At 51.2% G+C, this 68817-nt stretch overlaps 6 protein-coding genes across 12 annotated transcripts in view; 4 read left to right on the top strand and 2 right to left on the bottom strand.

Annotated features, from left to right (window-relative positions):
* The window catches only part of Znf784 (zinc finger protein 784), a 3645-nt gene extending 1292 nt beyond the window's left edge, over positions 1–2353 (top strand). Inside the window, exon 2 of the mRNA XM_041653957.1 lies at positions 538–2353. Within this exon, the coding sequence (XP_041509891.1) occupies positions 538–1434 (897 nt within the window). The 3' untranslated portion in view covers positions 1435–2353. The remainder of the gene's footprint in view (positions 1–537) is intronic.
* A 2446-nt stretch (positions 2354–4799) lies between these two features.
* On the bottom strand, positions 4800–16099 carry Znf865 (zinc finger protein 865). The gene is made up of 2 exons (XM_041654288.1): positions 15983–16099; positions 4800–8425 (listed from the first exon to the last, which is right to left on the bottom strand). Exon 2 carries the CDS (start codon positions 8396–8398, stop codon positions 5207–5209), a length of 3192 nt encoding a protein of 1063 aa, XP_041510222.1. The 5' UTR covers positions 8399–8425; positions 15983–16099; the 3' UTR covers positions 4800–5206.
* A 1876-nt stretch (positions 16100–17975) lies between these two features.
* Znf524 (zinc finger protein 524) lies at positions 17976–21870 on the bottom strand. The gene is made up of 2 exons (XM_041654088.1): positions 21736–21870; positions 17976–19021 (listed from the first exon to the last, which is right to left on the bottom strand). Exon 2 carries the CDS (start codon positions 18981–18983, stop codon positions 18042–18044), a length of 942 nt encoding a protein of 313 aa, XP_041510022.1. The 5' UTR covers positions 18984–19021; positions 21736–21870; the 3' UTR covers positions 17976–18041.
* An 85-nt stretch (positions 21871–21955) lies between these two features.
* On the top strand, positions 21956–30388 carry Fiz1 (FLT3 interacting zinc finger 1). Of its 7 annotated transcripts, XM_041654087.1 has the most exons (4): positions 22566–22656; positions 24200–24543; positions 28244–29090; positions 29256–30388. In XM_041654087.1, the coding sequence occupies exons 2-4, from the start codon at positions 24232–24234 to the stop codon at positions 29432–29434; spliced, it is 1338 nt and encodes a 445-aa protein (XP_041510021.1). In that variant the 5' UTR covers positions 22566–22656; positions 24200–24231; the 3' UTR covers positions 29435–30388. The 7 variants fall into 7 exon arrangements, with proteins under 7 accessions (XP_041510018.1, XP_041510021.1, XP_041510014.1 ...); XM_041654084.1 differs by lacking the exon at positions 22566–22656 and adding an exon at positions 21956–22092 and having other exon boundaries at positions 28244–30388; XM_041654080.1 differs by having other exon boundaries at positions 28244–30388.
* An 11179-nt stretch (positions 30389–41567) lies between these two features.
* Positions 41568–44677, top strand: Znf579 (zinc finger protein 579). The gene is made up of 2 exons (XM_041653954.1): positions 41568–41636; positions 42624–44677. Exon 2 carries the CDS (start codon positions 42626–42628, stop codon positions 44312–44314), a length of 1689 nt encoding a protein of 562 aa, XP_041509888.1. The 5' UTR covers positions 41568–41636; positions 42624–42625; the 3' UTR covers positions 44315–44677.
* Positions 44678–65577: 20900 nt separating this feature from the next.
* Sbk3 (SH3 domain binding kinase family member 3) overlaps positions 65578–68817 on the top strand; it is a 4564-nt gene continuing 1324 nt past the window's right edge. The window contains exons 1-3 of the mRNA XM_041654511.1: positions 65578–65773; positions 66230–66380; positions 66838–67040. Of these exons, the coding sequence (XP_041510445.1) occupies positions 65729–65773; positions 66230–66380; positions 66838–67040 (399 nt within the window). The 5' untranslated portion in view covers positions 65578–65728. The remainder of the gene's footprint in view (positions 65774–66229; positions 66381–66837; positions 67041–68817) is intronic.

Below are 68817 nucleotides of genomic sequence, written 5' to 3'. Positions count from 1 at the left end.
GGCACAGCACACATGTGGTGAACATACACACATGAAGGCACTAACACATACACATAAAAAGAAAAACTCAGGCCTGGTGGTACACGCCTTTAATCTCAGCACTTGGGAAGACAGAGGCAGGCAGTGTCTCTGAGTTCTAGACCAGCCTGATCTACACAACAAGTCCCCGTTCGGCTAAGGCTAATAGTGAAACTCCTGGCTCAAAATAAGTAAATAATAAATCATAAAGTAAGGATCCAGTGGACTACAGAGGAGCAAATATTTTATTTAAAAGTTTTAATTTAATTTATATATTTGAGGAAAGGGTGTGCATGTGTGCCATGGCACAGGCATGTGGAGGTCAAAGGGCAACTTGGGAGAGTCAGTTCTGATTTCTACCCTGCGGGTTCCAGGGATCCTACTCAGTTTGTTAGATTTGGCAAGTGTCTACGTGCTGAGCCATTTCGCCGGCCTGAGCAAGTGGTTTAAGTGGAAGCACATTAAAGAATGTTCTCTGAGAAGGGTCCACAGCCTCCCGTTTCTTCTTCTGCTCTCCAGGTCCTGGTGCCTGATGGTGGCCGCTCTGCCACACCTCCAAGTGACCTCATCGAGATCCAGGTGGTAAAAATTACAGATACTACATTGGTACCTGAGCCCCCAGAGCCCGGATCTTTTCACTGTGCCCTGTGTCCCGCTGCCTTCCATCTGGTCTCAGAGCTGCTGTTTCACGAACATGGCCACCTGGCAGGCGTGGAGGGGGTTGGACAGGGTGGGGACCCAAGCCGTTGTCACGTGTGTGGCCACCGCTGCCCAGGTCCTGCTAGCCTGCGTGCCCACTACAGCTTGCATACGGGAGAGCGGCCTTACCGCTGCCCACTCTGCCCACGAGCTTTTAAGACCTTGGCACCTCTGCTCCGGCACCAGCACCGTCACGGGGTGGAAGCAGGCACCTCTCGAAGGCTTCCACCGGCAGCATCAACTGGACAGCCGAACCCAGGGATGGCCCAGGAGAGGTCGGAGGTGGTGAAGGCTGCGGCAGCTGCAGGGGCTGCAGTAGGCAAGCCTTTCGCCTGCCGGTTCTGTACCAAGCCCTTCCGCCGCTCCTCAGACATGCGAGATCATGAGCGTGTGCACACGGGGGAGAGGCCCTACCACTGCGCCGTCTGTGGCAAGGGCTTCACACAGTCCTCTGTGCTGAGCGGCCACGCCCGCATCCACACTGGCGAGCGCCCCTTCCGCTGCACGCTCTGTGCGCGCACTTTCAATAACTCCTCAAATTTTCGCAAACACCAACGCACCCACTTCCACGGGCCAGGGCCTGGGGTGGGAGAGTCTGGAGGTCAACTAGGACCATCTTGGGTGGTCCAGGATTCAGGGAGTAAGCACGGGACAGAGAACACTACTGAAGAAGGGTGCAGAGAGCCTGTGGAGGTGAAAGTGGAGGTTGGCCAGTAGGCTGGGGAGTAGGAAGCCTATTATAGGGGAAGTGGGTGGACAAATAGAAGCAAAAGCCAAGGAGAAATAATGAGCAGCAGGGATTGGAGAGCTGAGAAGGAACCAGGTTCTGGTCTCCCAGAAACCCACGCTACACTTGAGACTCAGGAAAGAGGTACCTGCAGTTCTGTAGATGCCCAGCTGAATGTAAAAACACAGAGAGAGCTGAGCATGGCCCATTCGTCTAAGTCCAGTATTCTAGAGGCTGAGGCAGGAGGATTATGAGGTCTAGACCAGCCCAGGCTGCAAAGCAAGACTTAATAATCCACAACCACCACCCTGGTCCAATCCTGAACAGCCTCTGGACCATGCAGGGGTTGCCCTAAGGTGGACTAATATGAAATCTCTTACCTACCTCAACTGGGTTGCCTACCCTCCCTAGGCAGAAGATGCCCACAGGTCATCTCTAAAGGGACCAGAGAGTACCTAAACCGCAGGTGGGTGTCCATAAATCTCTAGGATGAGCCTGCCCATAGAAATGAACTCTAAGTTCTGCTCACTCACCATCTTACCCCAGAGTGTACTTTCCTTAGCCACTAGACTCGTCTGGAAGCATCCGAGAGCACACACTGCAAGCAAGCAAGCAAGCAAGCAATCACCCAGTATCCCCTTAAGCTTTAGGCTTAGAGCCTGTGTCTCCCGTGTCTACAGACAAGTTTCAGATTGCTCTGTTTTCCTCCACTGTGAGGTAAACAGCTTCCTGCTTAGTTCTGGGCAATTCAGAGGAAGGGTTGGCTGCTGCTCACAACCTTGGTGGGCTGGTCCTGGGTGTAAAGAGTAAGAGGAAACACTGTGGAAAAGGGCTGAAAGGACTTGGGAACTGGAATTTAGGGTGGGAGTGGGGCCTTCGAGTCTGTTCCTATTAAAAGACTTTCTGAAATGCTTCTCTGTCAGTCTTGTATTCCAGTTCTCTGGGTAGTTGGGAGATCAGGGCCTCACTATGCCTCTGTTTTCTTTTCTTTTTCTTTCCGAGACAGTTTCTCTGTAGCTTTGGAGCCTGTCCTGCAACTAGCTCTTGTAGACCAAGCTGGCCTCGAACTCACAGAGATCCACCTGCCTCTGTCTCCTGAGTGCTGGGATTAAAGGCATGCGCCACCACTGCCCAACGCATCTATTTTCTTATTATCTGGAATGGGGAGGGACTAGGCTTTGACTGTGTGGCTGTATTGTAGTTTTGTGCACTGAAGGGATGTTGGAGGTTGATGCTCTTACTCAGCAGAGGCCTTGATTTTCTCATGGAGAAGATGTGTTGCTATCTCAGTCCTTGTTCATCCAGCATCCCCAAGAGATGACTCTCAGATGATGCATAATACAACTCACCATTCCCTCTAAAGAGAGGACCCTGCTTCCCATCTGTCTCACTAGCTCCTCAGCTGAAGCCAGAGACCTACAGGGTTCCTTAAGCTACCTTTCCTCACCTTGTTTCTGATCAGTCTCCCACATTGAGCAGTTAAGCACCCTTGGGGTCCGGGCACTTCTTTCCATCATCTGTTCATCAAAGCTCTCATGTCTGAATGACTAAAGCAGTGCACGTCAGGTCCTGCCTTCTCCACTTTCTCACACGGATCCTTGCCACTAAACAGAAACTCCCGATTGCTATGGGAAGGGACCACCAACACATCGGCAGTATGGGTAAGTGGCCAGATTCAAGGGGAGGGGAACTATAGCAACTGACAGTCAGGCTCGGTGTTCAGATTCAAAAGAAGCAGGGGAACTGGATGCTAATGGAATGTGCACACTATCAGAAGAGGGCAGTGGGGCTGGGGTGTAGTTAGAGTGCTTGCCTAGCATGCATGATATCCTGGGTTCAATTGCCAGCACCACAGAAACCAGGCATAACAGCATATGCCCATCTTCCCAGCACTCCGGAAGTGGAAGCAGAGGGGTCAGAAGTTTGTTGTCATGAGGAAGAGGCTCTTAAGGCCCCACTCCTCTCTGAGAAGCTGTAGGTAGTAATGGTTGCCCAAGGAAAAGGGGTTGTAGTCCAGTGATGTAGCTGTTGGTAAGCTGCCCTTGCTCAGGTAAATCAACTGCCCAATCCATTTATGCAAGCAACCCTGACTAAACACAATGGGGCACCAAGAGAATAAAGGACATGGAAGTAGAAGAGCCTGCTGGAAAGGAAGAGTTCAGCAGGAGGGTGAGAGGGATGAGCATACTGAGGGCTTTATAGATAGAACCAAAGTTGTATGTGTGTGTACACATATACATATATGTATGAAACTGAGAATAAAAATAAAATTCCAAGGCTGGAGAAATGGCTGCTCTTCCAGAAGTCCTGAGTTCAATTCCCAGCTACCACATGGTGGCTCACAACCATCTAGAATGAGATCTGGTGCCCTCTTCTGGCCTGCAGGCATACATGCAGGCAGAATACTGTATGTATAATAGATAAATAAATCTTTAAAAAAATAAAATTACAAGTTTGGGACTGAAGGAATGGCTCGGCAGTTAAGGGGACTAACTGCTCCTCCAGAGGAGCAGAGTTTCAATCGCAACACACACATCGTGTCACAACCATCTGTTACTCTAGGGCCAGATGACCCAATGGCCTCTTTCAGCCTCCAGGGGCACCAGGCGTCAAGTGGTGCACAAACATACATGAAGGCAAAATAACCATACATAAAATTTCTTTAAGTTAAAAAAAAAATCTAACTAAAAAAAGAAAGTTCCAGATTAGCCAGCTGTGGTGGTGCACACCTTTAATGTCAGTACCAGGGAGGTAAAGGCAGGTAGATTCTGTGAGTTCAAGGCCAGTCTGGTCTATAGAGTTCTGGAACAGCCAAGAATTACAGAGAGAGACCCACCCTGTCTCCAAAACAAAACAAAAATCAAGGCTATCCTTACCTCCAAAGCAAGTCCATAGCCAGCCTAGAATCCATGAGATCCTGTCTCCAGAAAGTCTGCAGGCAGTGGTGAATTCCACAGGCGTGCTCTCCCAGCTACTGGAGTGTGAATGTCATGTCCAATCAATTCATGTTTCCCTAGTACCCAGGCCAGGACTTAGCAGACAGGAGACTTCCGGTCATGGTGGCTGAAAACATCCTGAAGAGGAGTCTCGGAATCTCAAATCAGTTCCCGGGAGATGGACTTACCTGTCTCACTCTCGCCACTTGCCCAGTTCGTAGGCTAACGCCGGGGACATGGCAAATCCTCACTCAACCCAGGTGAAACACGACAGAGGTGCTGTGTGTCCATCCAGTTACAGAATCCCCCAGGAACAGCAAGGACAGACCCCAGCGGCCCTGTTGATACGATTTATTGTTCTCTGCTCTGTACAAGCCGCGTCTGTTCCCCCCTCCCCCCAACCCAAGAGCACCCAGACCCCCAACCTGTGCCCCCTCAACTCTGTTCATAGTCCACTGTCCAGCCAGGTCCCAAAGGAAGTAGAGGCGGCCGGTAATTCAGGCCCATCTTCACCGCGGAGTTCACGGGAGCCAAAACGCGGCTGGGTAGCAGATGAGGTTTACAAAAGAAGGCTGGACGGAGGATCAAGTTCAGTGTCTGACGGACGAAGAAGGAAGGGCCAGAATGGCCTGGCATTGTAGTAATTTAACCTTCAGTTTATAGGGCAGGGCATGGGGTCAGAAGGAAGCTAGACCATCTGTAGTTCTTTAGAATGGGTAACAATAAGGAGGGGTGGGGAGAGTCTGACCAGCAGCCCCAGGAAGATGGGGGGGGGTCCAGAAGGGAACATCTGATTGGAGTGGAGTGGTGCATTGAAATTCCCTGGTCAGGGATCCTTCCCGGGCAAGGCGCTTCCCCCTGTTCCGGGCCCCCCAAGACCCTCAGCCTTGTGCACCAGGCGATGTTTCTTCAGACCATAGGTGTTGGCAAAGCCCTCACCGCAGGAGGAGCAGCGGAAGGGCCTACCTCCCTGATGGGCAGCCAGGTGCTTCCGGAAGTAGCCAGGATCCTTAAAGGCCTTGAGACAGGCGGGACAGCGCAGCTCGGGCCGTGGGGGCTCGTGGGCACGCTGGTGGCGCAACACCGAGCTCAGGTAGAAGAAGCCCTTGCCGCAGTGCTCGCAACGGTAGGCGCGCTCGCCCAGGTGCAGCCGCTGGTGCTCCAGCAGGTTGGAGCGGTAGCGGAAGGTCTTGCCGCAGGCGCCACAGCGCTGAGGCCGGGCCACGGCGTGCAGTCGCCTATGCTCGGCCAGGCTGGAGGACTGCGCAAAGCGCTTGGCGCACACTCCGCACTTGAAGGCGCGCTCGCCCGTGTGCACTACTCGGTGCTGCCGCAGGTACCAGGAACGCAGGAAGCCTCTGCCGCACACGCCGCACCGGTAGGGCCGCTGCTCTGTATGACAGCGCTGGTGGCGCATCAGCAGGGCCGCCTCCCAGAAGCGCTTCCCGCACACCGGGCAGCGGAAGCCCCGCTTCTGTCGGTGGCTTCGGCGGTGCAGAAGCAGGTCGTACGCGCCGGCAAAGCTCTGGCCGCAGAGGCCACAACCCAGGGTCCGGCGCACCAGGTGCACATACTTGTGAGTCACCAGACCCAGGAAATGCTTGAAGCTTTGGCCGCACGTGGCACAGCTGAAGCGCTCAGCGCCTGAAGTGGCCCCGCCACCCCCTCCGGTCACAGTCGTCCCACCCGAATCCTCGCTGCCCCCAGACACGCCGGCCAGCGCTGCCACCGCCGCCCCCACCTCTCCGGCCAGTCCGTTGTCCAGCACGCTGGATGCGTCGGTGCCGCCGCTAGAACTATCAGAGGACTGGGGGCCACTGGGAGTTGGCGGCAGAAGACGTTCCGGGGCAGCCTGGTGGACCAGCTTGTGCCACATGAGATTCTCGATGAAGCCGAAGGTCTTGCCGCAGGAATCACAGCCGTATGGCTTCTCTGACATGTGGGCTTCTTTGTGGCTCATGACGTGAAAGAGATCCGGGAAATGCTCCCCACAGTCCGAGCAGGCGTAGCTCAGGCCGTCGGCGGGCCCGCCCGAAGCACCTGCAGCCCCGGGTCCACAGGCCCCCGTGGTCCCCTGGCCCCCGGTGAGGCCTGTGGCTCCGGCCAGGGCGCAGGGCAGCTGGAGCCGGTGCACCTGGCGATGACGCGTGAGGCTCTGCGGGTAGCCGAAGACCTTGCCGCACAGCTCACACTTGTAGGGCCGTTCCCGGGTGTGCACCACATGGTGCTTGCTCAGGTGGAAGGACTCGCGGAAGCGCTTCCCGCACACTGGGCACTGGTGGGGCTTCTCGCCGGTATGGATGCGCTCGTGGCGCTTCAAGGTCTCGCGGCGCCCGAACGCCCGCCCGCAGATGCCGCAGCAAAACGTCTTGCCTGGGACGCCCGTGCCCGCGCCACCAGCACCGCCGTTCCCGGCACCACCGAGCAGCAGCGGATGCGCGCCGAGAAGTGGCACAGGCACCGCCCCATACACCACCGCCGCTGCAGCAGCTGTGGCTTTCTCGTCGGTGGTGGTCGGGTCCGCCGGCAGGAGGTAGGGGCCAGGGGGGAAGGTGGGAGGTGGTTGCGGGACTGGGGTCGCCCCATCCTTGGCCGGTTCGGTGGCCACAGGTGGCGCGTGGGCAGCCTTGTGCCGCAACAGGCTCTGGGGCGCTGAGTAGGTCTTCCCGCACAGGTCGCAAGGGTAGACCGGCCGCGGGGCCCCGGCCCCGGCATGAGCCGCCTGGTGCTTGAGGAGGTAGGAGGCATCGCGAAAGGCCTTGCCACAGATGCCACAGGGCAGGCGCAGCAGGTCGGCCGAGTGCGTTTTCACATGCCGCTTGAGGCTCTCCCTCCGGTTGAAGCTTTTGCTGCACACGGAGCAGGAGAAGGGCTTCTCACCCGTGTGGATGATCTGGTGCTGGTGGAGGTGGCTGGGCTTCTTGAAGACCTTCCAGCAGAGGGGGCAGGCAAATGGGCCCTCCCCGCCAGTAGTGGGGGGGGGAGGCAAGGCCACTCCAGCTGCGGCAGTGGCAGCGGCAGCGACAGCGGGGGTGGCATTCCCATCCGTGGAGGTGGCAGGTGCTGCAGGTGTAGCTGAGGGGCCGGAGGACACTGCAGCAGGAGCGGAGGTGGCTGTGGCACTGGAAGTGGGTACTGGGAGGCCCAGCGAAGGAAGCGGTGTCCCGGGCTGCGGCGGACCACCAGCAGTTGGTGGCACATCCTTGTGGCAGCGTCGGTGGCGTATGAGACTGGATACGTGGTTGTAGGTGCGGCCACAGACGCCGCATTCGTATGGTCGCTCCCCAGAGTGCACCAGCATGTGCTGGACCAGATGTGAGGACTGTTTGAAGGACTTCTGGCACACACCGCATGGGAAGCGACGCTCCATCAGGTACTTCAGCCTTCGAAAGTAGCCCTTATCGTCCTTGGTTGGGTCGCAGGCCGCCCCGACCGTGGGCCCAGGTGGGGTCTGCGTGGGTGTGGGAAGTGGCCCAGGGGTCCCGGTGGGAGTGCCAAGACCTGATGCCACCCCAGGCCCAGGTGTGGGCCCTCCTCGTTTCAGGTTTCCGAACAGGTGCTGGTGCCCAGAGAGGTCGACAATTCCCCATTGCGGGGCAGGGAAGGCAGCATCAAAGAGCGGAGGGGGTGGCGCCCCGAAGGTGGGCGGCAATGGCGGATCCAGCTTCTTGGCTTGGGAAGAGGATGAAGAAGATGAAGAAGATGAAGATGAGGAGGAAGATGATGACGAGGAGGATGAGGAAGGAGCCTCCGCCTTGGGTTTGAAAGTGGACTGGGGTGGGTAGTCATACTGAGGCGGAGGAGGCTGGGGTGGGGGCTGGGGCGGGGGCCCCGGGGTGCAGGGCAGGGCCGCCACTGCTTTGGCATGCTCCCCGTACAGTTCCATGGGCTCAAAGCGCTGGTGGTTGAGGAATTCCAAGAAGTCAAAGGGGTAACTCTGGAAGTGGACCCCGTCCTCGCCCCCGATGCCGCTGCTCCCGCCACCCCCGGCACCGCTGCCTGCCTGGTTTGCCTCCATCTCTGGCCGGTGGAGAGAAGGGAGACCCTGTGAAGAAGAGGATGGGGACTGAGCAAGGGGAGCCCGTGAGTAGCAGGCAAAGGGAACTACGTCCATGCTCCTGCACCAGCGCCAATCTCTTAGATCACCTGACAATCTGCCCATACAAGTTTCCCTCTTACCTGTGTGAATCCAGGGTCATTCCTAGCCTCCTCCCAACCTTACCCCCATCTTTTCCTGGATCTTCACGCATCTCCCTATCCACTCTCAGACTGTCTTCTCTATGCACCCGTAGGCACTTGCTTTCTCCCCAAAACTAATTCTCCCAGGACCTTGGTGATGGAGGGGGACGGGGAGGTTTAAAACCCTCTCCTGGCTCTACACTGAGATTCCTCCACTCCTTCCACATACTTTCTTCTGGTCTTGATTTTTCCAGGTTTGCCACTATAAAATGAGGATAAAAATAGCACCCAGCTAAGTAGTTAAGACAGGGGCTTCAGGAACCAAAATGGTAACTTCAAACCTAAGTCCAGTCCCTTTCTTTTCTTTTTTTCCCCCCAAGACAGGGTTTCTCTGGGTAGCTCTGGCTGTCCTGGAACTCACTCTGTAGACCAGGCTGGCCTCAAACTTGAGAGATTCAAGTGTTGGAATTAAAGGCATGGGCCACCACTGCCCGCCCCCCCACAACCCGTCGTCACTTTCTAGCTGTGTAACCACGGGCAAATGACAGAACCTCTGCCTCCACAACCATTGTGACTAAGGGCAAACCAAGCACTCAGGAGGCTGAGATTGCTCCAAGTTTGAGGTAATCTTGTGGTAGGGGAGGGAGGCAGGGAGGAAGGAGAAGGTCTAGGGCAGCAGGATCTATCAAGCACTGGGCTGTTGTGAAGATCCAACAGTTTAACATTAGCATGTGGAAGGCTCTCCTGGCGCCTTGTAAACACTCAGTATATGGTAATGCCTTCCATGAATTGATAGTATCTATTCCAGTAGTAGAAAAGGGGAAGCCAAGAAAACTGGGTAAGAGCTCAATACTGAGGGAGAGGGAATATTCTTTGATTGCAAGGCAGAAAGAAAAATCCACTAGCCTAGGTCAAGGTAGCTACGGCAAGAGTGCCTGCATAGACCTGGGTTCTGATCTGATCTTTGCTGGGTCCATGCTTTCTCCACATTGAAAACGAGGCCTGAACTTCTACATGGGGAGCTGAGGGTGAAATGCAACATTATCAGTAGTGTGCATTCCACCCTAGGGCTGGATGCCATAAGTGATGACATCACACACCTGGGCCTTGGATTACAGTTTCTCTTAGCTCCTCCCAACAGGCAAGCAGGCACTTTTTGTACAACTTTTTCTGTCTGTTTTCCATTCCTGCTGTCTGTCCTCTCTCCTCACTGGAACCTCAGCTTCCGGAGTTCACTCCTGTGTTCACACACACAGCAGCCCTACTGAGCTTCTGAAGAGTCGCTGGGAGAAAGGCCCATTTTTGCCCATCATCCCTTGCCCCTATAGTTCGGCAGTCTGGCCCAGTCCTCATCTTTCTAATCATACTATACTCAAAACCTAAGGAGCCGCAGGGGACAGGATGTCCCTCCAAGGCCCAGGACCTTTATTTAGTCTGCCTGGCTGGCTCTTGGCACACACAGGTAAAAGGTGTCTCCACCCCACCTCTACACAGAAATAGATATTTTTAGTATCCAGCTCTGAGTGTTCTTGAACAAGAGTCAACACCCATGCCCTTTACAGCCCTTCCATTCAGTCTAAGCTCCAGGAGAAGCAAAGGCATGGCAACCAGAAGACTGCACACAGAGCCTAAGTGTGGGATGCTGCCAGCAAGGAGGAAGACACACAGTGGAAGGATGCAGGAGGCAGAGACCAATTCAGAGTGCTACGGAAGGGGGAGGGGACCTTTGCGTGCCTCCATGAGGACCTTAGTGACAGCTGCTGCAGCTGGGGTGTCTCACACAGACTGGCCTGTTCTAAGCTCTTCCACTTCTTAACTCATGAGATCCTTGTTACAACTCATATAGAGACGCTTCTCTCTCCACTCAACGCACTGAAGCACCAAGGATCTAGTGATTCCTCGAGGTCCCCAGAGCAAGCATGCAGTAGAGCAGCTGGTGTGACAGCCAGAGATGCCATCCCCTATGGGAGAGGCTTTCCCAGGAGCTGCACCCTGAAAGTGGAGGGAGGTGCAGGGTAGAATTATGGCAACAGGAGTCTCCTTTAGGGGTGCTCTCTGGGCTATTTATATGAGGTGGTGTGGGGGATTACTATTCAATAGATTCTGCCAGGCATGGTTGTGCAGCTCTATAACCCCAGCTTCTGTGAACCTGAGGGAGGATTCAAGGCTAGCCTTGCCTATGTAGTGAGTTTGAGGTCAGCCTGGGATACAGGAGACTGTCTCAAAAAGCAACAAACCCCATGGATTCTTTGCCTCAGGACATCCTTCCCCAGCAGTCAATGATACCCTCCCATACACACATCCTATTCCGGTTTCTATCCTCACACTGTCTCCGCTAGTCCATAACCCAGCTCTATTCTTTTCACCACAGCTAGTGCCATCAACAGACTATGCGCTACTTTGCCATGCATTATTACTGTCTGACCTCTCCACTACGGGAGCAAGTAGCCTGCTTTCTTTGCCACTATGCCCTAGCACCTACCACAGTGCAGATGTGGACAAGCTACAGATACTTAAATATCTGTTGCTATGTAGAGATGAGCAACACCTCTCTCTCCTCTAGGAGATCCATGAAGAGAATCAGAGAATGTGTTGCAATGACTGAAAATGAAGTCACAGACAGGTGCTGTGGCTCATAATCTCAGCAGCACTTAAGGAGGTAGGAAGACCAGGAGTTCAAGACTCAGCTGCATAGCATGTTCAAGGCCAACCTGGGCTACCTAGCACTCTGTCTCAGACAATAAAAAAGAAAAAAAAACCCATACCAACACTGAAGAGATGTAGGTAATACAGTGCTCAAAGGGAAATTTATTGCAGTAGACATCTATATTAATAAATATTTGCCAAATAATAAGAGACTATAAAGATGGTTCAGTAAGTATTTACTGAGTAAGCATGACATAAGTCTTCAATTGCCCCGTTTTAATAATATTTGTTTATTTTCTCCAGGCACATCTGTCTGTGCACTGCCTATGTGACTGAGTGGAAGTCAGAAAAGAATGTCAGATTCCCTGGATTTGGGCTCCAGGGGGTTGAGAGCCACCATGTGGGTGTTGGGTTCTACGAGAATAGCAGGCACTCCTAGTGTGGATCCATCTCTCCAGTCCCAAACTGCCCCTTTTCTGAGGTGCCGTGTGCCAAGGAAAAGTTTATGCAATTATAATGGAAGAGACTGCCCCACTCTACACACCAAACGGAGTTCCACATAAATACAGCAAGTTTTAACAGGGGTGAGGAGATGGTTCAGTGGACAGAGCACTTGGCATGCAAGACCAAAGACCAGAATTTGCATCCCCATAACCCACAGAAAAGTAAGTCAGGTGGGCAAAACAGTTCTCTGTTATCCAGTACTTAAGAAGAAGGTAGAGGGGGCTGGAGAGATGGCTCAGAGGTTAAGAGCATTGCCTGCTCTTCCAAAGGTCCTGAGTTCAATTCCTAGCAACCACATGGTGGCTCACAACCATCTGTAATGGGGTCTGGTGCCCTCTTGTGGCCTGCAGGCATACACACAGACAGAATATTGTATACATAATAAATAAATAAATATTTTTTTAAAAAAGAAGAAGGTAGAGATAGGGCTGGGGAGATGGCTCAGTGGTTAGGAGCACTGGCTGCTCTTCCAGAGGACCCAGGTTCAATTCCTTGCACCCACATGGCAGCTCACATGTCTGTGACTCCTGTTTCAGGGGATCTGACACCTACATGCAGGCAAAACACCAATGCACATGAAATAAAAATAAACTAAAAAAAAAAAAACCAGCAGAGATGAGAGATCTCCATGGCAAGCAGGTTAACTACACTAGCCCAACTTGAGTGCTTCAGATCCAGTGGGAGCCCTTGCTTCAATAAAGCAGAGCAGAATCGGGGAAGACACACATGTCAACCTCTGGCCCCTATATAAGTATACACATGTACCATGCCACACACAGGGGGAAAATATTAACAAGTCACATCTGTTATTTGACTCTTCTAAGTTCTCCTTGAAACAGTAAGAAAGGACGGGTAGACTCAGAAACACTGAGGCACAGCTGGGCAGTGGTGGCACACACCTTTACTCCCGGCACTCAGGAGGCAGAGACAGGCTGACCTCTGAGTTCCAGGACAGCCAGAGCTACACAGAGACCCTGTCTCAAAAAAAAAACACCCTACCCCCCTCCCCCAAAATCACTAAGAACTGGGGGTTCACTGAGATGAGTGGGGTTGAAGGAAAGTGGTGGGGTTCCAGACTCCACTCTTTCCTGTCAGTATTTTACTTTCCAAAACAGAAGTGGGGCCCCTACAGCTGCATACTGGAGCTGTGACCTGCTCCATCCTCTCCTGCCTCCTGCCTCCTAGTCACGCCTCTCAGTCTGCCCGACTCCAGACCAGCCACTGGCATTCACTCAAATCTAGAATATGGGGCTCGCTGCTTCACACAGTGTGTCCCATTCAAGATTCCCAACAGCTCAGTGGTTAAGAGCACTGGCTGCTCTTCAGAGGACCTAGGTTCAGTTCCCAGCACCCACACAGAAGCTCACAACTGCAACTGCCGCTCCAGGAGTTCCAGCACCTTCACATAGTGACAAATGCAAGCAAAAACACCAATGCATGGAAAATAAAAAATAATTAAAAAAAATTCCCAACACTCTCAGAAGTATTGCTATCCTGCTTAGTTGGGAGGATGAAGGGCAGGCCAGGCCCTTCTTGCAGAAAACCTCGAGACCCTGCCTTCCCAAAGTCCTTCCATGACCAACACAGGCCCCCACAAGCTTGCAGCTGTTCTTCCTCTGCGCTGGCTCCATTTCTGCTCCGGGGCCTGTGTTTCAGGACTGTTGCTTTTGCAGGCAAAATTAACTCCCCCCCCCCACTCTCCTCATCTCCTTCCTGTCTCTGTTCAATTGTCTTCTCAATGGAGGCTCTGAGCGGTCTCTGCCACCTGTCCCCCAGACCTACACTCCCCAGCTAGCTTCATTTCCCTCCAGATCACCAACATTGAATGCACCCCACGTTCGGCTTTCCTGACTGTGTTTTTACTGAGATCACTCTCTGATGCCAAGATTTTCTTTTTCCATTTTCACATGTGTAGGCACACGTGTGCGTGTAGAGACGGGATGATAGGAATGATCCTCCATCTCTCTTCCACTCAGTCAAACTCAGCTCACAGATATGGCCAATCTCGTTATCCAGACTGCTCTGGAGGTCCTATTTCTGCCTTCAGAGACTGGAATTACAGGTGGATCTCCCAACTCACTGGCATTCAGATGGGTTCTGGGAATCCGAACTCTGATCCTTATGCTTTTATGGCAAGTGGTTTAACTACTAAGCCATCTCCACAGCCCCAGAAACAAGATTTTTAAATGCTTTGCTCTGAACTCTGTCCTCAGGACCTGGGACAGTACCTAGCTTGCTAATAATTAAATAAAAACAAAAACAAAAAGTGTTACATTTATTTCTTGTGTGTGTGCACATGTGTAGGTCAGAGGACAACTTACAGGAGTCAGTTCTCCCCTTCCACCATGCGGGCTATGGGAACTGAACTCAGGTCATCAGGCTTGGGAGCAAGAGCTTTTACCCCGAGCCATCTCACTGGTGGCTTGATAAACATTACTGAAGAAGCGAAGGAACAAGGCCAGGCACACAGGGTGAGAAAAGACTCGAGTCTAGTCAAATCCACAGCCTGCAAGGTGAGGCGCTGTCAGAGCAGCCCTGCGGCAGCCAACGGCAGTCTAGGACCAAACTGTCTGTTCCTGAGGAGCAAGATGGAATAAGAGCATCCCCAAGAGATGAAACTCTGTCCACATGTTTATTTTTATTTTGTGTGTGGTTTATGTTTGCATGTGAGGGTGTGGAGGCCCAGGCCAATGTTGCTTGGCCTCCTCAACTGCTCTCCTTTCCTTCTTTGAGACAGTCTTTCATTAAATCTGGAGTTAGCCAGTGAGCCACAGGAATCCCCTCATCTCCACTTCCCCAGTGCCAGGATTACAGACATGTGGCACTATGCCCATTTTTTTCTTTAATGTAAGTGCTGAGACTCTGAATTCAGGATCAAACACTTTACTGATTGAACTATGCCCCCCAACCCCAGGTAGCTTGATTTCTAATGTCCACCTTCTCAACTAGCATAGCCACTCTATGTGGACAGGAATCTTTGCCCATTTTATTCTCTGTAGGAAGTAGATGCTCGTTAAATGGGTGTTGAAAGTGTTTATGAGTCAATAAGGAACAAGTGGATGCAGGAACAATCTTAGGAGCTTGGTAGAGCAGACAAAAGCCAGGCAATTTATCCCCAGGCTCTTTGGGATCAAGCCTTTTCTCCTTCGCTTCTGCTCCAAGCTCACTGCAGCTCTTCCACACATCACTGTTACCTCCGGGATTCTGCACCAGCTGTTCCCCCAGATCTTTGAATGGCACGATTAAATCTGTTTCAGCATTCACCTCCGGGCATAGCTCACCAGACTCTCAGAAAACCCAAAGAACACACTGTTTGTTTCTGATCTGCCTCTCAACTAGGCTGCAAACCCCCTGGAAAATGAGGGTTAGCTGCGCCTTTCCCCTTCACAACTGCATGGCGTGGGCCTAGAACGGTGGGGCTCATTCAGTAACGAGAAAGAACATATGGTAAAGGATGTAAGCAGCGCCAGGGTCTTTCCTAGGAAGTTTGGGACAATGTCACAAGACTTGGCTAAAGATGGGGACGAGAGCTGCTGATGCTCCATAGAGGAACATTCTCTGCTAACTTGCATTGTTCTGGGAAAGCAGAGGCCAGGATGAGGGGAGGGAGGGAAGTGGGGCGGGAGTGTTTCATGAGAACCTGATGCTAAGCAGGCAGATGTCTCTCCCTAACGGGGGGGGGGGGGGGGGGGAGGACTCTGGAAGGAGCTGTGCCACTGAAGGGTCTTTTTGATGGGGTTGCAGGAAGGGGTTTTTAAAAAGCAATCTTGGCATAGGCCAGAATAGAAAATATTTTTGCACCCACAAAGAAGGCATTGGGGATGGGTTGTGTGTGGTCAGACACGGTGGGGGGCAACTCTTGTCACAAAGTGCTAATGCAACACCCCCTGGAGGCAATCATACAGGAGATAGGGACCGAGGGCTCATGGGCAGCTGCCCTGCAAGCGTAGCAATGCTGATGGCATGGGGAGGGTCTCGTGGAGGAAGCTGAAGAGGCTGTAGGGAAAGGATCCGTGGGGGGCCCTGGCTCTTGAGAGGTTCGTTACGAATGAAAACGCGTTGGTAGCCAGCCCACGGTGAGGGGGGCGTCCATGGGGGGTATATCTGAAGTGATCTTGTGGGGGACTAGTGATTGGGGATCCCCTGCCTCGGGCCCGGCAGTGAAGCACTGACGTTCTGGGGGGGGTGCGTCCTGGGGATTGCGGCAGGCCAGGAAGAGGCCCCTCCGCCCCCGAGGAACCCGGGTCCCCGGGCCGCGCACCCCGTCACTCACCGGCGCTGGGGTCTCCGCCGGGAGGAGGCTGAGGAGGCGGAGGAGGTGCCGCCGCTCCGGGGAGACCCGAGGGCCCAACCGGAAGTGCCGCCCCTTCCCCCCCACTCCCCACCAGCCCCGCGCCTCCTGCCCGGAAGCGGAAGTCGCGCAGGTTCCCCCAAAGCGCCGGCGTGGAGGATGGCGGCCCGGGAACGGGGAAGGGAAATTACGCCGGCACAGTGTCTCACGACATGGAAGGGGGGTGGGGGGGGACAGCTTAGGCTGCTTCCGGTGGGCGAACGGAGCCTGCTGCGCCTGCGCTCACACCACCCACGGACTCTAGGCATCCGGCTAGGACACACCCTGGGGCTCGGGTCTCACGCTTGAGCTCCGCCCCCTAGGCTGGGCCCCGCCCATTTCCGAACGTCTTGTTATAGGTTGGTTCGATTCCTTTTGCTGCACCTCCAATTAGTTTGTTCTAGTCTTCTCTCTAAACCCCTACTTTTGGAATTCCACCCTCCCACCCAGGCCACACCCACAGATCACGCCCCCTTTTAAATCCTGTCTCTTATAAAAAAAGCTATGCACCGCCCCTCGCATTTAAGAGACATAACTTTTTTACTTTTTAATTTCTTCTTTTCAGACGTGGTCTCACGCTGTGGCTCCAAGTGGCTGGCCTCAAATTTGCAGCAATCCTGTCAGAGCTTTCGGGAACTCTGAGATTGTGGGGCTGGCTCTCTAATAACTTGTATGCTTGTAGTTCGGCTTTGCACTTTGAAAGCGTTCCTTTAAGTCAGTTATTCTCAACCATTGGCATCAATCAACGTGATGCTCCTTAACCCAGACTTACTGAATAGAAAGCTTTGGGGTGGGTTTCAGAGATTCGACACTTTGGATGCACGACTTTTTGTTTGTTTTGGTTTTTCAAGACAGGGTTTCTCTGTATAGCCCTGGCTGTCCTGGAACTCTCTCTGTAGACCAGGCTGGCCTCGAACTCAGAGATTCGTCCATTTCTGCCTTCTGAGTGCTAGGATTGAAGGGGGATGCACTACTCTTAACTTAGTCCCGCTATGAACAGCTGAACCTAATTTTATTCTATTTTTCTTCCCTCTCCATGGCCTGAATAGCAATAATGTCCATCCCTAAGCACCCTCTCCAAATGGTTAATACCGCACTTTGGAAAGTACTTCTATGGAATTGATTTTTGAGATGCCCCTATGAATGTTCGCAGGGGTGCCTTAATTGCTTTGTACGCCTATATTAAAAGATCTTTAAAATCAACAATCTGAACTCTACTTCATTTTTTTACAGAGCTAGTTCCAGGACAGGCTCCAAAGCCACAGAGAAACCCTGTCTCGGGAAAAAAAAAAAAAAGACTTCTTTTAGCCCCACCTTTCAGTTAAATGCCATTCATCCCCTTTAACTTGCTTTCTGCCAGCCAAGCCTTAAAGTTCTTTGATCCTCAGCCCAATTTTTTGCCTCCTTTCCTAAACTGCGACCTAGTTTTTATTGCCCAGGTTTTGTACCTCGTCTTAAGTCCCACCCTCCCCTCGAGCTCACATCCTTTTCTCTAAACCCTATGGAAATGTTCGGTTCTGTTCACCCTCCTCACCCCACACCCTGGAGCTGGCCTCTCACTCCACCCAGGGCCTTGTGCATTGAAAGCACATTACCACCGAGTTATACTGCAAGCCCTCAACTTAAGTTTTTTTCTTCCGAATAGCAAGTCCTCTGGAAAAGAAGTTGGAGCAAAGAGTGCCCTAGGTAGAATTTCTGGGGACTCAGCTAGGATGGAGGGACCCAGCGTCATGTTTGCATAGTGGGTTAAATGTTTTACAGTTCTTGTCTGATGGAGATGAGCTTGGGCCAAGGCTTGTTCCAAGCCATTGGTTCTTTGGCACCATGCTAAGGAGATATGTGAAATGGTTTCTCTCCAATCACACACACCACAGTCAGGGAAGGTAACAGAGGAACATTGAAAGGGACAGGCACCATGACTGAACACACACTGGAAGTCAGTAGGCAGGGATTTATTTCCACAGCCCATGCCTCCCAGAGCCTGTCAGTCCGAAGGAAGGTGCTAGATGGCATCAGGACCCAGCGGTTTAGGTCCCTGCTTTCGACCCCCTTCCGTGACGGGAATATCACTAGAAATAAGGGTGTCTTGGCCTCCTTGCCCAGCACCAGCAGAACTCCCTGCTGTAAACCCAGACAGGGGAGAAGTGGCGGAGGATACAGGCCAAGCAGGCGTCTTTCCTTCAGGACTCTCTTCCTGCACCCTTTCTGGAACAGGCACACCCTCATCATCATCCCACAGCGGTTGGGGTCTTGGGTTTGGGGGGCACAGGCGCACGGGCATCCCCACAAGCTCTGGGTGTTTGCGTTTGTAATGGCGCCGAAGAGTATTGGCTTCGGTGAAGCGCACCCTGCATGAGGGACACTGATATGGACGCTCGCCAGAGTGGATGCGGTGGTGATGTGCGAGCTCCCCAGCCTCGCGGAAGCGACGAGGGCAGAGCACACAACGGAAGGGCCGATGGCCGGCATGGATGTTGCAATGACGCCGCAAGTGGCTGGACCGCTTGAAGGTCTTGCCGCAATCTTTGCACACGTGTGGCTTCAACTCTGAGTGCGAGATGCTGTGGCGCTCCAGGTCGGAGAGGTAGGGGAAGGCTCTCAGGCACACAGGACAGAAGTGTGGAGCCCTCTTGGAGCCAGAGCCCTGGGGCCCATCTGCTGCTGATCCTTCCGGAACTGTGTAAGGAACACCCTGATCATCGATCAACAGAAGATCGTTGCTGCCACCGCCGTCCACTGGTGCTGCCAACGGGGCTTCCTGCACTGATTTGGGGGGGCGGCCCCGCTTTCGAGGGAGGGAGGACTTGAGAGTCCGATTGGAGGTGGTGGCTCCCCCTGGTGGCCGGCCTCGGCGGCCCCGGGGAACAGGAGGAAGTAAGGCCAGAGGTTTTTCTTCCTCCCCAGACAAAGTTGAAGGCAACGGGTCTGAGCTGGGGTTGTCCATTGAGCAGTGGGGAGCTTGAGTCTGGGTACTGGAGCCGGCTAAGAGAAGAGAGGGGGCGGCGTCAGTGTGGTGAGGGTCTAAGCCCCCATGTACCCCAATAATTCATCTATCCCTCCTAAGTCTTTGGAGACCTATATAAGAAGACAATTCTGTACAAGTTGATAAGACACATTGACTGCCCTCCTCCGAAGTGTATCCCATGACTCTCTAGCATTCTTTCATGGCAGTTTGAGAATGATCCCGCTCCACACAGGCTAGGTTTGAATGTCTGGCTCCATCAGGGGAACTCTTTGGGAAGGATTAGGAGGTGTAGTGTTGTGGGATATTTGTACACTGAGTGAAGATGTATTGCGGCGACTGGTCTAACGGCCGATAGCTAGGCTGGAGAGGTTAGGCGGGACTTGTGGGTAGGAAGGAACTCAGGGTTAGAATCTGGCCTGGCAGGAGTTGCCTACCAGACACTGAAGAAGCTGGACATATGGTACAGAGGAGCAGTAACCAAGCCACATGGCAGAACGTAGATTAGCAGAAACAGGCTCGTTTAAGGTATAAGAGCTAGTTGAAAAAGTCTATGCTAAGGCTAAGCTTTCATAATTAACAATAAGACTCTACGTTGTTATTTGTAAGCTGGTGGCCCGAGGGAAAGTCGGACTACAGTGTGCCCTTGATGGAGTAGGTGCTGCCTTGTGGGAAGAGGTGTTTCACCAGGAGTGAGCTTTGAGATTTCCAAATCCTACACCAGGCCAGTCTCCCTCTACCTGAAACTTATGGATTGGACATGAGCTCTTAGCTACTGTTCCAGCAGGTCAGCCTGTTGGCCCCCAGGCTCCTGACCAAGATAATTGTGGACTCACCCTCTGAAAATGTAAGCAAGCCCCACTAAATGCTGTTTTTTTGTGGGGGGGATTGGTTTTTGTTTTGTTTGAGGCAGGGTTTCTCTGTGTATCTCTGGCTATCCTGGAACCAGCTCCTGTAGACCAGGCTGGCCCTGAACTCACAGAGATCCGCTTGCCTCTGCCTCCCTGAGTGCTGGGATTAAAGGTGTGCACCACAACTGCACAGCAAATGCCTTCTTTTTTTTTTTTTTTCGAGACAGGGTTTCTCCGTTGCTTTTTGGTTCCTGTCCTGGAACTAGCTCTTGTAGACCAGGCTGGCCTCGAACTCACAGAGATCCGCCTGCCTCTGCCTCCCGAGTGCTGGAATTAAAGGCGTGCGCCACCACCGCCCTGCAGTAAATGCCTTCTTATAAGTTGCCGTAGTGACGGATTTTCATCACAGCAACAGATCAGTAACTACTTTAGTCTTTAAGGTCAAAATGAGTAAAAAGAAAAAAATCTAGCTGAGAATGGAACTCTGGGCCACAAAGGCCTCCAAAAGCCCTCTTCCACACAGAGATGGGGAGGAGGTCTAGAAAGGGGCAGGTGCTAGGCAAATCTGCTAATGTGTGAAGGACGAGTATCCAAGGTGCTAAATGTCTGGACTTTGGAGTCAGATAATCAGAAATGAAATGCTGAATCTGTCCCTTCCTTTCTGTGTGGCATTATACAAGATCCTAACTTCTCTGGGCTCATTTATGTCCTTTGCAAGATGGAACTCAGGGTTTGTTTGTTTGTTTGCTTTTCTTTCTTTCTCTTGTTGTTATTGTTGTTGTTAATTTACTAACCCAGACATGCAGTGAGCATGATACACAAAAACCGGCAACAACCTTTCGAGGAAACACATTTTCTGTTTTGCAAACAGGGAAACTAAGGCACAGAAAGCCAAGTGAGTTAAAGTTCTCTCTGCCAGTAAGTGCCAATTAAGTCAAATCAGTTTTACTGACCTTGGTGGTCCAGGAAATGAGAAAGACCTAGGAAGACTCTGTGTGTGTGTGTGTGTGTGTGTGTGTGTGTGTGTGTGTGTGTGTCATACTTGAGGTCTCCCAGTCATGGGTTTGGATCCCATTCTATCAATAATTAGCTGCAAGTCAGTTTCCTTCTCTGTAAAGTCAATATACCGAGGTTGTGGGGGAGAATCGACTGAAATAAGGAAGTTTCAAAAATGTCCCTAGAACATCTGCCTGGAATACAGAAAGCACCTGAAAAACCACCACCGTCCTTTCCCAGAGCCCAGATCTCGGGACCATAGAACTGGAGTGTACTTGGAGGACAAGACCGCTACAGGTGCAGCTAGTAGCACATGCTGCTGGGGCCCCTGCATTCCTCTTTAAACAGTTCTGTTGTCTGGTTGGTTTTTAAGTTTTCTTTATGTGTGGTGCTGTTTATCCAACTCAGGGGCCTCACGCATACTAGGCCTGAGTTACAACCCCAAGCCTTGCACCCCCTTTTCATATGCACACAGCACGAGGTCCACACGGGGGCAACCTTTCCAGGACCACAAGGTTTGCACCATGCTGTAGCCAGGACAGGAAACTGAATTTCTGGAACATACCTAGGAAGTGAGTGATCCCTCGACCCTCCCCCACCCACAGTCTGGTGGGACGTCTGCCTGTCAGCCCCGAGTGGCCCAGCCCGCAAGCGGGGCGGGCCCTCAGGGTGCGGTGGCCAATAAGCGGCGCGGGGACATTGGCGGCAGGGGCTGCAAGGAGGGGGTCTGCGCTGGCGAGCCCGGACCGCTCGGCGGGGCGCGAGGTCGGCGCGCGCAGGAGAGAGCACAGAAGCAGGGAACAGGTGCCGGGGGCGCGCTCGGGCACGCGCACTCGGGACCACCCCTTCCCCCTCCCCCCCCACCCGGGCCCCCCGCCTCTAGGTACCTCATTTGCATGCTGCCTGGGCTCGCGTGTGTATGCGCGCGCGCGCCGGGGGCGACGGGCCGAAGCGTGGGAAGGGGCGGGGGAGAGGGGGGCCCTGCCCCTAGGCGGCGGCGGGGCGGGGGCGGCGGAGCGCGAGCCGGGCCCCGCCCCTCGGTACGGACGCCGGTGGCCCCGCCCTCCCCGCCGCCCGCGCCCGCGGGGAACAAAGGGGACGCGCTGGGTCCCAAGGCCCAGACGCGCCTGCGCACCAGTCGCCTTCCTCGTCCCTGTGAGAACCAACGCACGAAAATCCCCGACCACCTCCAAATGCCTTTCCTCCCACAAAGCACTCCAACCCGGTGACCCAATCAAATACAGGTACCGGATAGATGAGACGCGGGAAATGGCTGCTAAGTGCCCCTAATTAACATGGCGCCCGATAGCTTCAAAGCCCCATGGTGTTAAAGCAGTAAAATGGTGCTTGGTGTTTCCTAACTCCGTATTAGTTCGCCCGCTTGGCTTTTTTTCCTTCCGAATGCAATTCGACAACCTGCCCAGCAGAAGTCCAAGGCTAGGAGAAGGAAATCATATCTGCGCCCATCTATGTAAACTCTTAAATATAATCGCCGTGGACTAAGAAGCGGCGCGTCGCCCTTAGTTTATAGCGCGCCGGGGTAACTTAAGCCCCGCCCCTCCCTTTGCCCTCAACCAAGATGGCACCAGCCTAGCTTCTTTGACCTCCTGGGCTGGGAAAAGGAAGGGAATGTAGAAGGGCCGGGTGGGGGCGGGAAAGGGGAGCCAGGGGGAGGGAGAAAAGAGGACGGGGGGGGGGGGGCCCGCTTCGGGGGGCGGGAGAAGGGAGCCGAGGCGGAAGTCGAGGGGCCCCTCAGGTGGAAGTGACGCTGACCCCGCTGCCCAAAATGTCGGCGCCCAGAGGGAGGTGTAAGTAATTAAAGAGGAAAGCCGACAGACTTTCCCGGCCTCCCGGGGTCCTGCCTGGTCTCCAGGACCTCCGCAACGCAAAAGCAAGGTGGTCTCGCCTAGTCCCAGGCCGCCTGACCCTGCCCCCGCCCCGGGCGCCCGGGGCCGCACCTTCTAGGGACAGGGAAAGGGGTACAAAGGGCTAGTTTTCCGGGCCTGGTTCAAAAGATCGAGCAGGGTGGGGGAGCCCCCGCAGCACCACACACAGTGGGGTGCAGGAGGAGGAGGCGGAGCTTATGGCAGTTGGGGCGGGGCAGGAGAGAGGGAGGAGCTTGTTGGGGCGGGGCCTAGAGTAGGGAGGGAGGGATTTTGTGGAAGGGTAGAGACTGGTTAGGAAATGGGTGAGGTTTATGCAAAGGGTAGGGCCTGGTAAAGAGGCTTGGATTATATACCGTGGGTGAAGGGGCCTAGGTTGAAAAATTGAAGAAACTTGTTAAGGTTAGTGGAAAAATGGGGTGCAGGAAGACAAGAGAGGCCCAGAATATGATGTGGAGTTTGCCTAAGGTGTGGCTTAGAGAAAAAGTTGCCATGGCAAGGGTGCCCGATGGAAATATGCAATTTTGAGAGTATTAGTGGAACTATCAGGTCTTTATCATGAAGGTGAAAGCAGGCTAAGGACGGAGGTGATAGAAAAATGTGCCGGGCAGTGATGGCGCACATCGTTAATCCCAGCACTCCGGAGGCAGGGGCAGATGTATCTCTGTGAGTTCGAGGACAGCCTAGTCTACAGAGTGAGTTCCAGGAAAAGAAAAGAAAAAGGTGACTTATTTAGAGGGAAAGTTGGGTGGGATTTGGAGGCAGGTCTCAGCGAAAAATCTAACTTAGAAAAGTCAAGTTAACCTTTAAGGAAGCAGATGGGAATAAAGGAACTGAGAGGAGCTTAAATATCCAAACTGCTCAGTTAATCCTTTGCTGTGCAGCAGTGGCTTTGGGAAGTACACTGACCACGTTAGCTCAGACCGTCACCGTGTGACGTAGGCACCAGTATACCCATTTCATGGGTTAAGAGTTCCAGTTGGCTTCATCCAAAGCTACAGACCGACTGCAGAGGAGCTACTGCGATCTCCCTAGAAGTATGAGAGCAGTGTGCTCAGCCCCAAATCCGTTCTCACTAGCAGCTTGTCTTCGGAGATGAGTTAGAAGCAAGAAGTCTTTCGAGGAACACTGGGTGCTTAGGGAACAGAGGGAGGGGCCCAGACCTAGGCAAAAGTAGGAGGGCCTTAATTTGTAGTGGGCGGGGCTTGGAGAGGATTGAGAGAACCTATAGAAACCTAGAGTAAAATGGAAGTGGCTAGGAAAATTAGAGAAGGAAGAGGGTCTGGAGAGGGAGAGAGATCGAGACAGAGAGATTTCAAGGGCAGTGGGTGTGGCTTGGTGGTGGGCAGGTCTTAGCATTGGGCGGGTCTCCCAGAGGACAAGTGTTTCTGAGCCCAGAGAGCTAAGGGAGGGGATGGCCATTGGGGAGGTGATTTTTACCTGCTTTTGTGTCTCTAATATACTCCAGAGAAAGCCCCAAGCCACCCTGGACCTGCCACCATGGATGAGTCCTCGCTGCCTGTGGTTCCAGCCCCTATTGCTGCTCCAGGGCCAGCACCATCTGCCGCTGCCCCTCGGGTGCCCTTTCACTGCAGCGAATGTGGCAAGAGCTTCCGTTACCGATCGGACCTGCGGCGCCACTTTGCTCGGCATACAGCGCTCAAGCCCCACGCATGCCCTCGCTGTGGCAAGGGCTTCAAGCATAGCTTCAACTTAGCTAACCACCTGCGCTCACACACCGGAGAGCGGCCCTACCGATGCTCCGCCTGCCCTAAGGGATTCCGAGACTCCACTGGCCTGCTGCACCACCAGGTGAGTCCTGGGAGCCACGCGGGGCTGAGATCTGGGGCTCCATTCCACTCAGGGAAAGGCAGCAGGAGATGGGAGTACACTCCTAATCATAGCTTCCTAATCGTAGAAAATTTCGCTTTCCTTTCTGCCAAAAACCAATCAAAGCATGACCCTGCAGAGCAAGTTTGCCCCATGTAATTGTTTCACCCCCGCTACTGCTGAAGCCTCTATTGCCTGCCAGTATCTGCAGCCTTGTGTTTACAGTTCTTTCCCTTACCATCTTGAAAGCAGGTTTCTCCGTGCACACCCAGCTCCTTTATTCTAAGAGCACAGGCTTTGGAGGGAGCTCAACAAGGCCTTCGGGAAACTTACTCCTTTAAATGACCAGAAGCCAGATAGAGGGTAAAGAAAGTAGTTCCCTAAGGGAGAAGTTGGGAAGCAAATTACAAAAAAAAAAAAAAAAATTCAGGGCATGTGATGCGTTCTTATAATTCCAGTTCTCCGGAGGTGGAGGCAGGAGGATCAGGAGTTCCAAATCATCCTCAGCTACACACAGAGTTTGAGGCTAGCTTAGGCTATAGGACACATTCTGTCACAAACAGCAAAACAAGGACTAATGTGTAGGAGTGAATTGGGAGTGCTGCGGGTTACTGTAGACAAGAGGGCACAGTGATGTCTGCCTGAGTCTTTTGAAGTGTGGGAAGTCCACCCGGGCAAAGCACTGTAGACAGAAACAGTGGCAGGGTCAAACGCTGGGAGGTGGGAAGGACCTCCGTGTGCTCACGGGCATTGGCTTCTCCTGGGGAGAACAAACTCATGCATTCACCCCAGAAAGGGCCCCAACAGAAGACCAAAATATAGCCGCACCAGTTCAGTGTGGCAAATCAGTTTGGCTTTCCTCAGAGAGCGCAGGTGAGGGTTTACAGAACATGTGTGAACCCCAAGTAGGTGCTTTACCACAAAGCCCCATGCTGTCATGGAGATGGTCTGGTGGACGCTGCATAATGGAGCCCACATTCGGTTACCCTAACTTCCCACATAATGGAGCCCACATTCGGTTACCCTAACTTCCTACATAATGGAGCCCACATTCGGTTACCCTAACTTCCTACATAATGGAGCCCACATTCGGTTACCCTAACTTCCTACATAATGGAGCCCACATTCGGTTATATTAACTTCCCACATAATGGAGCCCCACATTCGGTTACCCTAACTTCCCACATAATGGAGCCCACATTCGGTTACCCTAACTTCCTACATAATGGAGCCCACATTCGGTTACCCTAACTTCCCACATAATGGAGCCCCACATTCGGTTATATTAACTTCCCACATAATGGAGCCCACATTCGGTTATATTAACTTCCCACATAATGGAGCCCACATTCGGTTACCCTAACTTCCCACATAATGGAGCCCACATTCGGTTACCCTAACTTCCCACATAATGGAGCCCCACATTCGGTTACCCTAACTTCCTAGCACTCTAACGCCTTGCCAGGCCCCTTTCAGCGGCCAGAGTAAGAGCTGCACTCCCGGGAGCTGCCTTGGTTCCCTGGCTCAGGTGCTCTCCTAGATAGACGACAAACAAACAAAACAGTTGTATCTTAACACATATGTTGTTGGGGAACCACACAGTTGAGACGGTGTTGAGGGCACTGTGAAGTGGGCCATTTTGCAAAGGGAAAAAGTGGAGCGTTCACAGAGAAGAGAGATGGGTGGACTCAGGCTGTGGATGCCTAGCGCCCTGGCCATAGCTGTATTCTGTGATGAGCCTGTTGAAAAGGGAACCGTGTGTACAGAGGCCATCAGTGTAAGGGACTGGGTCAGAGCTGGCCTGTAGCAGGGCTGTGACTGGGGAGCTAGGGTCTACTTTTGTGGATTCCTGCTCTCTTGGACAAAAAAAAATTTAAAAGCAGAGTTAAAAGCTTAGGAATTATTTTATTAGAATTTGAAAGAAAAATCATAGGAAAGGCAGCATTGTGTGGAGCTGGGGGCTGGAGAGGCTGTAAGAGGATAGAAAGATGCACCTTTTCAGTTAGTCCAGGAGAGAAGGCAGGTTTATCAGTGAAGGTCTGCAAGCAGCCTCGTGGGAAGTGCCTCTTCTGAGAGACAGTGAAAAAGTCCAGAGTGTCAGGACAAGCATGCTGAAAATTTGGGCTGGTATCCAAAGAAGAGACAGAAAGTAGGAAAAGAGTCAGACGGTGGTTTCACAGACCCTTAGTCCCAACACTAAGGTGGATCTCTTGAGTTCCAGGATAGCTAAGGCTACACAGAGAAACCCTGTCTTGAAAAACCAAAACAAAGCCAGGCGGTGGTGATGCACATCTTTAATCCCAGCACTCAGGTGGTGGAGGCAGGTGGATCTCTATGAGTTCAAGGCCAGCCTGGCCTACAATAGTTAGTGCCAGGACAGGCTCCAAAACTACAGAGAAACTCTGTCTCGAAAAACCAAAAAATAAAGATAAACAAAAAGAAAGGAGAAAAGGAAAGGTTAGACTTTTTGAGTTAAGAACTCAGAAAAGAGCCAGGTGGTGGCGCACGCTTTAATCCCAGCATAGGCAGAGGCAGACAGATCTCTATGAGTTCAAGGCCAGCCTGGACTACAGGGCAAGTTCCAGGACAGGTTCCAAAGCTACACAGAGAAAACCTGTCTTGGAAAAGGGGGAGGGGGGACGATGAGGGTGAGTACATTACCTCATTAAGGAGATAATCATTCCTCCCATCTCCTTAGCTGTTTCCTGACCAGATAATTGACAGGGCCAATTGCTTTAACCTTTTGGAAAAGTCAGTAGTATGCAGTGTTTGAAGCAGTTTAGAATGTAGCATCTACACCCAGGGCTCAAAGTAGATTTAGATCCTCTTCTTTTGTAAGTTTTATTTATTTATTATCTGTATGCATGTTTAGCTGGCATGTGTGTCTGCACTGCATTTGCTCCTGGTGCTCCAGCAGATAAGAGAGCGATGGATCCCCTAGACCTGGAGCTACAGGCAGGTGTGAGCTGCCATGTGGGTGCTGGGAAATGAACCCAGCGCCTCTGCAAAAGCAACAAGTGCTCTTAACTGCTAACCCATCTCTCTAGCTCCTGTTCTTTCCTTAAAATGTTTTTATTTCATTATTTGTTGATGTTCAGTTGATTGCTCTGTGACAGGGTTTCCCTGTGTAGACCTGACTGGCCTCCTTCTCACAGGGTTGGCCTGCCTCAGTTTCCTGCCTCCTGAGTACTGGAATTAAAGGCTTGTGCCAAGGTGCCCAACTCCGTTATTTCCGTAACTTAAATATCTTTGTTTTGTATTTTTGGTTTTTTTGTTGTTGTTTTTCAAGACAGGGTTTCTCTGTGTAACAGCCATAGCTGTCCTGGAACTCGCTCTCTAGACCAGGCTGGCTGGCCTCGAACCCACAGAGATCCGCCTGCCTCTGCCTCCCAAGTGCTGGGATTAAAGGTGTGTACCACCATTGCCCAGCTCCTACTACTTCTTCATAATGATATCTGAACTTTATATGAAGGGTCCTTGTGAAGCTTCCCATCACAAAGAGGTGGGGGTCTCTTCTTAGTGGCCTCCACCCCTGCGTATGCCTGTCTAGCAACCTAACAGAGGAGCGCGGTGAAAGCTAGATCATGTCCCATGAGCAGAGGCCGAGAACTTGGGTCCCGTCTCCTAGGAATCTGTTGCAGGACCCCGATCCTCAACCCTGCCTCTTTGCTCTTGCTCCCAGGTCGTCCACACTGGCGAGAAGCCCTACTGCTGTTTGGTCTGCGAGCTCCGCTTCTCCTCTCGCTCCAGCCTGGGCCGCCACCTCAAGCGGCAGCACCGGGGCGTCCTTCCGTCTCCCCTGCAGCCAAGCCCAGGCCTGCCTCCCCTGAACTCCCCCTGCTCAGTGTGTTGCAACGTGGGTCCCTGTACGGTTTGTGGAGGTGGAGGGGCTGGCGGAGGAGAGGGCTTGGAGGGAGCAGGAGCAACCAGCTGGGGACTAGCAGAGGCCGCAGCTGCTGCAGCTGCCTCGCTGCCCCCGTTTGCGTGTGGCGCCTGTGCCCGTCGCTTTGACCACGGCCGGGAGCTAGCTGCCCACTGGGCCGCGCACACTGATGTGAAGCCATTCAAGTGCCCACGCTGCGAGCGCGACTTCAACGCGCCCGCGCTGCTGGAACGCCATAAGCTTACTCACGACCTGCAGGGGAGCAATGCACCCCCAACGCAGGTCTGGTCCTCGGGTGGGGGTCCAGAGGTGGCAGGAGATGGCGATGCAGTGGAGGTAGGGGATGCCCCGCCGACCTGGGACGCCGGGCTACTTCTAAGCCCAACCGGAGCAGGCATCCCCAAGCTGGAGGCACTGCTCCCTGAGGGTGAAGGTGCAGAGAATGCTCAGGCTCCGGCTGCAGCAGCCGAGGCATCCTCGGAAGACACACTGTACCAGTGCGACTGCGGGACCTTCTTCGCGTCTGCCCCAGCCTTGGCCAGTCACCTAGAAGCCCACTCGGGCCCAGCCACCTATGGCTGCGGCCACTGCGGAGCATTGTATGCAGCTCTGGCCGCTCTGGAGGAGCATCGGCGTGCCAGCCACGGTGAGGGCAGTGGGGAGGTGGCCCCTGATGGCGAGGGCGAGCAGGCGACTGGAGGGCCGGGGCCCGGCTCCTCCAGCCGTGGCAAGAAAATCTTTGGCTGTTCAGAATGCGAGAAGTTGTTCCGTTCGCCTCGCGACCTGGAACGGCATGTTCTGGTCCACACAGGGGAGAAGCCGTTCCCGTGCCTAGAGTGTGGCAAGTTCTTCCGCCACGAGTGCTACCTCAAGCGCCACCGACTGCTGCATGGCACAGAGCGGCCCTTTCCCTGCCACATCTGTGGCAAGGGCTTTATCACACTCAGCAATCTCTCTAGGCACCTGAAGCTGCACAGGGGTATGGACTGAATAGCCAGGCCACCCCGACCTCTACAAGTCCAGAGCCAGATCATAATAAGATGAGGCCCTTGCCTGGAAAAATGGTGCCACTCAGAACTCACACAGGACCACAGTGAAGCATCCTTCAGCAAAGGGGTCCAAGGACATAATTGTTAGGGACTGAAATCTACAGAGAGACTCTTGACTTTGAGACCCCTGGAATGTGGGCATGCTCAGATCAACTGGCCTCCGCCACTGAGACCTGAGAATGAAAAACGGGTCTCCACTAACACCTCTCAGCAGTTCACATGTGGGTACCCTCACGGTCCTACCACCCTGAGAGCCATCATTCCCAACGACCTTTATCTGGGGGATGGGGGCAACATCTTGGAATCTTCAGGATCCCCTCCAGATGACACCCACCAGCCACTCACTGGTAGCCCCAGAAAATGAGTATAGCCAGAATCTGCCTTTCCCCATTTTGCTTCCTATGCTGAAAGAGGACCAGGGTAGATGCCCCCACCTTCAGTTAACCTCCTCAGATTAGGTCTCCCTTCCTGCAGAATGGTCTGACCCTACTCATCGTCCCCCATCCGAACACTAGCTTAGACTGGCCCAAAGTCTCCCTGCCCTGTAGGTTGGATTGACCCAGATACACATACTCCTGTGCACTTGCAATGGGCTGGTGCAGGCTGTGGCCTGACTCCTCTCTCCTTAGAGTAATAGGGCAGACATTTCCTATTTTCTAGAGCACAGTCCTCTGTCCAAGGTCGTCCCAATCCTGTGACCTGGTAGAGGTGGTAGACATTGGGGTTTCCCTCCCCCTCAACTGTAGTACCTGTCAGTCTTTCCGTCACTACCACCTTGTCTCTGTGTTCTAACCCCAAGAGGAAAGGGGGACTTGGCTAGGGGTTTCTCCCCCGTGAGCCTCAACCTCACCCCCTGGTCTCCCCAGTGTCTCTGGGACTCCAATAAACCTCATTCTGTCCGTCACTGCTGTCTTGTTTGCTGACTCTGGGTCTCAGGGAGGTGGGGCTCTCTCCCTCTTGGACTTACACTATGTGCCCTAGGACCTAAGGAGATGGTGCAACAGTTAAAATGCATGCTGTTGGGACCAGAGTTCAGTTCTTAGCGCCCACATCAGGCCGCTCCTAACCACCTGTAACCGAGCTCCAGTGTCCTCTTGTGGCCTCCTTGAGCATTGCACTCACATGCACAAACCCACATACGTGTGCACCTCCTTTTTTTTTTTAACCTTTAGAAGAAAACAGGTTCACTAGATACCAGTCTTTGAGGAGCAGAGTCAAGAGTCACTGCCCCTTCCTGTGGGTTTTTGAGCAGTTAATGTTTGGTAGGGTTGGGGGAGGGTGTAAAGACTCCCAAGCTCCCACCCCTCTCCTGAGCATAGGCAGTTAAAGACGGCAGAGTGGGGGAATGACGCTTTCCTCCTGTAAGTGCCCAGATCCTCAAACCCTCGCAAGAGGATTTGGGCACTCCAATCCTTTTTAAGCCCTTCAGATGAGAAACGGTTTACAACTCACCTAAGCAGCCCATCTGGAAATCAAGAAACACCCCCACAGGACACATCCCTTGGAAACCAAGACATATCTTGAAGAGGTTCCAGGCCTTAGATTCTGTTTTCTGCACGGCCATACTAAGCGTTCTAAACTCTAGATCATACATTGAACAAAGCAGAAAATACTGGCCCTTCTTGAGCTTACTATATTCTACAGTGTGGGAAGAGAAAATGGTAATTTCATGTGGTAGTGAACACCTTTGCAGCAGGAAGGAAGAGTGCTGAGAACGTGGTGGCAGCTGCTTCAGGCGCAGGCCTGTTACTTAGGAAGTTAAAGTCCAGTGCCAGCCTGGATGACTTAGAACCCGCCTCAGCAGTAAAAGATTGTGCTGGGGAGATAGGTCAGTTGATAAAATACTTAACTCAGCATCATGAGGGCCTGAATTTAATCTCCAGAACTCACACAAAACTTCCAGGCATGATGAAGCTAGAGAAACAGAACTAGGATCCCTGGGGTTACTGCTCAGTCTAGCTTTATCCATGGGGTGCAGCCCCACGAGAGATCCGATCTGAAAGGTCGTGGACTCATTGGTATGGATGACACCCAAGGTTGTCCTCTGGCTTTCACACACACACACAACATTCCCTTACATAAGTGTACACTCTGCACACACACACACATTAACGATTTGGGAGAAAAGATTGAAAAGAGCTTGGAATGAAGTTCAAAGGTAGAATGCCTAGAATCCCCCATGAGAGGCTGGGGTGTGGCTCAGTGGTAGAGCCCCTGCCTAGAATCCCCCAGTGAGGGGCTGGGGTGTGGTTCAGTGGTAGAGCCCCTGCCTAGAATCCCCCAGTGAGGGGCTGGGGTGAGGCTCAGTGGTAGAGCCCCTGCCTAGAATCCCCCAGTGAGGGACTGGGGTGTGGCTCAGTGGTAGAGCCCCTGCCTAGAATCCCCCAGTGAGAGGCTGGGGTGTGGCTCAGTGGTAGAGCACTTGTCTAGTATCATGTGCAACATCCTAAATTCAGTCCCAGTGCGCTCTCTCTCTCTCTCTCTCTCTCTCTCTCTCTCTCTCTCTCTCACACACACACACACACACACACACACACACACAGTGACTAGCAAGAGCTCACCATCTTACATAGGATGGCCCCAAGGACTTCTCTGCAAAGACAGCATTAGCTTGGTCCTTGAAGGGGGACTTGTTGGGGGTACGTAGATAGGAACAGGAGAAGAATGAGTTCAAGAAGGGAGGGAAGGAGGAGTGGCTCTCACATTCTCAGTCGCATCTCTGCACAAGTGATCCTTCTGTGCTAGACAATATAAAGCCTGTGAGAACACTACAGTGGATGAAACAGACACTCCCAGCCATCCTAGACTTTACCTGTTTACTTTCATTTATTTTTGAGACAGGGTCTCACTATGTAACAGCCTTGGTTGGCCTGGAACTCACCTTGTAGACCAGACTGGTTTTGAATTCATAGGAATACCCCTGCCTCGGCCCTCCAAATGCTGGGATTAAACACACAGGGCCTGGATAAGCCACAGAACCAGCACTGTCTTCCACTCGCCTCGCTCCACTCCTTGACCGTGCCACAGCCAGAGGGCAGGAAAATGGCACACATCGTCTGCACTTAAAGCCTTGCTTTGCATCTTTGCACTGTCCACGGTCACAGCCAAGTGCCCAGCTTGAGCCACCTAGCTCTAAAGTGCCCGTTTCTTCTCGACTCCCTCCTATTGCCCCACACTAGATTATAAAGCCTATGATGGCTGGCCACGTTGGCACATGTCACCTGTAAGCATTTCTATTGTTGTGATATCATGACTATAGCAACTCTTCAACTCTTTTTTCTTTTTCTTTCTTTTAATTTAATTAATTAATTAATTAACTTACTTACTAGTTTTTTGAGAAAGGATTTCTTGCTGTAACTTTGGAGCCTGTCCTGTAATTTGCTCTGTAGACCAGGTTGGCCTCGAACTCATAGAGATCCGACTGCCTCTGCCTCCCGAGTGCTGAGGCTAAAGGCGTGCGCCACCACCGCCCGGCTTGACCACAGCAACTCTTCTAAGGAAAACAGTTAATTGGGGTGGTTTACATTTTCAGAGGTTTAGTCCACTGTCAGCAAGCAGGCAGACATGGTGCTGGAGAAGGGACTGAGAGGCCCACACCTCGACCCACAGGCAACCGGAAGTGGTCTGTCTCATTGGGTGTGGTTTGAGCATATATGAGACCTCAGAGCCTGCCTTTCTCCACAGTGACACTCTTCCTCCAATAGGCCATACCTCTTCGTAGTGCCACTCCCTATGGGGCCATCTTCTTAACCACCACACCCTCTCACAGGCTCCCAAACATAAAAAAAAAAATTGTGTGTGTGTGTGTGTGTGTGTGTGTGTGGTGCTGGAGAGATGGTTCAAAGGTTAAAAGTACATAAGGACCCAAGTTCAGTTTCCAGCACCCACATCAAGCAGCTCACAGTCTCCTGTAATTCCAGTTCAGGGCACCAGAACTCTAGTGCACATGTAAAATTAAAAGGGATTCTGTGTGACAGGGTATCATGTACCCCATGCTAGCCTCAAACTGGCTGGCTATACAGCAGATAATCCTGACTCTATTCTACCACCACCTCCCAAATGCCGAGATGACAGGCATATGCCACACGTCTGGTGGAGAGCAATTCTGCAAAACCCAGACGGCTACTTTGAAAGGTTGAATGTAGGAGGAGACTCCACAGTTGCCGATAGCGAACAGTGTCCTATGTCTTCATCTGGGGCCATTCATTCATTTATTCACTGAGGTGGGATGGTGAGTGTACTTGTTACTGTGGATGTGTGAGCCTGTGTGTAAGGCTGCCTGTGGAGACCAGAGGTTACCGTAGGTGTCTTCCTCAACCACTCTTCACTTTATTTTTCATTACTGTCTGTGTGCTTGTGTGTGTGCATGTTTGTGCTCTTGTGTGTGTGTATGTGTGTGTGTGTGCTTGTATGTACATGTTTGTGCTCTTGTGTGTGCGCGTATGTGTGTGCACGTGCTTGTATGTGCATGTTTGTGCTCTTGTGTGTGTGTGCTTGTATGTACATGTCTGTGCTCTCGTGTGTGTACGTGTGTGTGCATGTGCCATGGCATGGGCATGGAGGGCAGAGGGCAACTTTCAGAAGTTCTTTCTCTCCTACCATGTGGGTCCCAAGGGTCAAACACAGGTCGTCGGGCTAGCAGCTAGCCCTTTTACCCTGAGCCATCTCACCAGCACTGCACCTTCTTAATCGAGACAGTCCCTCTCTGCATCTGAAGCATGTCTTTGACTAATGAACCTCCGATATCTGCCTGCCTTCGCTCCCTACACAATATGCTGCACTAGCCTGCTTCTGTAGATGCTGGGGATCCGAACTCAGGTCCTCATGCTTGCAAGCAGGTACCTTACCTAATGAACCCTTTCCTCAGTCCTGGCTGTTTGTTTGTTTTGTTTCTCTTTTACAGTGCTGAAACAGAACCAGGACCCTGCGAAAGGCACATGTTCCACCATCTTGCTGGTCCTTTGAAAACAAATTTGCTCAATCGTTCATTCACATTATGGGCTTGGGTGTTTTGTTTTGTTTTGTTTTGTTTTGTTTTTCAAGACAGGGTTTCTCTGTAGCTTTGGAGCCTGTCCTGGAACTAGCTCTTGTAGACCAGGCTGGCCTCGAACTCCCAGAGATCCGCCTGCCTCTGCCTCCCAAGTGCTGGGATTAAAGGCGTGCGCCACCACCGCCCGGCTATGGGCTTTTTATCTCTGCGTCTTCATCACAAAGAAGAAAAGTTGGGAGAGAGAGTCGGGGGGGACCATTGACAATTTGAAAAAGTCCCATCCCGTGGGAGCAAAGTCATTCCTCAGAGATGTTCGGCCTTAGAGGTATTCTCAATGTTGGGGCCAGAGAGATGGTTCAGCGGGTAAAAGCACCTGCTGCCCGGCCTGACCACCTGAGTTCACTGGGACCCACACTGTGAAAAGAAAGCAAGGACTCTCACAAGTTGCCCTCTGATCTCCACGGGTGCACCATGGTAGATGCCTGCTACCCAATGAATGAGTAAAAATGTGAAAGTCAAGAGGTATTTTCTAGGGCTGGAGTGATGGCTTAGTGGTTAAGAGCACTGGCTGCTCTTGCAGAGGACCAGAGTTCAAGTCCCAGCACCCACATGGCAGCTAGCAACCATCTATAACTTCAGTTCCAGGGGATCTGACACTCTCTTCTGGTCTCCATGGGAAACAGGCACACATGTAGTGCACACACATCCATGCAGGCAAAACACCTATATGCATTAAATAAATAAGTTTTATATTTTATTTAATATAGACAACACATATGTATACACATGCATGCATACATACATACAATATTCTCCACTCAACAGTGGAGGTCCAGAAGCAAGACTTACTCTTTCTGAGTAATATAAATTTGGTGGTACATGCTATCCCAAGTCTATACTATCAGTATTTGGGAGGCAGAGGCAGGAGTATCCAGGATAGCCCAGGCTAAGTGAGGCCCTCTGTCAAAAACAGAACCAAAAAGTCCATGTTGGAGAAACAAGGCCTGACCCTCTGGAGGCAGACACTGCCCCCTGAAAACAAGACAGGCCCTGAGAGAAGGAGGCCAAGGGCAATGAGCACATGGAAAGGTACCAGGGTTGTCACAGAGACAGGAGCCACCCATGGTTGGTTTGGGGGGTGGCTAAGGAAGCTTGGCTTCCACCCACCTCACCTCCACCACAATCCTTGCAATTCAGCAGAAGAAATGATGAAAAGATCGATCCAGTTCTTGAGTGGTAGCACAGACTCATAATGCCAGCCAGCACTGGGAAAGCTGAGGCAGGAGGATCCTTTTGAGTTCCAGGCAAGCCTGAGCGACAAAGCAATCCCCTATTTAAAAACAAAACGAGGGGCTGGAGAGATGGTTCAGCAGTTAAGAGCACTGGCTGATCTTTCAGAGGCCATGAGTTCCATTCCCAGCAACCACATGGTGGCTCACAACCATTTCTAGTGGGATCTGATGGCACCTTCCGGCTTTAAGCTGTACAAGCAGCTATAACTCATGCATGCAATAAATAAATCTAAAAAATAAAATAAATAAAAACAAAGCCAGGCAGTGATGGCACAGGTCTTTAATCCCAGCACTTGGGAGACAGAGGCAGGCAGATCTCTGTGAATTTGGGGCCAGCCTGGTCTACAAAGCGAGTTCCAGGGTAGCCGAGGATACACAGAGAAAACTTGTCTCAGAAAACAAAACAAAACAACAGCAACAAAGAAACACATGCTATTTCCAAGCACACCCATGCCCGGAGCTGGTCACCAAACCTGTCTCGGTGGGTCCCAAGTTTATAGCTGTGCTGGAGGAGGGAGAGGTGGCCTTCTGCCTCTCCAGATCATCAGTTCCTGTATGGATGCTGGGAACGGCCAAGACTCTCCTCCCCCTTCTGACTCTTCAGCACCCCACACCTCACCATTCTGGTGCCCAAGTCTTGCTCCTCATTCTTCTGAAAGAGTCTCAGGTTGTACTACTTCGGATCCACCTGCCTCCACCTCCCAAGTGCTGGGTTTGGGACGCCAAGACTGCTTTGTGCAAGCTAGAATGGCACTCTACCAATGCAGCAACATCACCTGCTCCCTTCATTCCTGTTATCTGCCTACAAATGGGTGGTACTGAGAGCAGTCCAGTATCCAGAAGGCGCTGGCCATCCCGAGTGATTCACAAATAGTCTATTGTTTGTTTGCGGTCAATACAATATTGAAAAACAGGCCAGTTTGGCCAGATGGCTCAGCAGGTAAAGGCACTTGCTTCCAAGTCCGATGACCTGAGTTCAATCCTTGGGCCTTGGTAGAAGGGGAACTGATTCCTGAAAACAGTCCTCTGTCTTCCACACGCACACCTTAGCACACATGCACCCCTCCCCCCACATAATCAATACATAAATGTAACAAAATCATCATCATCGTTATTGTCTATTAGAGACAGGGTTTCTCTGTGTCCTAGCTGTCCTGGAACTCACTCTGTAGACCAGGCTGGTCTCAAACTCATATAGATCCACCTCTCTCTGCTTCCCAAGTGCTGGCATTAAAGATGTGAGCCATCATGCCCCGCCCAACAAAAAAAATTTATTTTCGAGACAGGGTTTCTCTATGTTACAATCTTGATTGTCCTGAAACAAGCTCTTGTAGACCAGGTTGTCTTTGAACTCACAGAAATCTGCCTATCTCCCGAGTGCTGGGATTAAAGGCATACACCACCACTGCCCAGCTTTTTTTTTTTTTTAGGATTTATTTATTTATTGTGTATACAACATTTTGCCTCCATGTATGCCTGCAGGTCATAAGAGGGCACCAGATCTCATTACAGATGGTCGCGAGCCACTATGTGGTTGCTGGAAATTGAATTCAGGACCTCTGGAAGAGCAGCTAGTGCTCTTAACCTCTGAGCCATCTCTCCAGCTTAGAGACTAAGAGCTTTAACTGCTCTTCCAGAAGATGCAAATTTTCCAGCACCAAGATTTCCAGGGAGACCTGACACTCTCTTCTGGCTTCCTTGCACACGGCACAAATGTGCACATACATGCCAACTCACACATAAGTAAAATATTTAATAGTAATAATAATAATTCCTTTTAAAAGAAAGAAAATAGGGAATCATTTTATTTTTAAAAGGCTTATTTATTGATTTATTACATATACAGTGTTCTGTCTGCATGCCTGCCTGCAGGCCAGAAGAGGGCACCAGATCTCATTACAGATGGTTGTGAGCCACCAACCACCAAATGGTTACTGGGAATTGAACTCAGGACCCCTGGAAGAACAGCCAGTGCTCTTAAATTCTGAGCCATCTCTCCTGTCCTAAAGGGCCATCTTAGATACTACATACCAGGCATACGTCTCAAGCAATGTCTGAGGCAAGGAAAACCTCACAGAAGTAAGTCCAAAGGAAGGACAGACATCCCAGGCAGAGTAAAGAGGGTGGGCAGTGGGGGCTGGAGAGATGGCTCAGAGGTTAAGAGCATTGCCTGCTCTTCCAAAGGTCCTGAGTTCAATTCCCAGCAACCACATGGTGGCTCACAACCATCTGTAATGGGGTCTGGTACCCTCTTCTGGCCTGCAGACATACACACAGACATAATATTGTATACATAATAAATAAATAAATATTTAAAAAAATAAAAAAAATATTAAAAAAAAAAGAGGGTGGGCAGTGTCTCTCAAAGGAAGCAGGAGGCCGGAAATTAAGTGAGAGAATGTTGAGCCTGGTTGTGCTTGCCTTTATAATCCCAGCATTCTGGCTACTGAGAAGGAGGATCACAAGTTTTGAGGTCAACCTGAGCTATATAGCTACGCTTAGCTCTCCCCCACCCCCACCCGTCTCCTTCCAGCACCAGAAATTAGGCGAGGGGCAACAGACCTTTATAGGGGTACATGGAGTTTGAGGGGGAAAGGGGGAAAGGCTGTATTTTTAATTTCTGAGCATGAAGAGGAGCCTCCGGGGGTGTTCAGCTCAAAAATGAGGTGTGGCTGAACCAGCAAGACCTGTAGCAAATAAAGATGCTTGCTGCCAAGATGGATCCGAGCTCCATCTCCAGAACCCTCAGGTTGTCCTCTGATGTCCGCCAGCAGGCACACACTTGTTTGTTTGTTTAAGTGAGGAGTTGTAATTTGTGGGGCTGGAGTCTTAGCTGGAAGCAGAGGACCCGGTGAGAAACGTAGCGTCCCTCAATCAGTGCCTCCCCAAGTAGGGGGGCCCTTCCCAGGCTGGGTCCCAGGGGCCCAGCCACCTCTCACCTGGACCAGGGCGGTGCTGCCACCCCCCCCCCGCCCCCGCCTTTGTCTCCCTCGTCTGGCCTTCCTCCACGCGGTCCCACGGTCCCACGGTCCCACAGGAATGTCTCTGAAATGCTAATCGGATCATATGACTCTCCTGCTCAAAACTTTCTCAATGGCTCCTCAGTGCTCCCCAAATAATCCCAAGTCCAGCCGGGACCGGGAGCCCGGCACAGTCCCTGCATCAGGTTCAGGTTTCTCTCTGACAGCTCTGGCGCGTGGATGGCCACTCCAGACCCCACCCCAAGTAACAAGCCCCTTGTTCTCTTCTGTTTGAAATTCTTCCTGTTTACCCACTTCTAACTTTGTTTCTTTTCTTTTTTTTTTTCCTAAATCCTCCTCGCTGTTGTTGTTTTCTCATTTGTTTGTTTGAGGCTAGGGCTGGAGCAGTCAAGTCTGACCTTGATCTCCTTACTTCATCACTTCACAAAACCTCCATCGCGCAGTCTCACAGTCTCCACAGGCTAAGTTTGGGACTGCAGGCCTGACCCACCTTGTCTTTTCTTTCTTTCTTTCATCATCTTCTTCCTTTTTCTCCTCCTCCTTCCTATCTCCCCCCCCCCTAAAAATATTTTTATTTTATGTGTTTTGCCTACCTGTATGCTTGTGCTCCCCGCCCCATGCATGCTTGGTGCTGCGGAAGTCAGAAGTGGGTGCTAGGTCCCCTTGGAACTGGAGAGTTATAGAGGGACTGTAAGCTGCTGTGTGGGTGCTGAGAACACAGTCCAGGTCCTCAGCAAGAGCAGCAGGTACTTTTATCCACTGGGCCATCTTGCCAATCCCCAAGCCACTGATACAAGCAAACACAGAGACTTATTACAGACAGCTCTTGGGGTGTTCTTCTTCGTATGACCACTTGGAGAAGCTCCACATTTCCACACAGTAAACTTCTTGCTCTCTTTTTCCCCCCAAGACATACAATATATCACAGGGTCATGATTTTACTTCTCAGATATTTTACTGAGATTTTCAGCCATCCGTAGTGATGTTCAAGACTGCAGTAGGAGGCCTGGTGGTGATGGCACACACCTTTAATCCCAGCACTCAGGAGACAGAGGCAGGTGGATCTCTGTGAGTTCGAGGCCAGGCTGGTCTACAAGAGCTAGGTCCAGGACAGTCTCCAAAGTAACACAGAGAAACCCTGTCTCAAAAACCCAAAACCAAACTAAACCAAAACTGCAGTAGGGGTCTAAATAGATGGCTCAGTCAGTACAGGCACCTGTACCCAAGCCTGACGACCCAAGTCAGATCCCAGTACCCACATCATAGGAGAGAACTGACCCCTGAAAGCTGCCCTCTGACCTCCACACATGCACCATGGTGTGTGTGCACCCACACACATAAATATTAAATGTATTAAAATGAACTGCATCTGATTCTATTTGTAAGTGTATATGTGTGTCTGTGCACATACTCTCAGAAGACAGGAGAGAGCATTGGAGCTGAAGTTACAGGGGATTGCATGGCCCTTGACTTGAGTGCTGGGCACCAAAGCTCTGGTCTTTTGGAACAGCAACAAACACTCTTAACCACTGAGTCATCTTCTCAGCTCCATACACATGTGTGTGTGTGTGTGTGTGTGTGTGTGTGTGTGTTTGTGTGTATGCATGCACAGGTGTGGAGGTCAGAAGCCAACCCACGGGAATCAATTCTCTCTTTCCATTCTGTGGGTCCTTGACAACCAACTCAGGTCACCAGTCATAAGGCTTTACACGAGCCATCTTGCCTGCCTCAAATATCTACATATAAATTAAAACCAAAACAAAAATGTAGCAATGAACTTGGCACAAAAATAATATTGCATATTTCTGGTCTCCGAAGGGTAAATTCCTGGAATTGCTAGGCTGTTAAAGTTCTCCAAACTTCTCACCTCAGAGGTGTACAAAAGGAACTGTTTACCCACACTCTTGCCAACAATGTTTGGCATGAATTTAACCCTAAAAAAAATAGCACTGTAACACAGGGAGATTCTTGCAACGCGTATCTTTGAGAGCTGTGGCTATGTTGGTCCCATCTAACAGGCTGAGGCATTGAACCTCCAGGTTCAGTGAAACACGATTGCCAAGAAAGACTAGAGGAATGACATTCACTCCCATTGAAAGACACTTTCCCGAATCAGAGCGCTTCCCTGTCACGCCCCTGGTGACTGATTCTGATCTGCCACCTTGCATCAGACTATGAATTTTTACTCTATCGATCCAGCACCAAGGACAGAGTCAGCCCACAGTAGGTGCTCTGATAAAACTCGTCGGGTTGCGCTCCAGGGGCTTACCATAAAAGGGGAAACTGAGGCTCAGAGAAGAGAGAATTGGTTGCCCAGGCAACCAAGGGAAAGCGGGAGTCAGGCTCCATTATAGAGTGCGGGTACACTCTCAAGCTTGTATCTCTTCATTGCTTCGTTCATCTCCATCTCTGCCTCCTCCAACCCTCCTTCAGACCCAGAAGCCCAGCACAGTGCCTGGCACCGGCAGGGCTTGATAAATGCCTGTTTGTTGAAAGAATGAATGAATATGTGTTATCTGTTGGGAAATGGAGGAGGGGTGGTAAGCTGGATCCACAGTCCCAGGCTTGCAGCCCCCTCTTCCCTCGGAGGGTCTTAAAGACAGGCCTTCAGCCCCTTCCCCTCCCGGGATTCAGGAGCCGCATCGCCCTCCCTCTCTGCCCCCCAAGGTCCCTGGTCCTCCGCTTCCGGCTTCTCAGCTAGTCTTTCCTCTTCTAGCCTCGGATCAAACACCGGGTTTCCGGGGGGGAAGGCTTAGGCTGTAACACCGAGCCCAGCCTCCTCCTCCACCCCCCCACCACGCTCAGCCTCCTCCCTCCCCGCCACCACCGTTCGCGATCGCCCGGCAGCAGGGAAGGAAGAAAGGAGCGCAGGAGGCGGAGGTAAGACCGGCGCCCAGAGACTGGGGCAAGCGCCGGGCCCTGGGGGAGCAATCCCCAAGGCCTCGACCCACCGCCCCAGTTCTGCAGATCATACCTTCCCGGAACAGATAGCCCCCTCTTGGACCTAGGGCCCCCGACAGTCTGCAGGCTCCACGCCCTCCCCGGACACCACGCCCGGCCAGGGGACTGGCCACAGCCATCTCTTCCCTGGAGATTTTCTGCAGACCACCTCCCAGCCCCCTCCTCTCCCTTGTCTTGTGAGTCAGGGCCCCCTACTCAGCTCCTTCCTTCACCTAGAATCAGGGGCTGCGTCTAAGTCTAGTTTGCCTAACCTGTTCTGTCTGAAACCCGGGATTCCTAGCCTTCAGTCTGCCTGCCTGAGACCCAAGGATCCAGGACTCAGCACTCCTTCAAGCCCAGGAGTGCAGACCCCAGCCTCCTCCCTCAGACCCAGGAGTGCAGACCCCCAGCCCTCCTCCCTCAGACCCAGGAGCTTAAAGCTTTGCTACTCCCTGGTCCCTCCCAGCCCCTGACTTCTGGGAACACACTCCATTTCCAGGTCCTCTGGACTGAATCCCATCCCACTTGGGCCCCAAGGGTGGACTGGTTCCCAATCCCACTGAGATTTTGCCCCGGGCCCTGGAGCAAAAGCAGTTGGCTGACCTTGTCTCCCTGTGTCTCCTGTGTATTGTTCTGTCTTGTCTGTCCCCACCTCTGATCTCTATGATCTCTCTGTCTCCATCTCCCATCCTTCCATCTCTCCTGGACTTTGTCGCTCTTTCCTACTTCTTCACAACTCTCTCCTCTCCTTTATTGTCTCCGCCCCCTCCTGCCTCCCTTGCCCCCTTGCCCTGCTTCCCCTGCCTCCACCCGTCTCCTTTTCTGGACCGAGGATCTACCCTCCTCTATCTCTTCTCTTCTCTTCACCACGCCCCACACCCTTCATCTCTTCTCCCCGCCCCTGCCTCTCACACTTTCCCCCTACAGGCATGGATCCACAGCCCCCTCCACCTGCCCAAGGCAGTCCACCTCACCGTGGCCGAGGCCGAGGCCGAGGCCGTGGCCGTGGTCGAGGCCGTGGTCGTGGCCGAGGGGGTACTGGAGCCCCTCGGGCACCTCTGCCCTGCCCCACCTGTGGTCGTCTCTTCCGCTTCCCTTACTACCTGTCTCGACACCGGCTGAGCCACTCGGGCCTCCGGCCCCACGCCTGCCCCCTGTGCCCCAAGGCTTTCCGCAGGCCTGCCCACCTCTCCCGCCACCTTCGTGGCCATGGGCCCCAGCCCCCACTACGCTGCGCTGCTTGTCCACGCACCTTCCCGGAGCCGGCCCAGCTCAGGCGCCACCTGGCCCAGGAACACGCAGGTGGCGAGGTGGATCTGTCCACGCAGAGGGCAGTGAAGGAGGAGCCCGAGTCCAGTTGGGTTCCACAGGACGAGGGCGTGGAGCAGCCCTCCGCAGCGGTGGCCGGGGTTGCGGAGGAGGCGGCAACAATGTGGCCCGAGACGTGGCCCGCCGGGGACCCGACCCCTATGGCTGCCCCCACGAATACCGATCCTCGGGAATCAGAGGCAGAGGAGGCCGAGGCCGGGGCAGCGGAGCTAAGGGCAGAGTTGGCACTGGCCGCGGGGCGACAGGAGGAGAAACAGGTCCTCCTTCAGGCCGACTGGACGCTGCTGTGTCTCCGCTGTCGCGAAGCCTTCGCCACGAAAGGAGAGCTCAAAGCGCACCCGTGTTTGCGCCCAGAGGGCGAGCAGGAGGGCGAAGGGGGACCCCCGCCCCGCCCCAAGCGACACCAGTGTTCCATTTGCCTCAAGGCTTTCGCCAGGCCCTGGTCCCTGTCGCGCCACCGGCTAGTCCACTCCACAGATCGGCCTTTTGTGTGCCCAGACTGCGGCCTGGCTTTCCGCCTGGCCTCCTACCTCCGTCAGCATCGCCGCGTCCACGGCCCTCTCAGCCTGCTGGCCCCACTGCCTGGGACCGGCAAGAAGGACGACAAGTCCTCAGGTGGACGGAACTCAGGGAAAGGGCCTGAGGGGGGCGAAACGGCCGAATGTGGGGGTGCATCGGAAGGGGGTGAAGGAGGGCAGAATGGAGGAGATGCCACCCCAGCCCGGCCCCCGGCGGGGGAGCCACGCTTCTGGTGTCCCGAGTGTGGCAAAGGTTTTCGACGCCGGGCACACCTGCGCCAACACGGGGTCACCCACTCTGGGGCACGCCCTTTCCAGTGCGTGCGCTGCCAGCGGGAGTTCAAGCGACTGGCAGACCTGGCCCGCCACGCGCAAGTCCACGCTGGGGGTCCCGCCCCGCATCCGTGCCCTCGATGCCCACGACGCTTCTCCCGCGCCTATAGCCTACTGCGCCACCAGCGCTGCCACCGCGCAGAGCTGGAACGGGCGGAGCTGGAGAGGGTCGCTGCACTGCAGGCGCTCCAGTCCCAGGCTGCACAGTCTCCCCAAACTCCACCGCTTAAGCAGGAGGCAGAAGGGCTCCCTTTGTCCATCGCTCACATCAAGGAAGAGCCGCCCTCACCTGGTACCCCACCTCAGTCCCCGCCGGCTCCCCCTGTCTTTCTCAGCGCCTCCTGTTTTGACAGCCAAGACCATTCAGCCTTCGAAATGGAGGATGAGGAGGTGGACAGCAAGGCCCACCTACAGGGATTGGGGGGCTTGGCCTCCTGACCTTCACATCCACCCTCCGCCCCTCCAGTTGACCTCCGGGTTTGCAGTAAGGAAGACGGAAGTTGAAAGAGAGATACCTCCTCTGCCTACCCCTGAGCCCTGGGCCATTCACCTTCCCTTTTACCTACCCCTAGACCCTGATGCTGGTTAGGAAACACTCACCCCAACACGTGTCTTAAGTAATGGTAGGACAAGGCGGAGGGCACTTGGCCAGAAGGATAGAGACTGGTGGGTTGGCCTCAGCCTGCCCGTCCCCCACTACAAACACTGGACACCATCGCCTATTTTGAACTGCCAGACCCTGGGGGTTCCCAGTGAGAAAGGTCGGCCCCCTTTCCTCTGTCTTTGTGAATAAATGTGAGTTCGTGCAACCCACGAGTGAGGCTGTCTGTGGAGGTGGGGGTTGGGTGAGTCAGGATTTGCCCACACGGGTTCAGAACAAGGGTGATCACACATCGCCTCCCAGGAGGGTGTTTGATAGTGAAGAAGCAAGAAGTCCGTTGACCCTGGATTGGGAAGAAAGCTGAGTGCTGAGACAGAATGCCCTCAGGAATCCCGTGTGCAGTTCCGTAAATCAGCATGGTATGCGCTGTTTTCCCATCTTCAGGGCATGTTCTAGGCACAGAATTACTACATCGTATCTGAAAAGGCACTAGGTGTTTCCCAAAGTTCCTGTTACAATCGTGAAGGTGCCAATAGTCTCTCTCCATTTTCCTGAGGAAACCCAAGAGCCAGATATGATCTAGGTTGGGTGCAATCCTGGCGTTTTGAGGGTGGAGGTAGTCAAAACAAACCTGCGACTTAGCCAAGGTCACACTGCAACAAGAGGACAGCCAGATGTGGCCCCGGACACTGTGGCTCCGTAGCCCACACTCTTAGCCCTTATCCAGTGGTTCATTCATATCTTCTTCATTCATGCTGGAGTGTCTCACGGAACCCCTACATTGTGCAGGGTGTTGTCTCGGGTGCTCTTCATTCTTCTGTTAATGAAACACACAGCCCTTTCTCAATGTCTGACTTCCATCCTAGCAGGAGGACAGGGACACAGAGATGAGACAATTGAGTAATTGTAAAGCATCTTAGGGGTCAGTGAGGTGACTCAGTGGGTAAAGGCCCTGGCAGCTGAGCCTGAGGACCCAAATGATGGGAGAACAGACCTGACTCCTATAAGTTGTCCTCTGACCTCTACACGCTAACCATGGTGTGTGCATGCACATACACACACACACTCACAAAATGAATGTAAAAATCATCTTATTAGAGAGATGGAGAGAGATGATACAGGACCAGGAGGGGAGGCAGCACAGACCCCTAGACGGATCAAGCAAGTCACAGCAGTCACTGGGGATGCATCTTAGAAGGAAAGCAGAGCTGTACAAAGGTTCTGGGGTACAGCTGTGGCTGATGAGGTCAAGGAGCAAGGAGGCCAACTTGGCTACAGAGGGGAAAATGTGAAGAGACCGGGGTGGAGGCTGAAGAGATGGATCAGCGGTTGAGAGAACTTGTGGATTTTACAACGGACCCTAGTTCAGTTCCCAGTGCCCACACGGCAGCTCACAACCACCCATAACTCCAGTTCCAGGGGATACAATGACTTCTTCTGACCTCCACAGGCACCAGATACATGTGGTACACATACATACACGCAGACAAAGCACATAGTTATAAATAAATCTAAAAACCAAAGGAGTGGGAGGAAGGGAAGGCAGGAGGTGAGATCTGGGAGGTGATGGGAGGATTAATATGGACACTTGCAAATCTTTTAACTGACATGAAATAGAAGGTTGTGGAATGCTTCATGCAGAAGCCAGAAGGATATGGCTTTCTTCTTTCTGTTTGCCATGGTTTTGTGAAAAAAAATTAAACAAATAGAAAATGGAAAGAATGTATGTTAGTATCCTGGAGTCCAAAATTAGTATTTTTCCATGCTTGCCTCTGAGTAAATCAATCCATTGTTCCATCTATTCATCTTATCTATCTGGAACTATCCACCCATCATGCAGTCATTTTTTTACCCATATGTTCATTATCCATCAGTCATCACCTGTTCTTCAGAACCCACTCATTCAGACATCTCTTGGTTCCCCATTGACATCTGTGTCTCACCCAGCCAGCAATCCAGCCATCATCCATCCATAATCTACCCATCATTCACTCATCCGTCAATCTATCATCTGTCTTACCTCTCCATTTGTGATGGCTATCCTTTTCTTTTCTTCTTTTGTTTTTGTTTTTCGAATTCAAGACAGGGTTTCTCTGTGTAACAGCCCTAGCTGTCTGGGAACTAGCTCTTATAGACCAGGCTGGCTTTGAACTCACAGTGATCCGCTTGCCCCTGCCTCCCAAGTGCTGGGATTAAAGGCGTGCGCTACCAACACCCAGCTGTGATGGCTATTCTTGCATTGATCATCTATCCATCCGTCATCCTTTATTCATGCTTCCGCCATCATCTATTGACATCATCCATCCACCACTCATCTCTCCGTTTGTGATGGCTGTTCTTGCATTCATCATTCATCCATCCCCTCACCATCTTCATCCCTCCGCCATTTATTGACATCCATCTATTACCCATTCATTTACCCTAAACCCATTATCTTGTCATGGTTCCCCCATCTGTTATCTGTTTATCCATCCATTCCTTTCCCGTCTCTTTGCATCTATCCATCATCCCTCATCTGTCTAACATCATCCACCCACCATACTTTTTAAAACTGTATTTTAGAGCAATTTGAAACTGTGGTCATTTGACTCAGAAGAGTCCCCCTAACTCATCTATTTAAATACTTGGCCCCCGGTTGGTGGAACTGTTTGGGAAGAATCAGGAGATGTGACCTTGTTGAAGGAGTTGTGTCACTGGGAGTGGACTTTGAAGTCTCAAAAACCCACGCCATTCTCGGTGTAGATTAAGTTGTAGGCTCTTGATTGACTCCTGCTCCCACACCATGCCTGCCTGCTGCCATGCTCTCCTCCATGATGGTCACGGACTCCAACTCTCTGAAACTGTAAGCCCCAAGTCAACGCTTTCTTCTATAAGTTGCCTTGATCATGGTGTCATATCTTTTCAATTTTTTACATTTATTTGTTTACATATAGTGTGTGTGTGTGTGTGTGTGTGTGAGAGAGAGAGAGAGAGAGAGAGAGAGAGAGAGTGAGTGACTGTGTGTGTGCAAGTATGCCCAAGTATATGGGCATGTGTGCCTCAGCACGGTGTGGAGGTCAGAGGACAACTTACAGCAGTTAATTTTCTCTTTCACCCTTGGGAGTCTCTGAGGTTGACCTCAGATCGCCAGGCTTGGCTGCAAGTGTCTTTATGGCTGAGCCATTTTACTGTCCCAAACTCTACTCCTTTAGACCTAGAGCCCAGACCAGCATCCTACTGCTGAGGGACATCTCCAGCCCTCTGCTGCTGGATTCTAAACCAAAACTCTACCATTGAGCTATATCCCCGCCTCTCACTTTAAAACAATATTTACCTTATTTTTATTGTGTGTATATGTGGCTGTGTGTGAGCATGTGAATGTGGTTACCCAAGGGGGCCAGGAGAGAGCGCTGAATCCCCTGAAACTGGAGTGACAGGTAGCTGCACCCCCTCTTTGTCTCTCTGTCTCTGTTTCCAGTTTTATCTCCATCTCTGTTTCTCTCCTTACCACCCAATTTTTGTATCTCTTTCTCCTTCCCCTCCCCTCTCATCCTCTTCTCTGTCTCTCTTTCCTGTCTCCTTATCTCTATTAACTCCCATTTTCTGCAAGAGCAACAAGTGTTCTTAACCACTAAGACATCTCTATAGACTCTTTTCATTATTTATTTTGAGACAGAATCTCTAACTTGCCCAGACTGGCCTTGAACTTTGGACCAAGTCTTCCCCACAATGCCTAGCCTGTACTCTTTATTTTGCTTTCTTTGATGACAAAGTCTCATATAACCAAGGCTAGGCTTGAATTCCTCAACCTCAGCCTCTGCCTCCCAATCTGAGATTACAGGCACATGCCTCCTCACCGGGATTTTGTTTTGTTTTTGTACTATTGTCTTTCAGTCAAGGTCTTCCCATGTAGCCCAGGTTGGTCTCCAATTCCATCCTTCTACTTCAGTCACCTGAATACTAGGCTCATACACAGCACCAACCATGGTGGCCTAGCTTCTAGTCTCCTTAAACAAATCACTAAATAAGTGCATGCTGAGAAGAAAGGAGTGGCAAGTGAGTTCCTGGCAGAGAAGGACGTTTCTAGAACAATCCTTTGTCTCTTGGTAGAAGGAAGTGCTGTCCCTCCATCCCATGTCCTGGTTTAGTTATCCATTCGATCATTTCTGTGCATCAAGCTGCCTTGAGGGCATGTTTTATAGGTTGAGAGATGTGTTTTATAGCTAGGGTGATTTGTTATAGATTGAATAACGTCAGTCCAGCTCCACGTTATTGATTTCGTTGGAGCTTACTTGTTGTGATGCAGGTGCACACAGGAAGATAGACCACAGGGATCCAGACCCGCACACTTCTCTCCAGGGAAGCAGAGGCTGCAGGAAGAGTAACTTGCCAGGGCCCTAGGCGCGAGAGCTGTGCCTCTTCCCGACTGGCTCTGGAATGCGACTGGGCAGCGCCCCCAGCCTCCCCAAGTCTTATCTGCCACCGCCTACGCGGTGCCAGGCAGGGAACCAACTGGGCAAAAATGTGCCGGCACCCTCCGCTCCCACCCGGCACTGTATGGAGGAGAAGGGAAATCAGGGTGAAAGCAGGAGGGGACCTGAGGAGGAGAAGTGGGCACAGACTAGGTGAGAGAGGGAAGAGATGAGAGACAAAGAGAGAAACAGATATGGAGGAAGAGAGAGAAAGTGAGAGGCAGGCAGGCAGACAGACAGACAGACAGAGACACAGAGAGATGGAAAGATGAGGAGAAAGCTGGGAAGAGATAGAGGTGGAGAGAGGGATAGAGACACAGAGAGAGGCACACAGGAGGATGGGGAAATATGAAGGAGACAGTACAGTGGGAGAGGAAAGAGAGGGGGAGACCATGTGTCCAGGTTGTTAGCTCTAAGCCGGCAGACCCAGCTGCTTTCCTGGGTCACTGCCATGCAAGCTTCCAGGGACAGGGACCTCACCTTGCCTGTCTCCCTGCTTCTGTCCATTTCTGGTACAGCCCAGCTCTCACCTCTCCTAGGTTTGATGGGCAGTTTTCTGCCTGGAGCGGTCCTACCGTTCCCTCAGGCCTCCCTGTAAATGCTAAATGCCCTCACTCCCACCTAAGATCCACCCCTGCCCTCTGCTGTTGCCCCATGTGACAGAAACATAAGCTGATCCCCAGGATCTCTGAATTCATTTATTCCATCTGATGCTTTCCCAGGTGCAGTGGGAGGGGGATCTGGCAGACGACACTAACCAGCATCCCTGAAGCCCAGGGAGATGGCTGTCAGTAGGCCTGGCCTGGTCAAATGAATTCCTAGAAGGAACCAGGCTCTTCCTGAGACCAGAGGATGATTTCACCCATGGGAGGCTCTTTGCTGTTGACCTTGAAGGTGCACATATTATGCCACATAGCAAGGAACTCAGATGGCCTCTGAAACCGAACACAGTTTCATCCCATAGCCAGCGAGGTACCAGGACACTAAAACCTCAGTCCTAGGGCCACACGGAATTGGGTACCAACTCAGTCTGAATGCACTTGGAGGCAGAACCCAGTCCAGCCCAATTTGGAAGCTTACAGATGTCCCGGATTCTTGACCCACAGAAAGAGCAAGCTCCCTCTTGGGTGCTTCGGGGTAGAACGTAGAAAATGAATAGTCTTCTGAGCAAACGTGCTAGGCCCGCCCACTCCGTGCATCTTTCTCATCTCCCTGTTGCTGTCTCTCCCCGCCAGTGTTTCTGCTTCTTTGTCTCTGCCTCTCTCTCTCTGCCCTCTCCCCGTGTCTCTCTTTGCATCTATCAGTCTCTGTCTCTCTCCATTTCTCCGTGTCTTCCCCTATCTCTCTCACTATCTGTTTCTGTGCCTCTCTTTGTCTCTCTGTCACCATCTCTGCATGTCTCTCTTTCTCTCTGTCTCTGCCCCTCTTCTCTCTCTCTCTCTCTACATCACATATCATCATCTCCACCACATCCTGTTAGGGGTTTGGTGTCATCCACATAACTTATTGCCAGCATTATTAAGTTGTCACCTTACCAAGGTATAAGTAGAAATTCTTTCTCTTTAATTCCAGTCTGTCCACTTGTTCCTTTTCTAAAGCCGTGTGACAAAGCATAAATGGGGCTCAAAACTACAAAGATTAAACATTGCACTGTTGGGCTGGAGAGATTGCTCAGAGGTTAAGAGAGGTGGCTGCTCTTCCAGAGGTTCTGAGTTCAATTCCCAGCAACCATACGGTGGCTCGCAACCATTTATAATGAGATCTGTGCCCTCTTCTGGCCTGCAGACATATATGCAGACAGAATACTGTATACATAACAAATAAATCTTTAAAAGCAAAAAAAAAATCATTGTACTGTCCAGGAGGGTATAGACATCTGAGCTCACGACTCAGACCGTTGAACCCACACAAGGTCTTTTCCATTGCCTTTCCATGGAAACCTTCAGGATCCCTTCAGCCCCTGCCTTCATGGACACACAGCATCTATGCCTTTTTGTCTACACGTAACTGTCAGGACAGTTGTCCTTTTGATGAAGGATCCATCGTAGTTTTGTTTCCTGCTGTTGTGATGAAACACCCTGAGTAAACCAACCTCATGGAGGAAAGTTTGGCTCACAATTCCTGATTACAGTCCATCATTGCAGGGCAGGCCAGGGAGCAAAAAGTTGAAGCAACTGATCACAGTTTATCCACGGTCAAGAGCCGAGCGGTGAATGAATGCTAGTGTGCTTGTATTCACTTCCATCTCTCTGCTCTTATACAATCCTCTATCCCCTGTCCAGGGGATGGAACCACCCACAGTGGGCAGGTCTTCTCACCTCAATAAACACAAGCAAGACATCTATGCCAGGTGGTGGTGGCGCATGCCTTTAATCCCAGCACTCGGGAGGCAGAGGTAGGCAGGTCTACAGAGCTAGTTCCAGGACAGGTTCCAAAGCTACAGAGAAACCCTGCCTCGAAAAACAAAACAAAACAAAAAAATAATCTTTCACAGAAATGCCCACAGGCCCACCTCGTTTCCCCAGAAGATCCCAGACTGTGTCAAACTGATCAAATGAAGCAGGATTCCACCCTGGTGGGATGGAAGTCCATTCAACACTGGAGTTCCCTTCACAGGTAAAAGAGAAGGGTACTGCAAGTCCCATTTGTAAATAACATCATGTTCTGAGATGCTAAGAACTAGGACTTCAGTACTTTTCTTCTTTTCTCTCAGTGTGTGTGTGTGTGTGTGTGTGTGTGTGTGTGTGTGTGCGTGAGAGAGAGAGAGAGAGAGAGAGAGAGAGAGAGAGAGAGAGAGAGAGATGTGTATTCATGTGTGCTTGGAAACCAGAGGACAACCTCAATTGTCATTGCTCAGGTGTCACCACCTTTTTTTCTTTTTTGAGACAAGGTCTCTTGTTGGCCTTGAGCTCATCTATAATTGAGGATTATCTCAACTCTGAATCCTCCTGCCTCCACCTCCCAAGAGCTGGGATTATAGCTATGCCTCATCACGCCTACAAGATGCCATGGAGATGGGCTCCAGGTGGGCCTTCAGCTCCTGGTCGTCCAGCTTCTTCCTCCTTCCTGGGACGACATGTGGGTGTCACCAAACCCAGCTGTAGGTGTGTCTTTACAGGAAATGATTCAGGCCACTGTGTCCCTCCATCCACGTGGACCATCTGCTACTGTGCCAGCTAGTGTGTCTGGAAGGCCTGTAAGATGGTTCTGAGGGTAAAGGCACTTGCCACCGATCCTGATTATATGAGTTTGATCCCCAGGATCCAGACAGTAGAAGGAGAGAACAAACTCCTGCCAGCCGTCCTCTGACTTCCACCCGTAGGCTGTGGCGGACACAAATAATGGTTTTAAAAGACTGTGTCTGGAACAGAGAGGTACAGTTATCTGAACGGCTAGTTCTCTGGGCTTCATCCTCACCTGTTGAGTGGAATCAAAGCCACTCTCCCTCCTGTGTTCTCCCCGTTGGTTCCACTGGTCCTCCACCCTTCTCTCTGGGCCCTGGAGACACAGGTAGTTCACTGTGTCCTCCACCCCTTCTCTCTGGGCCCTGGAGACACAGGTAGTTCACTGTGTCCTCCACCCCTTCTCTCTGGGTCCTGGAGACCACGTGTGGTTTACCATGTCCTCCCCACTTCTCTCTGTGCCCTGGAGACCACGTGTGGTTCACTGGTCCTCCCCACTTCTCTCTGTGCCCTGGAGACCACGTGTGGTTCACTGGTCCTCCCCACTTCTCTCTGGGCTCTGGAGACCACGTGTGGTTTATCGTGTCTTCCACCCCTTCTCTCTGGGCCCTGGAGACCACGTGTGGATCATCGTGTCCTCAGCATCAGACACATAGTAAACTGATAGCAAATGAGCAAGGTGAGGGCTGTATACTAGCTTATGCCTCACTTTATAGAAGAGGTAAGTGGGGCTCAAACAGACCAGGGGATGGCTGGACATAGTGATAAACACCTGTAAATCTCAGTACTAGGGAGGCAGAAGCAAGAGGACTGGGAGTTAAAGGCCAATGCGGCTTTATAGTGAGAACCTGTCTCAAAAGAGCAAACCCAAGAGCAGAGTTCAGTGGTAGAGCCCCTGCCTAGAATCCCCCAGTGAGGGGCTGGAGGTGTTGCTTAGTGGTTAGAGCACTTGCCTAGCATGTGGAAGTCCTTGGGTTTTACCTTCAGTGTTGTGAAAATACATACATATATACAAGCTTTAATTTTTTAAAAAAAAGAAAATCACAGGTCAAAAAAGATGAAATTGATCACCACTGAAAATAGTTTTTTACCAATTTTATTTATTTATTTATGTAGGTGTGTGTGTCGTGGTACAGGTAGAGGTCAGAGAACAACTTGCAAGAGTCATTTTTCTTCTTCCATCACATGGGACCTGGGGTTTGAACTCGGGTCAACTTGATGGCAAGCACCTTGACCACTGAACCATCTTGCTAGTCCTGAAGATAATACTTTTATATACAGAGGGGGGGGGGGGTTTAAAACTTTGAAATGAAGTCAGGCGGTGGTGGCACACGCCTTTAATCCCAGCACTCATGAGGCAGAGGCGGGTGGATCTCTGTGTGTTTGAGGCCAGCCTGGTCTACAGAGTGAGTTCCAGGACAGGCTCCAAAAACTACACAGAGAAACCCTGCATTGAAAAACCAGAAAGAAAGAAAGAAAGAAAGAAAGAAAGAAAGAAAGAAAGAGAAAGAAAGAAAGGAAGGAAGAAAGAAAGAAAGAAAGAAAGAAAAAGAAAGAAAGAAAATAAAGCTGGCAGGGTGAGCGCCACAGTTAGAATTCTGTCCACTCGATAAAGCTGGAATCTGTAAGGTATTTTCTGAATTAATGCTGCATGTAGGAGGGCCCAAGTCACTGTGGTACCACCCCTGGGCAAGTGATCCTGGGCTGTGTAAGAAAGTGGGCTGAGCAAGCTGGTAGACGATGCACTTCCATGGCCTCTGCTTCAGGCCCTCCCTCCAAACTCCTGCCTTGAGTCTCTACATTGGCTTCATCGAGTGGGCTGTGACTTGGGACATGTAATCCAAATAAACACTTTCCTCCCCAAGATGGTTTGGCCATGGTCTTTATCACAGAAGTAGAAAGCAAACCAGGCGAATGGCTGAGCTGTAAAGGTGCTCCTGGAGCAGTCTGGAGCAGTCCTGGAGAGCTGAGTTCAAGCCGTGGGACCCACATGGTGGAGGGGAGAACCGACTCCCTCAGACTTATACATGCTGCCTCCTCACACACACACACAATAAAAAAAAAACGAATCAAAATCAATTAGTGAAAGACTAAATGTTTAATATGGTCGGTGGCTTCCCACAGGCCCTTTTCATTAGAGTCTGTCACTACGGTGTGAACTCAACCAATAACCATTGCTACAGTCACATTAGAATGTTCTCAGACACAAAAGAAGTACTAAATCTCTTAGCGCTCTCTCTTTCTCTCTCTCTCTCTCTCTCTCTCTCTCTCTCTCTCACACACACACACACACACACACACACACCCTCCCTCAGCAGTAAGGGATTTGCTTCTTGTCTGTTTTTTGTTATTGTTGACTGGTTTTGGATTTATTATGGAGCTGAAGATGGCCTTGAACTCCTAATCCTCCCCCTTCACTTCCCAAGTGCTGGGATTACAAGTGAGCATCTCTGTGTCTGGTTGGTTTTTGGTTTTTTTTTTTTAAGATTTACTTCTTGCCGGGCGGTGGTGGCGCACGCCTTTAATCCCAGCACTCGGGAGGCAGAGGCAGGCGGATCTCTGTGAGTTCGAGGCCAGCCTGGTCTACAAGAGCTAGTTCCAGGACAGGAACCAAAAGCTACGGAGAAACCCTGTCTCGAAAAATCAAAAAAAAAAAAAAAAGATTTACTTCTTTTATTTTACATGCATGACTGTTTTGCCCGCACATGTGGCATGTCTGTGACACCACATACATGCTTGGTGCCTGCAGAGATCAGAAGAGGGCACTGGTTACGATGCTAGGGAGTCACCTTGTGGAAGGTAACCCACACCCAGCTCCCTCTGCAAGAGCAACACATATTCTTTCTTTTTATTTGAGATTTATTTATTTATTATGTATACCGTGTTCTCCTGAGGCTAGAAGAGGGCAGCGGATCTCATTACAGATGGTTGTGAGCCACCATGGGGTTGCTGGGAACTGAACTCAGGACCTCTGGAAGAGCAGTCAGTGCTCTTAACCTCTGAGCCATCTCTCCAGGCCCACAACATGTAGTCTTAATTTATGGGCCATCTCTTCAGCTCATGCCTCATTTTTTTAATGCTGGGATTGAACCCAGGGCTTCACATATGCTGAGCAAGCACTCTACCAAGTGAGCTACAGTCCCAGCCCTGTCTCTGTAGTCTTGTTACTGTTTGTTGTTTGTTTGTTTGTTTGTTTGCTATGATCTTGCCCAGTAGCCCAGGTTGGCCTTGAGTTGCAGAACTTCCTATCTCAACCTCCTGAATGCTGAGGTAGTGGATGGACCCCACCGCCCAGTCTGTTTCCTCTCCCTGTAGAGTGCCTGTGTGTAGATGTCCGTGAGGGCTATTTGCTGGCTTTGTCTCAGCTGTATCCCAGAATTCCCTGCACCACTCAATAGCAGTAGGTGGGTGTTCGGTAGCTGTTTAATCTTGTCTGATAAGAACCCTGTCCCTGCTGTGGTGACCTCGCACACTGCTCCTGTCTGTCACACGGTTTCTGCTCAACACCTCTTCCTCCTTTTATCTTCTCCCATCAGGACTGTTGAGAGCTACTCTAGGCTTGACTTTGCCACCTCTGTTCGATCAAGTACACTTGGTTTCGTAATCACCAGCAGTCCTGTCTACATACTTTGCAGACACACATAGGGCAAAAATGGAATCTGTCTGCTGTTGCCTGAGGCCAGGGCCCCTACTCCTGGCTCAACTTATTGAGGTTGAATGGAAGTGAGAGAGAAAACAGTAACCTTGATTGACATATTTCTGCCCATAGCTTCTGGTTCACAAACTTCTGCTACGAGTGTAAGGTGCAAAGGGTTTGCATGGGAGATCCCAACTCTGCCACTGACCCCCCCCAGCAGGACAAGGAGCAGAAGACTTAATCTCTGCAAGTCTCTCTTTCCTCAACTATGAAACCCAGCTAAGAATAGGACCGACCTCCCTGGGGCTACTGTGAGGATTAACACAGGGGCTGGTAAGACACAGAGTTCAGTAAATACCAGCTAGAATTATTGCTAATCACACAGGATTTATGCAACCATTAGACCCACTGTATTTGGCCGTTGGTCTGTCTCTTTATTCCACACACGCTTCCTGAGACAGGGCGCGAGAACTCGGCGTGCCTTGGGCACTCTGAAACCTTCCGTGTGACTGGGGTGTTGGGTGAGATGGGGTGAGGCTGGCGATAAGACCGAGCAGGTGCCAGCCCCTGAGAGATCTGGGGCCCAGTTGGGGAGCTTTGAACTCTTTCAAGAGCAGTGGGGAGCCAGGGAAGGCTATGGAGAAGAGGAGGGGCCAGATCAGAGAGCATCAGAACGATGCCCTTTTGGGGTTATGGTGGGGTATCCCAGGAAACAGGCTGGAGATGGGTAAGGCTGAGGTGACGGTCCATTTAGGAGAGGGTGGGTTCTGGAGAGAAACCCCCTGAAGTTGAAGATTGTTGTTGGTTGTTTTTATTCTTTACTCTTTTTGGGGGGCACCTATCTCCCAAATAAAACACATGGAGGCTTATTTCTTCTTATGAATGCCCAGCCTTAGCTTGGCTTGTTACTAGCCAGCTTTTCTTAAATTATTCTGTCTATCTTTTGCCTCTGGGCTTTTATCTTTCCCTATTTCTCTCTCTCTCTCTCTCTCTCTTTCTCTCTCTCTCTCTCTCTCTCATTTCTTTCTCTGTGGCTTGCTGTGTAGCAGGGTGGCTGGGCCCTGATGTCCTCTCTCATTCTCCTTCTTCTCTTGCCTATCAATCCTCACCCTCCCGCCCCAGATTTCTCCTCCCATTTAGTCTCTGCCTGCCAGCCCTGCCTATCCTTTCTTCTGCCTTATTATTGGCCATTCAGTTCTTTATTAGATCAATCAGGTTTTAGACAGGCAAAGCAACACAGCTTCATAGAATTAAGCAAATTCAACATAAAAGAATGCAATACATCTTTGCATCATTAAACAAATATTCCATAGCGTAAACAAATGCAATACACCTTTAATTAATATTCTATAACAGAAGATGACATCAGTTCCTAGTCTGTGGTTTCCAGAGTTCTAGAAAGATCCTAACTAGACTAGTGGTATCGCTGGTCCCTGGGTGTTCCCTGCCAAGAGGTAGATGCTATATATAAACTAAAATTAGCATGACATAGCTCAACTGGTAGAATGCTTGCCTAGTATACACAAAGTCTTGGATTTGATCCATAGTACCACATTAACAAAAATCAAAACAACAACAACAAAAACCCCACAGGTATACGGGGCTAGAGAGATGGCTCCATGCTTAAGAGCACTTGCTGCTGGCGGGGTGATTGTGGCTCACGCCTTTAATCCCAGCACTTGGGAGGCAGAGGCAAGAGGATCAGAAGCTCAGGGTCATTGTTGGAGGTCAGCCTGGGCTACGTAAGATCTGGTATCCCAAAAATATGCGTGTGTTGGAGGGCGTCTTCCAATGCTAGGTATTAAAGGCTTCACACGTGTTGGATGGAGCAGTGCTCTACCGCTGAGCAACATCCCTAGCACAACCCCGTGAGTGTGTGTCCATGTGTGTGCACTTGGGGAGCAATCTTAGGACCTTGCACGGGTGTTCTATCATTGAGGTACATTCTGAGTCCTGTCATTATTATTACTACTACTATTATTATTATTTTGGTTTTTTGAGACAGGGTTTCTTTGTAGCTTTGGAACCTGTCGTGGAGCTTGCTCTGTAGACCAAGTTGGCCTCGAACTCACAGAGATCCAACTGTCTCTGCCTCCCGAGTGCTGGGATTAAAGGCTACTACATTTCATTTTGAGACAAGGTCTCACAAATGGCCTTGAACTTTCTAATCCTCCTGCCTCCCTCCCCTCCCCCCCAAGTGCTTGGGTTACAGACCTAACACCATCACCCCTGCGGCAGTTGTAGTCTATAAAACTGCCCAGAATACAGAATGAGCCATGACTGAACCACTGGCCCGAGGGAAGGCGAGAGTCGGGTTCCCAAAAGAGTGGCTACATTTTCACCAGCCAGTCAGTACACAGCTTTGTTTATTTGTGGGTCTTTGTTCAAATATATGTCGTTGGAAGCCAGTAAGATGGCACATCCAGCAAAGGTGCTTGCCACCAAGGTGACAACCTGTGCTGATCCCAGGACCCACAGAGTAGGAGAAAACTGACTCTCCACATACATGCTAAGGCACGCACAGGCTTGTGTATACACACACATAAATAAATACAATACACATTTTTTACTCCCTCAATGTTACTACATTTACTTGTTTATTTGGTGTGTGCGCACGTGTAAATATGTGGGCACCGGTGTGCCACAGTGCATGTGTGGAGATCAGGGGACAACTCCTGGAAGTCATGTGGGTCCCAGGGATTGAACCTGGTCGTCAGATTTGCTGGCAAGTAAACAAGCTGAGCCACCTCCCTGACCCGGTAAATAGATACTGTTGCTTCATTGACACTGAACTCCAGACAGCAGCATCCAGCTCCTCTCTGAAGGGAACTTGTCTAACACAGACTTGTTACTGTCTGTTTTCTTTTGATTTTGATATAGGTGGATCACATGAGGTCAGCCTAGGCTACAGAGAAACGCAGTCTTAATTAAACAAACAAACCATGATAGTATTTTTGTTATCCTTTCTTTTCTTTTTTCTTTTTTTGTTTTATTATTGGTGCTGGGGATGGAACACTTACCAAACAAACGCTCTCCTGTTGAAATATTTCCTCAGCCCACTTTTTTTTTCCTTTTTTGAGAAAAGGTTTCCTGTGTAACAATCCTGGCTGTCCTGGAACTCACTTTGTAGACCAGGTTGGCCTGGAACTCACAGAGATCCACCTGCCTCTGCCTCCTGAGTGCTGGGATTAAAGGTGTGCGCCACCATATCCAGTTCTCAGCCCACTTTTATTAGTCGATTATTATCATTATTATTTTGTAAAGATTTGTTTGTTTTCAGTGTAGGGGTGTGGAGGGTGGGGAGTGGAGGTCCCATTCCTGCAAGGGCCAGAAGAGAGTATTGGATCCCTAGAACAGAGTTACAGGCAGTTGTAGGGCACCCAAGACTCAGGTTGTCTACAAGAACAGCAAGAGTCCTTAACCACTGAACCATCCTTCCAGCTCCTCAAAGTTGGACCTTTGTCTGGAAAATAGATCAAAGGTCTGTTTTCCAGGATTCTCAAGTTGGATCATTCATGTGTAAAGTCCTGAAGGGCCACCCATCCTGCTTATCAGCTCTTTGTTAGAGAATGCAACAACCTTCAGCCTTGCTCAGATTGCTAAGCGGGCCTAGGACCTCAAAGAGTCATAATAAAAAATCTAAAGTCAGATGGGAGGGTTGTGTGGCAATGCCCAAAAAAGCTGCACTTTCTCCCCTGACTGAGGAATTCTCTGTCAAGGCCAGAGTAAGTGAAAATGTGTCGCTTCTTGAAAATGGGGGACAACGTTAACAGGCAGCAACATGTTCAGGCAGTGCCGCCACCCCTGTTTATGAGGCTGGAACCTCCCGCGCCCATGCTCAGCAGACAGAGTGCATCGGAGACAGTGTGTCGCATGCCAGACTGGGAGACTTGCTTGGAAGAGAGGAAACTCAACTCATGAGTGCTTTGTTGAGCTGCTGAGGGTCAAAGCAAGTCACAGAAGGTCAAAACAGGATGCTATTTATACAAAATTGAAAAACAGGCAACATGACACCTTATGGCAGTGATGGATTTATACACATGGAGCAAAATGGAGCAAAATCTTTTTTCCATTTTAAAGTCAAGGGTAGCAGGCACCTCACTGAAGCTAGTGGCTGCCTCTGGGAAGAAAGGGCAAGATTTGAAGAGGAAAAGGCACACAAAGGGCTTCGGCTATTTGAGAAATTGTGTCTCCCATTGCATTTATCTATTTAGCGTGGGGTGAGCCTGCGTGGCATGGCCCACATGTGGAGATCAGAGGACAACTTGCTGGAGTTGGTGATCTGCTTCCACCCTGTGGGTCCTTGCCATCAAACTCAGGCTATCAGAACTGAAGCAAACACCCTCACAGACTGAACTATCTCGCCAGCCCTTCAAGTGTCTCTTTAACAATGTTCTGAACAGGTGCTGCAAGTACCTCTACGTCAGACGGAAGGACCCTGAGGCAGAGGCACATTCATCAGAGATTCAAAGATCAACAGGAAAAAGCAAAGTCAGGAAAGGGTCCCAGGAGGAGCCCTTGGAGCTGGCAGGCCAGAGGACTGGAGGAAGAAGGCTTGGTTCCCAGAGCTCAACTGTGAAGAGGGGAGTTGTGTGTGTATGTGTGCACTCCCTAGCGCCAGGCCTGGACTGTCCCCTGCCACACCTGTGTGCTGAGGTCACTCTGGGTGACCCCAGTGAAGCAGTTGTTGCTAAATGGGGAGGTGCAAAGCTCCCCGGATCATCAGTGAGCTTGGGGGGAGAGCTGTGACAGGCTGGGGGCCTGAGGGGGCCCCTCCCTGGCTCCTCCCAGCAGGCCCAGGTGGCCACCTCTCTAGCCTGACCTTTCTGTTCTAACAGAACGAATGTGACTGCCATCCCTGCAGCCCAGGTTCACACCACTGACCCTAAATCCCCTGAGCCAGAGAGCATGGGTAAGCCTGGAGATATCCACAGAAGCCCTCTGGATGGGAGCCAGAGAGTGGCCTGGCATCTGCAGACCAGATGGAATATTGACACTTCGTGTCCGTGCCCAGTGACTGTGTCTCCATGACTCAGTTTCCCTGCCAGTAATCTGAGAAGTATCGTTCTGATCACTAGTGCGTGTCGGACTTCACAAGCTCTTGGATAAAATAAACTAAGAAAAAGCGAGTGCAGTGCCCAGGACCTGTCATCAAGGGCACAATATTATCCTTGTGTCATCTTCTGCGAGTTTGGATTTTTTTCATAAGCAACACAGACTCATGAGAAAGAAAAATCAAATAGTGCAAAGGAAACAGCTATTTAGGAGTTTCCCCAAAGACATGTAAGGACATGTGTCATTTATGAAGAGAGGTATGTGTGTGTGAGTGTGTGCGTGTGTGAGAGTGTGTTGTGTGTGCATGTGAGTGTGTGTGTGTGTATGTGTGTGCCTGTGTGTGTGTGCATGTGTGTATGTGTGTGCCTGTGTGTGTGTGCGTGTGAGTGAGTTGAGAGTGTGCCTGCATGTGTGAGTGAGCGTGTGTATGTGTGTGCATGTGTGCTTGCTACATGCATGAGAATGCCTGAAGAAAGCAGAAGAGGGTGTTGGATTTCCTGGAACTAAGTATATGAATGTGGTTGTGGATGCTGGGAATTGAACCTGGGTCCTCTGCAACAGCAAGTGTCTTAATTTTTTTTTTTTTTGAGACAGGGTTTCTCTGTAGCTTTGGATTCTGTCCCAGAACTAGCTCTTTTAGACCAGGCTGGCCTCGAATTCACAGAGATCTGCCTGTCTCTGCCTCCCGAGTGATGGGATTAAAAGCGTGCGCCACCACAGCCCGGCTAAATTTTCCTTAAAAGAAAAAAACCAAATTTCCATTTTTTGGACACAGATTCTCACTGTGTACCCCTGGCTAGCCTGAAATCCACTGAGATCTGCCCAACTCTGCCTCCTGAATTCTGAATCTGGAAATATGAGCCACAAACATATATATATATATATATATATATATATATATATATATATATATATATATCTCACCTGCACATGGGCTCCATCTGGAGGTTAGAGGCTAATTGTACTAATCGTATGTGTGGGAGTCAGTTCTCTCCTTCCAGGGGCGGGATCACACTAAAGTTGTCAGGCTGGGCAGCCAGTATCATTATCTGCTGAGCCATCTCCCAGCCCAGCCATATAAGGGCTTCTGCCTTAACTAGGATATTTGAGGAGCTGTGAGGGTGGGGGTTGAACGCACACTGGTTCTTGGTGGGTTTTAAGGGACAGCAATGTGGTTAAATGGTGATAATGGGCCTACATAGATGTGCAAAGAGACATACATGCAGAAAAACAAATGCACATTTTAAAAAATTTCAATATGTAAATGATAGCAAAAATGGAGTTGACCTGTGCTTTGTTTTATAACTTATTATCCTATGAAGAAAAGCATAAATGGGTTCTCATTAGTGCATTTGTGCTTTCTGAGAGTCTCAAAACCTCTCTAGCACACATATGTTCTCATTGGGGCATTTGTGCTTTCTGAGAGTCTCAAAACCTCTCTAGCACACATATGTACTTTTCGTTTTAATTTTTCAAGAGTTCTATTTTTTTGTTTTTGTTTTTTGTTTTTGTTTTTTAAGACAGGGTTTCTCTGTATAACAATCCTAGTTGACGTGGAATTAGCTCTTGTAGACCAGGCTGGCCTTAGACTCACAGAGATCCACCTGCCTCTGCCTCCCCAGTGCAGGGATTAAAGGCGAGCGTCACCACAGCCCGACTCAAGAGTTTTATTTTGTTTGTTGCTTGTGTTTTGTAGGGGGGTCATTTTTTGGTTTCTGGGTTTTGTTTTGTTTTTTGTTTGTTCTGTTTTCATTTGTTTTGTTGTTGTTGTTTTTGTTTGTTTATTTGTCTGCTTATGTGGTTTGGGTTTTTTTTTTTCTTTCCTCTGTGTAGCCCTGGCTGTCCTGGAACTCACTCTGTAGAGCAGGCTGTACTTGAACTCACAGAGATCCATCTGCCTCTGCCTTTCAAGTGCTGGGATTAAAGACATGCTCCACTATCAGTCTTTTTGTTTTTTTTCCTTTCCTTTCCTTTCTTTCTTTCTATTTTTTTTCTTTTTCTTTTTCTTGAGACAGGGTTTCTCTCTGTAACAGTCCTGGCCATCCTGGAACTCACTTTGTAGACCAGGTTGGCCTTGAACTCAAAGAAGTCTGCCTGCCTCTGCTCCCAAGTGCTGGGATTAAAGGCACGCACCACTACCACCCAGCATTTTTTGCATTTCTTTTGAGATATTCTTCCTAAATTGTCCAGGTTGCCCTCAAACTCATTATCCTCCAGCCTCAGCCTCTTAAGTGCTGTGGGTACAGGCATGCATCACTATACCTGGCTCTCTGGAATATTTAATTTAATTAATTAGTTAACTAAATTCTCCTGAGACAGTATTTCAGTTTGTCCAGGCTGACTTTCAACTCTCCACATAGCTCAGGCATATCTTGAACTTGTGACCTCCTGACTCAATCTCCCAAGTCACTGACATGGAAGGTCTACATCATCATACCTGGCCAGATCTGTTTATTTGATTGTGGCAGGTCTTACTGTGTATCCCAGGCTGGCCTGGAACTCACTAGCTCAGGACAACCATCTCCAGATCACAGTCCTCCTGACTCAGCCTCCTGAGTGCTGGGATTACAGGCATGCACCACAACATCTGGTTTTACTGGAGTATTTTGTATTTATTAATTTTATGGCTGTTGTTTGTTTGTGTGTGTGTGTGTGTGTGTGTGTGTGTGTGTGTATACACATTCCCCAGCTCATGTATTGAGGTCAGAGGCCCACCTGTGAGGGTCAGTTCTGTCCCTTCACCAAACTGGTTCCAGGGGTTGAAGACTAGTTGTCAAATTTGGTGGCAAGTCCCTTTACCTGGTGATCCATCTCCCCAGCCCCTTGGAGATCTTTCTATGCCTTTGCTGCTTTCCGTAATGGAACACGAAAAAGACAAAGATCAAAGGAAACTCTACTTCAGCCCAGTCAGGCTCCTCAGGGGCAATCACCTCAGCCAGTTTCCTGGGGATCCTTCCAGAGCCTCGGAGAGCTGTGTTGTGTCTATATTAATAGCCAGCTGTAGTAGTAGTGGAAACTTGAGTGATGCCCACGTCAGGGTTGTGAGTCACCCAGGCCTGGCACGAACCTGGCGCCCTCTGACTTGGTGTAAGGCGATGCTGCTCTCGGAACCTCAGTTTCCTGCTCTACAGGCTGGGGACAAAGCCTGGCGCTGTGGACAGCTGGGAGGGAGCAATGTAAAGCCCCTGCTCCGACCAGGGTTAGGGCGGGTTGTGGAACGCAGAGAGATACTATGACCCACTGTACCCCCAGCAACCTCTGCTCCCCTGTCTCTAGAGGGGGGATGAAGGTGGACCGCTGGGTCTAGGAAGGAGGGCTGGGGTTTGGAGGAGTCCTTTGTGTCTGAGAAAGGAAAGATGGTACTTGGACCCCGGAGTCTGAGGGAAGAGAGGCTGAGATCTGGATTCCTGGCTATGTGGGAGTAGTTCTAGGTCTGAGGGAGGAGAGGCTGAAGTTTGGAGGAGACCTTTGGGTCTGAGAAAGGAAGGATGGTACTTGGACTCCGGAGTCTGAGGGAAGAGAGGCTGGGATCTGGATTCCTGGCTATGTAGGAGTAGGTCTGGAGTCTAGACCCCTGGGTCTGAGGGAGGAGAGGCTGGAATGTGGAGCCCTAGGTCTGGGTGTGAAGAACTGGGGTCTAGACTCCTAAGTCTGAGGAAGAGGGCTGAGGTCAGGGTGACCCAGTTTGAGAATGGAGGGTTGAGGGTCTCGATTCCTGGGTCTAGGGGACCTGGACTCCTGGATCTGGGGAGGGAGGGTTAAGTTTTGGACTCACATGTTTAAGGCAGGCTGCGGCTTAGGCTTGGTGTTTAGGAGCAGGGCTGTGGGAACAGTGCTAGCTTCTGGCCTTCGATACTCCCAGGCCCTAAAGGAAGGTCCAAGCCCTGGACTAGTTACCCCTGCTAGCTTTGAATGAGTCTACCTTCCTTTTTCTTCTGCTCTCAGCCTGGCTCTTGGGGGTTCACAATATGTTTCGTCCCCTCTGTCCTGGGACCAGCGCCCAGAGTCCAAGCTGGTCTAAGTTTGGAAGAGGGAGGGAGGGGACAGAGAGTCAGGGGGGTGAGGGAGGCGTGTAGGGGGGACAGGATGTCTCTGTCTCTGAGCTGTCACACACACACACACCTCAGCCCAGAGAAAGGGAAGGACAAAAGGCTCAGAGAAACAGAACAAAGAGAGACCCAGAGACAGTCCAAGAGAGTCAGAGAGAAGGGGAGGCAGAGGAGAGAGAGTGGGAACGTCCCATGGGCAGACTCGGTTGACAAGTGGGGGAAGAGTGTATAGGGAAGTCAGAGGTCCCAGCAAACAGAGGCAGGGTAGAGAGAGGGAGAGCACCCTGGGAAGAAACAGGGGGAGGGAGGAAGAGGGTGGTGGGAAAAGAAACAGGCGAAAAAAATAGAATCAGATACGCTCGGAGGGTGAAAAAAAGATTGAGAGAGATAGAAGGAGGAACAAAGACACAAGAGGGAGAGAGAGAGAGAGAGAGAGAGAGAGAGAGAGAGAACAAAGACACAAGAGGGGGAGAGGGAGAGAGGGAGAGAAAAGGAGGAACAAAGACACAAAAGAGGGAGAAGAGAGAGAAGGAGGAGGAAGAGGAGGAGGAGGAGGAGGAGGAGAGAGATTCAGAAGGAAAGAAAGACTGCCATAGGTTGTAGAGAGGGGATAGAAGGGTGAGAAGATTCAAAAGAAATAAGACAGCAGAAGGCGACACTCCCTAGTAGGTGACAGGAAGAAGAAAAGGGAGTCTGGGAATTCTCAGGCGCCAGAAGATTGTTTCAGACAGTGACACCAAGGCAGTCCTCCCACAGCTTCCCCACACTCGGCTGGGGAAGGACCTGTGGGGTGCAGAGGGTCCCTCAGGCTGCTTCCTCCTTGGGGAGTCTAGATAAGGGGTGCCTACCAGGGTCAGCTGACACCAGGCAACCTGAGATGGAGCTCAGGGCCCTCGAGACCCCTGAGGATGGGGATGCAGAGGTGAGAGGGGACAGAAGGGAGACGGATAGACAGAGAGAACACAGACAAGAGAAGAGAGAGAAGAGAGAGAGCTGGAAGCCCAGGTTCAGGGAGGGGCAGCAGCGTAGACCCAATTGATCACTCTCTGGGATCAGAACACAAAGATCAGAACGCAAGGGAGAGAGGATGAAGGGTCCCTTGGGCTCAGCACGGATCCATGGTTGGGGTTGGGGTTCTGGCTGCCTCCCTCAGGCGGGGGCAGACAAAGCCTCTGAGACCAAGACCCCTAACTTTGCTAGGACACAAAAACAGGTGTCCCCAGGCTGGGTGACTCACTGTGACTCATCCTTCTCCCTAGGGACAGTGACCCCTGTCCCTGCATCCGCAGCTTGGTTCTGGGCTTGGCCTCTGATCTTTCCCGTTGTTCAGAGAGACCCCAGATGTGCCCCTCAACCATCCCATTCCTTCTCCCTGCAGGAGGACACAGCTATGGCCCTCCAGCGACTCGTAGAGCTGACAGCCAGCAAGGTGGCATCCGTGAGAAGCCTGCGTGTCCAGTACCGTCTCATCCGGAAGCTGGGTTCCGGTTCCTACGGCCGAGTGCTCCTAGCCCAGCCTCGCCAAGGGGGTGAGTTCAATCACCAGGGGTGGACTTCACATTCTCCCATCATGAGCCATCTCTGAGATAAGCCAGACCTGGTGGGAACTCGGAAAGTACAGAGCTCTACAATCTTCTGAGAGACATAGGCCACCCAGAGACAGCAAGTGGCCGACTCCAGGTCACACATCACACAGCAAGGCAGGCAAGCAAACTGAACTGAAATTCATGCCAACACCATGTCCCTTTATGTTATAGGGAATGGAGGACCAGAGAGGGGAAGGCAGTTATACAAGGCAACACAGCAGTCCAAGGCAGAACAGGAGGGACACAAGGGAAGGTCTAGTTCTGACCCACACATCACAGGTGGAGACACTTGATTTTCACATGCGACTTCTCAGGCTCCAAGAGGTTAAGTGGTTTGCCGAAGGCCCCACAGCATGACCAGGGTGTCACGGGTTCTCATCTGAGCCCATCTTTCTGATAGGTCAAACCGTGGCCCTTAAGCTCCTCCGGCGGGACTCAGTCCTGAGAACAACGTTCCTGAGAGAATTCTGTGTGGGCCGCTGCGTCTCTTCACACCCAGGCCTGCTGCAGACCCTGGGATGGCCCTTGCAGACACCCCGACATTTTGCCTTTGCCCAGGAGTATGCACCCTGTGGGGACCTCAGCGGAATGCTCCAGGAAAAGGCAAGACTGGATAGGACTGCTCAGGTCCCTCTCAGTCCCTAACCCCAAATCAGTACCCCATTGAGATCACTCTGAGACCCCCAAATGACCCCCCCCATTTCTAAGTCCTAACACAGCTGCCTACCTGATCCCAACACTGATCTAATGATCACCAAACACAAGCTTGGAAGAGTTGGCTGGGTCGGTGTTAGGATGGATTGCAGCTACTTGGGGTGGAGAGGAGACAGATTTGAGGCTCCAGCTGGCATGGGGATTGGGAGGTGGAAATGGATGGGTGGGATGGAAGGGTTTATGGTTGGTCTTAGGTGGCCATGGTTGTAGAGGAGGAAATTCGGGACAATAATGTGACAAGGGCAGATGGGCACAGGCTGTGTCTGCAGGTCAGCTTGGGTCGGTTTCAAATGGGGTTTCCTCTAGAAAGGATTCTAGGTCAGGACTGAATCCAGGAGAGTCGAGTCCCTCTTGTGTTGGAGATAGGGTACGTGGCGATATTAAAGGGGTGGCATTTTGGGTTTGAGATAGAATTGGGGTAAGGGAAGGATGAGAGGGAGAAGGGAGGGAAGATAAGTGGGGAGTTGGGTGGATGCATGCATGCATTCATGAATCGATGAGTGGATGGTGAGTGCGTACATGCATGGATGGACAGCTGGATGGCTAGTTTGATGTGTAGATGGGTGGATTCATGGATGGATGGACAGCTGTGTGGGTGCATAGATAAACAAATAGACAACTGCATGGATGGCTACGTGGATAGTTGTATACACGCATAACTGCATGGTTAGTAAGATGCATGGATGGACGGATGGATGCATGTATGAATGTATAGATGGCTGCGTGATTGGCTAGTTATATGGATAGCTGCAAGGTTGGCTGGTTGTATGGATGTCTGCATGGTTGGTTTGTTGTATGGAGGTCTTCATGTTTGACTAGTTGTATGGATGTCTGCATGGTTGGCTAGTTGTATGGATGTCTGCTTGGTTGACTAGTTGTATGGATGTCTGCATGGTTGGCTAGTTGTATGGATGGCTACATGGTTGGCTGGTTGTATGGATGTCTGCATGGTTGGCTGGTTGTATGGATGTCTGCATGGTTGGTTTGTTGTATGGATGGCTGCATGGTTGGCTGGTTGTATGGATGTCTGCATGGTTGGCTTGTTGTATGGATGTCTGCATGGTTGGCTGGTTGTATGGTTGGCTGGTTGTATGGATGTCTGCATGGTTGGCTGGTTGTATGGATGTCTGCATGGTTGGCTGGTTGTATGGATGTCTGCATGTTTGGCTGGTTGTATGGTTGGCTGGTTGTATGGATGTCTGCATGGTTGGCTTGTTGTATGGATGTCTGCATGGTTGGCTGGTTGTATGGATGTCTGCATGTTTGGCTGGTTGTATGGTTGGCTGGTTGTATGGATGTCTGCATGGTTGGCTGGTTGTATGGTTGGCTAGTTGTATGGATGGCCAGGTGTATGGATGATTGCATGACTAACCGGATGTATGGATAGGTGCGTGGGTGGATAGTGGGTGAGTGTGTAGATAAAGTGAATGGAAGGAAGATAAAGAGGGTGAGTGCTGGATACGATAACAGAATAATCGGGTTGCTGCCTGAATGCGGAGTGGGTGTGAGGTGGGGTCGTGATTCAACACTGTTGGGTGGAGGTGTGACTGGCCAGTAAGATAGACTTTATTAGGACAGTCTGAGTTAGAGATGAGTTCTGCGTCAATATAGGACTAAGACCAGGCTTAACTAAGGGGTTTGGATTCTCACTGAGACCTTTACTACA

Source organism: Microtus oregoni, unplaced genomic scaffold (assembly GCF_018167655.1).
Source record: "Microtus oregoni isolate MIOR12 unplaced genomic scaffold, Mior012 000006F_ref0000085, whole genome shotgun sequence".
In the NCBI taxonomy this organism is placed as follows: domain Eukaryota; kingdom Metazoa; phylum Chordata; class Mammalia; order Rodentia; family Cricetidae; genus Microtus; species Microtus oregoni.
The sequence above is the reverse complement of the archived record's forward strand: the minus strand, read 5'-3'. Positions and strand labels throughout refer to the sequence as shown.

What these genes read in the sequence shown, in the direction of transcription:
- Znf865 (XM_041654288.1), bottom strand. Translation starts at nt 8,398, where the DNA reads ATGGAGGCAAACCAGGCAGGCAGCGGTGCCGGGGGTGGCGGGAGCAGC.
- Znf524 (XM_041654088.1), bottom strand. Translation starts at nt 18,983, where the DNA reads ATGGACAACCCCAGCTCAGACCCGTTGCCTTCAACTTTGTCTGGGGAG.
- Fiz1 (XM_041654084.1), top strand. Translation starts at nt 24,232, where the DNA reads ATGGATGAGTCCTCGCTGCCTGTGGTTCCAGCCCCTATTGCTGCTCCA. An exon ending in CTGGCCTGCTGCACCACCAG is followed by an intron (nt 24,544 to 28,243) that starts GTGAGTCCTGGG and finishes TCTTGCTCCCAG; the next exon opens with GTCGTCCACACTGGCGAGAA.
- Znf579 (XM_041653954.1), top strand. Translation starts at nt 42,626, where the DNA reads ATGGATCCACAGCCCCCTCCACCTGCCCAAGGCAGTCCACCTCACCGT.